Raw genomic sequence first — 70578 nt, 5'->3', positions numbered from 1 at the left:
GGACGGCAGTAGGTCACTCTTTGGACCTGGCCAGCTAACTGTTCCATATATAGTGATGGCGGGTGACTGTGCCTTGTCTAGTCCTAGAACTGGGTCCCCCACCAAGCTGCCCAGGTCTGTGCTTCAGGCCAAAGGTCCTGCATTTCTTGTCTGTGCACCATGACTTGGGGTTCCGATTCTTTCCTTACTTGGTACCTGGCTCACAGACGTAGGCTTACTTAGTGTTTTGCCCTTTTAGCAAATGGGCACCCTCAGAGCCATCAAAAGGGAGATTTCGTCTGTGATTTTAGGAGATTCCCTATTAAACTGCTTGGCGGCACTGAACAAGGACGCAGAGCTGTGTCCCCAGAGAAGCCCCAGCCTAGGCTGGGCGAGGCGGCGGGGCATGAGTAACAGGGAGCTGCAGCCTCCCAGTTGCTGCCCCTGAAAGCAGCCAGCATCCCGGAGGGCCACGCGGGGAAGCCAGGTGGATGGGATCCCCTGGCTGACAGCTCTCTCAGCCTCCCATCTAGAGACATCTCTTCTCTTCTGCTGCTCAGCGGCTGGGCCTGGGAAGGACTGGTGTGTCTGCTCCCACCACAATCCTGCTCCCAGCCTCCTGCCTCTGCTGACTCAGCCTGCTTGCTCCAGGATCTGAGCACTGAACCTGAACGTGGAATGGGGTCCCCAGCACTCCGTCCACCCCCACACCCGCTCCCCACCTCTGCCACCCCTGCCACCCCCGCAATGCCATAAGGCTCTGGGGGTCTGAGTGGGAGGAGCAGAGTCCAGAGGCTGCAGCTGTAACAGGTTGTTTCCTTAGAGCCAGTCCAGAGCCCTGACTCAGCCGCTCAGACCCCGGGTGCAGCAGAGGGCCTCCAGGGCTTCTTGGCTTGGCCAGCTAGCTGCCCACCTTCGGCTGAGGAATTTACCCCTAAGAGAGGGGATCAGATTGCACATTCCTGAGGCCTGAGTCACTCTTGGTTCCTGCTCGGCTTCAGGAATGTGTTTATGCTAAGAGGCTGGGAGGGAGGCCGAGGGCCTAAGAGGGATTGCACACACCATGTGTCTGTTCACTCTCTATCCGGCTGGCCTGGGGAGAGAGATGAGGGGCCCTCTCAAGGATGAGGGGAAAAGGCTATGACCTCTGGAGCTACTCAGATGCCATTCTGCGTGGGCCCCAGAGGGGCCCCAGAGAACCAGAAGAGGGGAGGGCCAAACTCAGGCCGGAAGTGATGGCTTTGCCTTGTCCAGAGCTGGCTTTAACTTGGTCCCGTGGGACCCAGAGTAGAGAGCGGCCAGTCCGAACAGGGCCTCCCTGCTGTGACCCTGAGAAAGGGACTTGCTCCCTCACCACCTCCTTCCACAGAGGACAGTCTCCTTGAGGACGGAGAGGGCTTGCTGAGGCTCTAGCTGCTCCTGGCTTCACCCCCAGAGTCGTGGCTGTGAATCCTCGCCACCCGCCCCATCCAGGGCTCTCTGTTGAGACATAGATGGTTCTTTTCTGTCTCCAACATGGGCCGTCTAGCTGTGGAGAGAGCCCACATAGACTTCAACAACACAAGCTGCTATCACTGAGGGCGCATCAGTCAGGCAAGGAGCTAAGCCCTCAACTCAGTGTGGCCATAGGCCCTGGTGTGCCTGGGACAGTCCTGGGTTGCTGGACAATTATTAATAGTGCCTTCTTTCACTCTCTAAAGTGTCCTGGCCTGGAAGATCACTATAAATTCACCCTAACTTTATGGGTATTATTTTATTTAGTCCCCACAGTGCTCTACAAGAGAGGCACGGCTAACAGCCCCATTTTATGATGCAGAAACTAAGGCTTGAGAAGATAAGTAACTTGCCCAAGGTCATCCAGTTAGAAGTGGCAGATCCAGAAGCGTAGGAACTCAGCTCTTGACTTCAAAGCCCCTTTGTGTAGCCACAACACCCAACTTCCTCTTCTAAAATCCTTTGATGCTTTGAAGGACTGAGAATTTAATATCTCCAAATAGTAGAGAAATTACAGTTGAAGTCTGGAGTTATCTTGGCCCTCTTCCTGGCCCCACACTTTGGCTATCTTTGCCATGTTGCTCCCTTTCTGGGGGAGATTGTGCACAAATCATTTGTTCATTGGTAGCAGCAGCAGCATCATTATCATCAGATGAATAAGCATCATTGTGCCTACTGTGTGCCAGGTGTTGCACAAGGTACGATCCTCTAATCCTCACACCAATCCTGCAAGTTGGGTGTTATAGTCCTGCTTCCACAGAAAGGAAACTCCCCAAGGTCACAGAGCTGGGAGGAGGCAGAGCTGGGGCTAGAACTCAAGGATCCTGACTTTGAGCCGAGTGAATTCTCCACAGTGGCCATTTTCATGCATGCATTACAGAAGCTCAGCAATGGGTTGCCATTTGGGCTCCAAGGGAATATGGTTCCAATGGGCCCATGGCAGAGACAAATGGCTAAGCCACGCGTCTGGACCCACAGACCCTCAAAGCCCCCAGGCATTCTGGCTACTAAGGAGCCAGGACTGTCCTGCCCAAGAGCACAGAAACAAGCCGGTTGAGTTGGTCTGAGGCCCATAAACAGATGGTCTTCACTGGCTGATACATCGCATTTAAGAGGTTTTGGGACAGCACTTTCATTTCTTTGGTGGGAAAGACCAGATGTCTTTCAGAACAGAGCATGGCCACCTTGAAGGTGGAGAATGAGCCATTTCTGGAACCCAAACCTCCGCACTCCAGTTTCCCCACCCGGAGACCATCACTCTGTGAGAGCCTGTTCCTACCCCAAGGCACTGGCCTCGGGGGACGGAGAAATAAAAGCAAGCACATTCCAGATGTTCCCGGGAAAATGAGATTCGGGAAAAGGATGTTTGTTCAAAATCTACCAAAAATAGAGAACCAAGAAGAGGAAGAGGCAAACTCTTGACCCATTTAAAAAGCTGTTTCCCAGGAATGACTTTCTAAGTAATGCACAATGTTGCAGAAGGAAAAGCCAATGGCTTTGACAATGTAAACATGTAAAGCTTTGGTATGCTAAAAACCACCAAAAACAAAAATAAAAGTAAACAGCACACTAGTAAAACACATATGCCACAGATGTCACAATGGCAACGTATAGAGAGCTCATAACATGATTTTTAAATAAATCCATCAAACTGTGTTACAAAAACAAGCGAAGAAAGCAGATAATTGACTCCCCAAATTTAAAATGGCTTAATAATTATGAACGTTTGTTTCATTGATAATCATATGTTATAATTTTGAAATAGTAGTATTGACTTTTTGGATAATAGGATTTGCTTTACTGGTGTTACCATAAGCTCGTGCAGACCCACGACACCGGCCCTTTCAGACCTGGGCTAGTGGTAGCATATGAGCCAGGGGCAACCCTTCTAGAAACACTTTGGCAGAATGTATGAAGGATATTTAACTAGAAAACCTAAACGTCTTGAAATTTTCTCTGAGGAAATAATTAGAAATTTGAACAAAAAATTATGGACAAAGATGACTAATAAAAAGAATGTTGAATAGCAAAAAATGGAAGCCCAGATGTTCCAAAATAGGTGAATAATTGAGTATATTACAATACAGATATATGATTATACAGCCATTTAAAATGGTGTTTTTGAAGAACATTCATACAAAGGAAAAATAACTGTAAAATATTAAGGGAAAAAGGTAGGCTGCAAGGCAATTTTACAAAGCTTACATACATATATGAATGACATGGCCATATAGAATTATGACAGCCATCAACCATGTACACCTGAGGCAGGGAGAGTAAGTCGCGATGCTTTTCCTTCTGGCACAATTCCTAAGGCACGTAAGCTGGCACCATCTTCTGCTCTCACAAAGATGGTAGGTGTGTCATGAGGCCATTTAATGTTTCAGAGGATGGAGGTGAGGCTGGGAATGGGGGAGGAGCCTGAGGGAAGGTCCAGGAGGACAGAATGTTTGGGTGCCCCCAGGGATGGTGACCCTGGGTCCGTGATAGGTCAGTGGCCCAGAAAGTGTCAGGGCCAGTGGACCAAGAACAGGACCCCTTTGAAGGGCACAACCCAAGTGGCCAAGTGTGGAGAGCCTGACCACTGAACCCAGGACCAGGCTTGGTCATCATCCCATGATCTCCCCAGCCCAATGCCCCAGGACACGGGACCCCCCCAGGCGCTCTCGTACCGGTTCTTGGGGCCAGACTGTGAACACTAGGCTACCTCAATCTGGTGACCAAGGAAGTGGACATGTTTCTTCAGCACGTTAAAAAAAAAAAAGACCAAAATATAGTTTATAATAGGTGGTAGGATTATAAGTGATGTTAATTTTCTACATTTTTAACATTTTCTATATCAAGTATATATTACGTCTGTAATTGGAACAAACAATAAAGGCTACTTTAAAAATAATCCACATGCTTCTCTCTCTTACCGAGGAAAAATGCCTCCTGAGTTATTCAAACCAATTTTTCCGCTGCCAGCAAGGCCAGAGGGTCCCAGCTCCCTCCTGGGAGTGAACTGCAGCCCAGCGTGGGGGCTCGCAGACCCCAGCCCTCGCTCTCAGATGTGTCTGCACACTTTTACAAAGCAAGCTGACATAAAGACACACGAGGTGAAGGTGCAGGACATCTCTCCTAAGATGGCCTGACCGGAGTCCCTTTGACCTCAGTGCCCTCTGCCCCCAAAGGCTTCTGAGGCCTGTCCCCAAGGTCCTGGGCTCCAGTAGGCCCTGCATTCTGAGAATCCAACTTGTCCAGGGTGAGAGCTGCCAGGTGGAGCGAGGCCAGAGTGTCCGGGCCATCTTGTGACCTCCCATGGGAACTAGATGCTGCCCACCAAGGCAGAGGCCTGCGACCAAAGCCACTGTCACCTAGTGTTGTTCTCTCTCCACTCGGGCACCAAACTCTCTTTCCCTGTGGCTCTCCTCTTCAGCCCTAACTCTGTCCGGGGCCACAGAATAAGACCCCTGTCCCTGCCCCTCCTGATGGATTTGTAGGTTTGCAGATGATGAATGAGCACGTCCCCAGTCGGAGCCTTTGCTTCTCCAGTTGACCCATCCCCAGTTACTCCAGCCATTCCTCAGATGGTCACTGAGGGTCTTCACCGTCCTACTTGCTCTCCTCTGAACACACTGCAAGGTCTGACCACGTAGCATAGAGCGAGACTCCAACCTCCTCATTCTGGACACTCAACATCTATTGATTGCAACTTAAATGGTGAGTTTCCCTGGAGACTCATCACACATTCCCTCCTGTGGAGCTTGCTCTCCACCAAACTTCCAGCCCAAGGTCGCACAGATTCTGTGGCACAGAGAAGTCCAGATGACCAAGTCAAGAGCCAGTTCCCAGATCAAGCTCCCTTGTGGGCTTGAATGTCCCCAGGGGGACAGTGTGACCTGCTGGGTGGGAAGCTACCATTGCACAAGAGTCAGGAGGACAGAATCGGCCTCTGTCTTTGTGCCCGAGTCACCATGTGATCCTGGTGAGACCCTGAGATTCTGTGGCCTCTATTTTCTCATCTCTAACATTGGGCATTAATCCATCCTGCCTTTGTAAGGACCAAAGCAGCCCTTGTACACACGTTCAGCGGTCTGCAGGATCCGTGTGGTTTCTGAGGGAGGGAGCTGATTCTAGAACGCAATAGCCATGGGCGCCTCCAAAGCCGGCTTCTTCCTAGAAGCCACTCCTTTCTTGAAGCCCCAGGCCCATCTCTTCTGGACCCCTCCAGCACTTTCTGCCTGACCACATAGCTCTTTAGTTTTCCGTTGGGTCCCTAGCTATTTCATATGTGAAAATCTTATCTTTCTAGTACATTATCAAATGGTTGGCTACTAATGACCCCTGTGCCCCAAGCTCTGTCTGGGGGACAGTGTCCCTTACTGGGAGTCGAGAAACGTTTCAGAAGGCTTTTGGAGGACATGAGCTCCTCTCTAAGGGTGATGGGGCAGTGTCCAATACAATTGTATGGTTACCCCACTCTGGAGGTGGGACTGCCATAGGCTACTGATGGGTCTGTCTAGGCGAGACCAGACCTGGCACCAGCTGACCCAGGAAATGGTCTGAGGGACCAGGACTTCGATGGAAGGGGTGCCAGAGGCTGAGGCTATTCAACTTCTAAGTGCCAGAACGGGCTGTGTTATCTCGAAGGTCTCTTCCAGGTCCAAAAGCACCAAGTTCCAGAATTGTAAGAACCCGGATCTTGAGAATCAGAGGACGGAGAATTCTAACTGCCGCGGATCCTAAGGTTCCGAGACATCGTTCTCAGGAACAGAATCCCTCGGCTGCCATCCTCCACAGAAATGCACAATCCTTTCAAACCCAAGGGGGTCCTGCCTCCCCTTGACACAGGCAATCCAATACTTCTGCCCAGAAGCAGTGCACAGCAATCCTGTCACCAGGACACCAGGTTGAGTTCTCCAAATGGGAGGTGCTTCCCTGTCTGGCCCGCTTGTGTCCTCGTCACATTCAGCCATGTGTGCACAGGGACCAGGGTGGGAATATACTGTGGGCCCTGCTGCCCCTGCCCACCTGCAGATCTACCACGGGGATGGGGGTGCAGGGAGGGGGCAGGTCCTTCTGAGGCACTGATGCCTGGCAGGAGGGCCTCCAGAGGGGCACTGAAAGAATGCATGTGGACTGGCCCTTGGGCCCTGCAACACTAACTGGGGGCCCCCCCCCAACACACCCATGCATTTGGTTAGAAATCCCTAACACCACCAGTATCTCCGTTTCAGAGGTAGATTATGGTCCATGAGAGAGAGCCCGGGGCCTGGAGGTAGAAGGGACGCTGGTTTCTCGTCACGGCTTTGCTGATGACTGGCTCTGGGGCTTGCACACGTTCCCTCCTGTTGCTGGTCTCATTTCCTCACATCTAATCCTGGATGCCCAATCACATCAGGAACAGCTGAAACAGCTTTCGTCTTACACACCAACTCCAACAGCTCTGTTGTGGCTGCCTAGAGCACTGAGTTGAGAAGGATTCTGAAGTTCAGTCTAGGCTTAAAAAGCAAAGAAGTGCAGTGGTGTATCAGTAATGCCTGCCATTGGTGCAGGGGAGGAGAGGGCCAAGGTGTGCAGAGTTCAATGAGATGATGCGAGGGTGCTTTGGGTTACAGGTCTACATGACTCTGTAGATGCCTATGGTAGAGAGAAGATCCTGGCAGAGGTGAACGGGTCCAAGAAGAGTAGCTGATGGCACAAAAAATCCTTTGCTGAGTTTGGCTGGTGACTATGAGGCAGCTAGTGTGGACTGCCAGCCGAGAAGGCCTGGATGACCCAGTGAAGTGACTGCTCCTTCTCTAGGCTGGAGTGGAGGCCATAGACAATGAGCTGGATCCCTGCCCTGCATTTTGCTTCTGGTGTGGCTGTGGTGCTTGGCGGGAGAGGCTGCCTCCTGGCTGAGGCTTGGATCTGCAAGGCCGGGGCACTGGCTGGGCCTGGCCAAGCGCCCCCACAGCTGCCTGGAAGTAAGGGGTCCTCGGGACAGACACAGATCCCAGCACACCCCATCCTGGAACACGGGGGAGACTTCCTCGCAGCCAGAGCAGTGGGATCAGGGTGAGTGTCTCGGCAGCCTGGGGAGGAGGCCCCCACGTGATGAGAGCCTCAGTTTCCCATCTGTGAGGCAGAGATCATACCAGCTGTCGACTTCTCAGGCTGGCAGGCATAGCTATGCCCTGCAGAAAGGCAGCGACTGAGGGGGTGAGCGGGGGCCTCACGCCCTGGAGCAGGGCCATGCCCACCTGGAGGAAGTGGTGTCTTCTTCTGATTTGCACAGATGTGCCTGTGGACTAGCGGCAGCTCTGGGGTCCATGTCAAGCAGGACCACTATCTTCACCACCACAATTACTCATGCTCTAACTGAGGCAGGTAGGCCCAGAGAGAGGGAGTCACTCCACAGGGCACCAGGAGGGCTTCATGGAGGAGGGAGAGTTTGAGCTGGGAGCAACGTGATTCCCTCCACAGCCCATGTCTGGCTGACTGACTTCCCCCAGAGGGGCCGCAGCCTACTCGTTGCTGCTGTCCTTCCCAGCAGGGCTGTTTTCTGTCCTATTTCTGTATTTTGGTTCCTGCTGACTCTTCTGTGACATAAACATAAATGACACAACAGACACACCATCTTCAGAGCCGAGGAAGCCAGCAGCTGGACCCTGCTGGGCAGGGAAGGTGGGCAGGGTGATGGTCACGTCCATCCCTGCCACATCCCGGGGCTCCATGGAGGCCTATCCAGGGCCCTGTGTCCTCTGGGTGGCCAGGAAGAGGTGAAGCCAGGAGGCGCCCCGGAGTAGACACCAAGAGCTTATAGCACGGCTACAACTGGATTTCTCACCTTACTTTTTAATCACTGGGAACTTCGTTCAAAGGCTTTCCTGTGTGGAACCCCAGAATAGAAAATGGAGGAAGGAGTGGCCCAGAGCTTCCCCCGGTCACCCCTTCAGGGCCCTGAAGCACTTCCACAAACCTGGGGCTCCTAGGGCACCAGGATTTGGAAAACTACTTACTGCTGGATGTGACCCAAACATCTAAAGCTCCTCATAACTTCTGCCTCCATCCCGCCAATACCTCTCCAAGCCTGCATCGTGCCACTCAGATACTCCTGTTCCTGTCCTGGACCTCCTGTCTTTGACACTATCTGCTTTGTCAGCCTGGAATGTCCAATCTCTCTCCCTCCCATTCTTCTTCTGGAAAACTCCTAGTCATGCTTCAAGACCCCAGCTAGGATACTACCTCCTCCAAGAAGCTTATTTTGATCTCTCTCCCTGCTGCCCCCTATGTACACAGGCAAATTTGTCCCTTCCTCCCCTCTCTATACGCCCGCCATCCTCCCTTTCACTGTGTCTGAAGCGCCCACTTCCCTCTTTGTCCCCACGTTTGTCTGGGCTCCTTCACAGCCTGGTGTCTCTTCACCTCCTTGTTCTCTGGGCTGAGCCCACGTGGAGGCTCCATTGGTGACTGCGAACTAGACTCTGGGTGGGATTTGGGCCCCTTGAGTGTGTTTAAGGTCCAGCTCAGGGCCTCCCCTCATGGCCACAGAAAGTGGCTGAGTCTGCATCATCATCACTCATCTCACTTGAAGAGCGAGGCCCAAGGGTTGGGCCCCTGGGCAATTCCATGTTTACGGCGTGGCCTTGGAACATGGGATTTTGGCCCCTTGGCCTCAGCTTGGACCATTTTCGCCCAGCCCAGCAGGAAACAGGCATCTGTTCCAGGACTCTGGAGCAAAAGGTCACTTCCTGGGCCAGGGTAACCACGGCAACAACCCCCCTTCCCCCAGCAGCCTCGGACTAGCGAAGTGTCCTCACGAGCTCTGATTTGTCCAAATTTACCTTTTCAGACTAAGGAAGGTCTTGTGCCGGTTTTAGCCCCTCGCCAGATTTCCAGGCGTCCTGGGCAATCTGGGCTCTGCCGCTGACTTGCTGGGGGCTTCGGTAAACGTCTAGGCCTTCTGCCTCGGTTTTCTCAGCTGCAAAAGAAGGAAGTTCATTTTGATGAGAGGTGATCAAACCCGGGCTGTAGGAACCTTAGGGATTCCACAGACATTAGAGTACTTTTGCCAGCAAATACCTTGCCTGGAAAAGACTTCTCTTATTGATTTTATGTGTCAGACATGCTAAAGAGCTGGGCAAGATTTTTTTGCTTGGAAAAAACAATAAAGATTTTCACTGATTTTAAAAGAAAGACCAGAAAAGTGTTGGATATGATTGCTGTGCATTTAAAAATCTAAACAGTGTGCACTTAAACTGTAGTAGATTCTCAAAGATTAGGACTGGGAGAACTCCGGGGAAGAAGACCTGCTTCCTGTTTCCCAGGCTGTACACTGTGGTTGTTGTTTCCTCAAGACTCTTATTATCCTTCCGGGTGTGGCCAGAGAGCCTGGCAGTCTTCTTCTCAGGGGCCTTCCTCCCTCAATGCCAGGAGCAGGGCCCAGCCCAGGTGATGAGGCAGCTGAAAGCGGGGGCCCCAAGGCCCCCCACTGGGTGTGAGGTAGGTGTGCCGGGAAAGCCTCCTTTGGGAGGGGACAGAGGCTGGGAAGGTAGGTTGGGGGTGGTGCGTGGTGGGAATGGAGTGAGGGGACGGAAACTCGAGATGGGCTCAGGAACCCGAAGCCTGGACACTGTCCCTTGGGGCCTGTGGCCTACTGGAGAGACTGCTAACCTCTGGTGGAAATGTTTATTTTTCTGCTCAGACTCCTGGCATCCAATCCAGGCCAGTGGCAGGGGCTGTTGGGATTCTGAAACAGGAACTGGGACAAGAAGATGGAGGAGCTGTCACAGGCCCAGGCTGAGTGAGGACGCACAGTGCCAGCATGTCCCACACTCCCTGCCACCCTGGGGCCAGGGAAATGCATCCCGTGTGAACAGTCCTGCCAGCCACAACAAGCCGCCTGGGTTCATGCCCCGCTGGGGACATGGGCCTGCGTCACTCCAATTGTCCTGGCCACCCAAGTCAAACAAATGAGATTTGGGTTCTTTAAGATCAGATTTGGATGCAAACCAAACCAGGAATCTGCCTCTGGGGAGAGCACTAGGATTGGGGACAGAGGCCAAGGGGGCTTTGAGCTTTCTCTGCAATGTTCTTTTTTTTTTTTTTTTTGCAAGGAAAATTTATTTATGAACTTGAGTAATAACAATAACAAATATTAAGTTTTTGTTAAAGATCAGACTTGAAGAGCTTACTGTAAAAATATCTGTTATCTTACAAGAGACTCCAAACACGTTTCTTTTCAGACATGGGGGTGGGGGGCTGCCTGGGTCAGACTGTGCTCCCACCTCGCCAAATGGTTTGGAATCAGATCTGGCTCCCTGGGCCTCAGTTTCCCCATCTGTACCACAGGGAGATGAACCCGGTAGTCTCCGAGGTCCTTCCAGCCCTGATATCAGGAGACGAGAAGCTTCGCCGTGTGAACAGCAAACAGCCTGTTGTCTGGGTTCCTCTGGCCTGCTCCGTCACGGGGAGGCTCCCCATAAGATGCTGCGTCCTCTGAGACGGAAGCCCTCGAAGCCTCGGGCTGTTGATTTGGAAGTGGTCCCAGGGCCATGGGGCAACAGGAGAGCACCCCTGGGGCTCTTTGGGCAGGTGAGTTGAGCTGCCTTCCTGGGGAGAGTTAAGCCAGGCCCCAGAAAGCCTTTGGAGTCCCCCAGCCTCAGGGCAGTCAGACCAATGGCTGGCATCGCAGGGAGGTTAGTCATGTCTCTCTCCGAGCTTGGGATTGAAAAGCCATGACCCGTGTGGGTCGTTAAGACAGAGATGGTCTGGTTAGGGACACTGGCCCAGTGACCCTGCCCCTGGCACCAGTCACTATGACAACAGCTCAATAGGGTCCCAAGGGCCTAAGAATCCTGGTTCTACTGAAAGCGAGGTTGGCTGAGGTCAGACAAAGAGGGATTAATAGAGCCCTGTTCTCGTTAAGCCACAAAGCAGCATTATTACAAGTCTCAACGGCCCTACCAGGAGACGCATCATGCTTTCAAGTCACAGAGAGCCCAGTACACTAAAGAGAACGGCTCCAGCATCAGCCTCAAAGTCACCCTGGAGCCCAGAATCAGAGGGGCAGGAGAAAAACTAGAAACAACCCAAATGTCCAAGAGACAGTTACATAAGGCATCATACAGCTGAACGAGAACGCAGGTGCAGTCATTCAAATGAGGATGCTGGTTACGTGTATTACAGGAAAGTCCTCACAATACACAGAAACAAGGTAACAAAAACTGCCGATAAGATTTGGTAAAAAAAATCACATACATAGTAAAAACATTTCAAAATGTTAGCCCTTTGGAAAGTGGGATCATGTATAATTAATTTTCTTTTGGTTTCTCTGTGTTTTCTATAGTGAACAAAAATTTCTCTTGCATTTCTAAAAACTTTTATTTTCTTAAAAATCGGTGCAGAGAATTAGAGGCTGGTCATTCTTTCCCTCTGTAATCAAACTTCAGTTAACAAAATGCACGAGAGGGCATTGTTTGGAGAGTCAAATTTTCTTTATAAGTAATATTTTATTAATCCAAGAAAAAAATACTTTTTAAAAAATTTGTCTTACATTAACCAGTGTGTAAGAAAATTATTCCAAACAGTACTGCATATTCTCATGCCTTCTTACAACAAGAGTACAAAGAAAAGAATTTGACATTGTGAAGGGTCCAAATTCTACCACATTAAATAATAGGCTGGTTTCATGGCCACTGGATGAGCAGAAGTGTTTGTGCCTGTGTAAATGGCCTCAGATTACTCCTCCTATAGAGCAGCTGGATTTTCTTTTCATAATTGTTCAATCTCTTCCGCTGCTGATAAATTGTCAGTCTCAGCATCTAGCCTGTTGCAACTCTTTTCCAGTCTTTCTAATTTGGTCCTTCTAATCTTCTGTTGTCTTGGAAAAAACACACATATTTGTTAGAAGTGTGAGCAAACTAACAGAACACAGATCTGAGAGAGGGCTGCAAAGTGGAGACACTGGCAAGCTGAGATGCAGAGTGGGGAGGTGTTCAAAATGAATGGCCCTTGTAGGTGGGAGTTAAATCATGAAATAGCACGCAAGTCATGTTGAAGAGTTTGGGTTTTATCCTGAGGGCAATTGGGAGCTTTGGAAGAATTCAAGAAGGTAAGTGAGGTGCTCATATTTGTGTTTTTAAAAGATTACAGCAACAAGGACAATTTCGTGTGGTAAAACTGTTGGCAGTAAGAGACGTCGGTTTGGAAACAAAGGGAAGGAAATCAGGCTGTGAGAAGATAGGCTATCAGGGACGTTGTGGATGTGCTCGCTTCCAGCTGATCTCCCCAAACACATTCTCCCTTTAAGAGCAGCCATAGGAGAAATTTATTTCTGGTCTCGGTGCCAGGAAAAGCAATGCCTCCCCTAAGTTACAGATATATTTTTATCTCATGGGCCTGTGAATCTTATAATAATCTCATTTTTCTCTTAGCTTTGGTCACTAGGAAGCTCTGTGTGTAATTCTACACACTGACTTTACCCTTGGCTCCATCTTGGACGCATTCTTTCATTTTTGCTTGGAATTCATTATTTATGGTATCCTTTTGTATTATTTGTATTTTCATAAGCGGCATCAAATTATTTTTGGAAGGAAGTGGAGTATAATGAAAGAATTCTTACATGTCTCAGCTTGAAAGAACAAAAAAAGAATTAATAGCTCTTGTTGTTTTGGTATGGGCATATTTCTCTATGTTAAATATTGCTTTAAAAAAACCTGGCAAGTCTATGACACCAAAAGCATAAACTACCAAATTAAAACTAGATAAGTTGGACTTCATAAAAATTGAAAACTATGCTTCAAAGGACACTATCAAGAAATGAAATGATGGGCCACAGAATGGGAGAAAATACTTGCAAATTGTATATCTGATAAGAGACTCGTGTCTAGAATACATAGGGAACTCTTACAAGTTAATAATAAAAAACAAAGAACCCAATTAAAAACAGGCAAAGGATCTGAATAGACATTTCTCCTCAGAAGATAGACAAATGTCAATAAGGACATGAGAAGACGCTCAGTATCATTAGTCATCAGGGAAATACCAATCAAAACCACAATGAGATATGACTTCATATTCATGAGGAAGGCTATAATCAAAAAGTCAGATATTAACAAGTACTAGGGAGGATGTGGAGAAATCGGAAGCTTCATCACTGCTGGTGGGAATGTAAAATGGTGCCTCTACTTTGGAAAACAGGCTGGCAGTTTCTTAAAAAGTTAAACACAGAACTACCATATGATCCAGCAATTCTACTCCTAGGTATATACCCAAGAGAAATGAAAATGTATGTCTACACAAAAACTTGCACATGAATATTCATTGCAACATTACTCTTAAGGTAGAAACAACTCAAATGCCCATCAACTGATGAATGGATAGACAAAATGTGGTCTAGCCATGCAATGGAATATTATTCTGCCATAAAAAGGAATGAAGCACTGATACATGCCACAAATGGATGAACCTCGAAAACACTATTCTAGGCGAAAGAAGCAGGGAAGAAGGTGCCATGTATTTTGTCATTCCATATACACGTCCAGAATGAGTAATATATATAGAGAGAAAACAGATTAACAATTCCTTAGAGCTGGGGGGCTGGGGGGAGTGGAGTGTGATAGCTAAGGGGTGTTGGGGTTTCTTAGGTGATGAAAATGTTCTAAAATTGATTGTGGTGGTGGTTGTGCAATTCTGTGAATATAATAAAAACCCTTGAATTATACACTTTAAATGGGTGAATTATACAGTATGTGGATTGTATCTCGATAAAGCTGTTAAAAAAAGCAAAACTAGGAAGTCGCCATGCTTGGCCCACTCTAGACTAAGTATTTTTGCAACCCAGGCCTACATGGCATCACAGAGACAGGTTCAAACTCCAGCTCAGCCACTTGTCAACTGTGTAACCTCCTCAGACAAGTAAGTTCATCTCCCTAAAATGGAGACACTGATATTTGATGACAGTGGGCTTGTGCTGGGCCTAAGGCTGCCAGCGCTCAGTAGAAACTGAATACACTGCCCCCCAGAGGGCCTTCCGAGGTCCTTGCCCTTGGGAGGTGCCAAATTTCCTGAGTGGCACTTGGAGATTCTCTTTACCGGCACATTGGCCTTGTTGATGTTTAAATATTTAAATAACAACTCATCAGATTCTACAGGTCTGAGAAACTCAGAGAAGGTCCTGGAAGGCAAGCGTGTAGCTGGGACCACTTCTTCTGCCCCTGTCTCCCAGGGAGCCTGGGCTGAGTGGGATGGGGTCTTATTGTCTCCAGGGTGGTCTGAGAGGAGGCTACCCACCCTTCAGCAGTCATTTAACTGCTTGACCCTCAGCTGAGGAATCAATAGCTTTTTAGTCTACACCCTGCCTCTCTCAGCTCCTATATAAGCCACCTTATGTTTATTTTTTACTTTTAGACAATCCCCAGGGATAGCCCTGGGTCTCACATTCTCACTCATAAAATTAGAGAAAAGTCAGTGCCAGGGCCCCTCGTGTTCGAGCTGAGGAGACTGAGGCACAAGGTAGGTGGGCCCGGCCACAGTGGCCTCTCCAGCCCTGTTCTCTGGAGGATTCGGGGCATTTACTGAGCCACTCCAGTGTGCTACCTTCTGCTCACAGTTCACGTGCGTTCCCTCACTTAATCCCAACCACAAACCTATGAGGTAGATATCATTTCCCCCTTTAACACATGAGAACACAGACACTCGCCCAAGGGCACGTGAAGAGTAAGCAAGCTGGGATTCAAACGCAGCCTGTCTGATGCTAAAGCCGTGCTCTTTCTCCTGGACCGGTCCCCCAGTTTCTCCATCTTAGAAGCAGAGCCGGTCACAGAGGACAGGGGTTTCCTCCACTCCCCTCCCACAAGAAGTACTCTGCTCCAGACTCTGGATTTTCGGAATATCCTTGGGCCTCACCTGGTTGTGCTATCTGCTGCCCCTCATTCCCCATCCCCACTCATTTCTCTCCCCAAATCCTCTTATTTGGGGAGAGATTCTCTGCAGCTCAGTTTCCTCCCATCTGACCCTCTCTAAACTCGAGCTTGGGAGCTTCCGTTTAGACTCCCATAGGAGAAAAGGAAAAAAGAATTACGGATGTTCCCAGTTCTAAGCCGAGTCTATCTCTCAGGATGCTTTTTGTTGCCAAGGAAAATGAAACAGATGTCTTGGCAATAGCTTTGTGTGCTCCCTGCCAAACCAGGGAGAGCCTGTCTTCAGCTTAGACGCAGCCAAGAAAGACAAGTCTCAGCCCATGTCATTCCCAGGAAACCCGCAAAAACACACAGCTCCTTAAACCTGGGGGGCTGGCACTCCCAGCCCTCTCTCACCCGGATTTCAACATCAACTGTGGAAACACACTGCCCCCACTCCTTTCCCTTGCCTCCTGCCCTCCATCCCCCATGGCCCCAGGTTTCTGTCACCCACTGCTCCCCATCGTCTAGTGACTCCAAGGCCTCTTGGCCTGGCAGGCAATGCCCCCTTCCTTGCTGGCCTAGTTCCCCAACATGCCCTAGGGACACTTTCGTGTGTGTGGTCAAATACACATAACATACAATTTACCATTTTAGCTATTTTAAAGCATACAACCTAGTGGTGCTTACAACACTTACAATGTCGTACAACCATTGCCACTATCTACTTCCGGAATATTTCCTCACCCTGAAAGGAAAGCCCATACTCACTAAAGAGTCACTCCCCATTCCCTCAACCCCATCCTCTGGCAGCCACTAATCTGCTTTCTGTCTCTCTGAATTTGCCTATTCTGGGTATTTCATATAAATGGTATGATACAACATATGGCCTTTTGTGTCTGGTTTCTTTTGCTCAGTTTAATGTTTTCAAGGTTCATCCATGTTGGAGCATCTACCAACATATATTTTAAGGCTGAACAATATTCTGTTGTGTGGTCAGACTACATTTTGTTCATTCATTCATCAGCTGATGGACGTTTGGTTTCTTTCCTTCTTTCAGCTGTCATGAATGGAGGCACTACAAACATTTTTGCTCAAGTTTTGTTTGAACACCTGTTTTCACTTCTTTGGATTATATACCTAGGAGTGGAATGGCTGGATCATGTGGTAATTCTATGTGTAACTTTTTGAGGAAACACCCAGATTTTTTCCATAGTAGCTGTACCATTTTACATTCCCACCAGCAATGTATGAAGGTTCCAATCTCTCCATGTCCTCACCAACACCTGTTATTTTCCTTTTTTTAATTATAGCCATCCTGCTGAGTGTGAAGTGATATCTCATTATGGTTCTGATTTGCATTTTCCTGATGATAATGACATTGAGCATATTTTCATGTGTCTGTTGGCCATTTGTCTTTCTTCTTTGGAGAAATCCCTATGCAAGTCCTCTGTGCATTTTTGCATTGAGTTATTTGTTTTATTTTATTGTTGAATTGTAAGAGTTCTTTATATATTCTGGATACTAGACAATGATCAAATATATAGTCCATTCCAGTGATCTATGTATCTATCCTTGTGCCAGTATCACAATGTTGATTACTGTAGCTTTGTAGTAAGTTTTGAAATCAAGAAGTGTGAGTCCTCTAACCTTGTCCTTACTTTTCAAAATTGCTTTAGCTATTCAGGGTCCCTTGCAATTTCATATGAAATTTTAGGGTTAGCTTTTCCATTTCTGTAAAAAACGCATTGGGATTTTGATAGGGACTGCATTGAATCTGTAGATCAGATTAGGAAGTGTTGCCTAATCTGATCCATGAACATGGGATGTTTTTCCATTTATTGTTTCCATCTTCTTTTATTTCTTTCAGCATTGTTTTATAGTTTTCAGTGTACAAGTCTTTCACTTCCTTGGTTAAATTCATTCCTAAGTATTTTATTGTTTTTGATGCTATTGTCTATGGAATTATTTTCTTAATTTCTGTTTCAGATTGTGTATAGAAATACACCTGATTTTTGTGTGTATCCTTCAACTCTGCTGAATTCATTTATTAGCTATAACAGTTTTTTGAGGATTCTTTAGGATTTTCTGTATATAAGATCATGTCATCTGCAAATAGAGAGAGTTCTATTGCTTCTTTTCCAATTTGGATGCCCTTTATTTCTTTTTCTTGCCTAATTGCTCTGGCTAGAACTTCCAGTACAGGCTGAATAGAAGTGGTGAAAGCAGGCATCCTGTCCTGTTCCTGATCTTCGGGGAATGCTTTCAGTCTTTCACCAAGCGCTCTCTTGACTCTCGCTGGCTTATCTCTCCACTCTCTCCAGGGCATCTGGCTCCCTACCCTTGCTCATTCCTCTGCCCCCAAGGAAACCACTCTCCAGCCCTTGCCACACCCTCCAGTCCCCACCTCTGCCTTCTGCAACCCAGTTGAGTTCCTCATCCTTCAAAATTAAGTTTTTTGAGAAATTCCCTGTGTCTCACTCATGTGGCCCCAACTGGTCAGGCAATGTCTCTCCTTCCTGGCCCTCTCCCACAGTTCTAAGCATGAAGGGTTTACCTATGTACCTCATAAATACTGAGGTCTTGAAAAGCACCTGTTTTTCAGGAGCTTAAGAGGTCAGTCCTGCTGAGCAGAGCTATGTAGGGCCAGCCTAGCCACAGGAAATACAAATCTCCAGTTCTTGCTGGCCTGATCGGCAGGAGCCCAGAAACAACTGATGGCCATCCAAGGGACACAGGTGTTCCAGGGCACCCAGCTCCATGGCAGGTGGAGCCTGCTGACTTGGCATGGAAACCTCTGTTTGTGGGCAGGACCTTTTCCCCCTTCTCTCTCAGCTGGAGGGGAATCCATAAGTGTCCCCCTGGTGCCCAGGCCCTTGAGACCAGGCACCTCTGTGAAGTCAATGGCTTGAGACATAAAAAGAGTGGACTTGGAGCATAAATCCAGAGACAGTAGCCAGATCAGTCCAGCACCACGAGCAGCACCTTCCTGCTATGCCAGCTCCTTTGGCTAAGGTGAGGTCATTCCTCATGGGAGCCCTCAGCACCTCTCTGAGACCAGGCCAGAGACTGCCGGGGGCCTCAGCCAGGAGAGGCACCAAGCAACTCCCAGGAGAACTAGACAAAACTACCAATGACAGTGGGATACTTACCATCCCCTCTCAGAAACGATGGGTCAAAAGAACCCAGAGTAAATAAGGATACAGAATTCTAAGAAATATAGTTAATAATTTAAAAATTATATATACTCCACAAAGAATATATATTTTAAAATATCCATTGAACATTTTTAAAAATTGGTTATATTCTAGGATGTCAAGATTTTTAAATTCCAGAAAGTAGAAGTTACACAGATTCCCATTGTCAGACCATAGTGCACTGAGACTAGAAATGAATTACAAAGGCTTAAAAAGAAATAGCAGGGGCTGGCCTGATGGTGCAGTGGTTAAATCTGCATGCCCCACTTCGGTGGCCCGGGGTTTGCAGGTTTCGATCCCAGGTGTGGACCTACACACTGCTCATCAAGCCATGCGTGGTGGCATCCCACATACAAAGTAGAGGAAGACTGGTACAGATATCAGCTCAGGGACCATCTTCCTCAAGCAAAAAGAGGAAGATTGGCAGCAGATGTTAGCTCAAGGCCAATCTTCCTTACAAAAAAGATAAATAAAATAAAAATACAAATAGAGATAAAACCTTGGAAACAAAAACACAAACATACCAACACTACTAGTATTTAAAATAGCTTTTCAGTTTTAAACAGGAAATATAAACTGCAAACACTACATGATAAAATCCACGCGGGGAGGGTGCAAAACTGGGCTGGAGGAGTTTTGTAGCCTTAAGTGTTTTAAAAATTAACGAAAAAGGAAAGTAAATCAAGAATTGATGTGATTCTCAAAAAAGAACTGAGAAAAGAACTAAAAGGATAAATGAATGATAAAGCTAAAGCGAGTTAATGTTAGATACCAAAAATAACAAAATAGATCTTTCAAACCAAGAACGAGTTCTTCGAAAGGACTGATGCGGTAAGTTTCTGACAAATATATCTAATAAAAAAAGAGATTAAAAAAACTCCTGGAAATGAAAATTGGACTATACCCACAAATATAATGACAATTTTTAAAGTTATAAAAGAATATGACTTGTGTTTGAAATCTGAAGTAGACAAATTTCTAGGAAAATATAAATGATCAAAATTAACTTGAAAAGAATTAGAAAAACCTGAGCAGATTAATGTTCGTAGAAGAAACAGAAATAATTATCAATGACCGAAGTCCCTCCAAAGCGCAGGCCCAGGAAGGATTACTGATGAGTGACAGGTGAGGATGAGGACGGGCGGGTGGGGGCAGGCCTGGGGAGCTGGCTGGAGAGCTGGTCTGCGCACTTCCCCATTTTTACCGTCGGTCTGCTGTTCTGATCTGCACGTGGGCCTGGGGACCCAGTTCTGGGATTCAGGCTCTGGGCTCTCTCCTTGTCCCTCCTCAAACTCGGGACCTTTGAGCCTCCGGTCTAAGGGGGTCCTCCTCAAGCTGAGCCAAAAGACACCAATGCCAAGAGAAGAATTACGTCTGGAACAGGTGGGGGCGTCAGCAAGGGCTCACCTCTCACTTACCAGCAATAACAGCACCTCAGGCTTAGACTAACGGGAAATGGAGGGCTTGTGTAAAGCTCCTACCTTGTAGCCGTGCAGTGTGTCCACTTTTGCATGACCATGGGACAAAACAAAACACCTCCCCATCTCTGTCCAAGGCCTGCAGCGGGATGAGACTGTCCTGGGGGGCAGATCCAGGCCTTGCTCCACACCAGGACCTAACCGACTGCTCTGACAGGGCCTTGGGAGCAGTCTTCGGCTCTCTGCCGCTTGAGAACCACACAACAGTTCCTCCTTGATCCCAGCAAGCAAAGGTGTGTGCACTTTCCAACCCAGAGGGAGAGCTGGTGGAGACCTTTGCCAGGACTGAGACTTCAAAGTCCGATCCAGGGGTCCAGCTGGACCTCTGGGCCTCCTCCTGGAAGGCTCATTCTTTTGAGGGCCCTTGTAGCCAAGCCCCTGGAGCTGGATGAGGGCTTTGGGAACACCCTGGGCATCTTTTTCTGATACTGAGGACCCTGAGCTTCACTCCATGAGGGGAGAGAGAAGCGGAGAGAGGAGAGAAGGCGGGGCTGTGCCTCTCTGTGGATTTGCTCAGGGGATCTCAGCCACCTCCAAGAGGCACTGAGCCACCTCGCAATAAATCCTCTCCATTTGCCTGTCCAGGACGACACAGGGCAACTACAGGAGGGAAAAAGTAAAGATGGAAGCCACACCGAGGAGGAGAGAGAAGCTTTCGATGATGAACCAAGGTCAGTCAGCACCTGGGGATTCCAGGCCAACTGGGCATTTTGACTCCTCGTGTCTCCAGAGGACTCTGGCTGGGGCTGGTCCTCCCCTTCATAGGGTGTCCTCCAGCTCCCACACTACGTTTTGCCCATCTGCTGGACTGGAAACCCCTTCCACCGTCAGCTAAATGTTTGCTGAGCCTCAGCTGGAGCCCAGGGCACCCTGGAGGCCTCGGGGGAGATCACTGAAGCTGGGGCATGGTCTGAGGAGGCGGGCTGACCGGGAGTATCTTCTGGGCTAAGGAGAGCCTCCTCCTCCCTGTGGTTTCTTTCTTTCTTTTTTTTTTTTTTAAATGAATTTTATATTTTAGAGCTGTTTTAATTTCGCCGCAAAATTGAGCACAAAGTGCAGAGTTCCCGTATGCCCGCTGTCCCTATACTCACAGCCTCTCCCACTGTCAACCTCCCCAACCAGAGGGTGCATTTGTTACGGTCGATGAACCTGCACTGACACATCATTACCACCCAGAGTCCATGGTTTACATTAGGGTCCACTCTTGGTGGTGTACATTCTATGGGTTTGGACCAGCGTGTAATGACATGCATCCATTGTTATAGTAGCATACACAGTATTTCTACTGCCCTAAAAATCCTCTGTGCTGTGCCTATTCATCCCTCTCTCCCCCAGCCCCATGGCAACCACTGATCTTTTTACTCTCTCTATGGTTTTGCCTTTTCCAGAACGTCATAGAGTTGGAATCCTACAGTATGTAACCTTTTCAGATCGGCCTTGTTCACTTGGTAATATGCATGTAAGTTTCCTCCACATCTTTTCATGGCTTGATAGCTCATTTATTTCGTTTCAGTGCTGAATAACATTCCACTGTCTGGATGTCCCATTGTTTATTTATCCACTCCCTTACTGAAGGACATCTTGGTTGCTTTCAAGTTTTGGAAAAGTAAAGCTTCTACAAACCCCCAGTGCAGGTTTTCATGTGGACCTGAGTTTTCAGCCCATTTGGGTAAATACTGAGGAGCGTGATTGTGGGATCAGATGTAAGAGTATGTTGTGTGTCGTGGTTCCTTTGTAACAGCTTTATTGAGGTATAATTTCTATACAATAAAATCCCCCCATTTTAAGAGTAAAGTTCAGCGAGTTTTGTTTATAGTCATGTTCAAATTTCAGAATCTTTCTCTCACTTCAGAAAGATTCCTCAGGCCCCCTCGCAGCCAAGCTCCCCCTCCCCCGACCCAGACCCCCACAAATACTGATCTGTTTCTGTCACTATAGTTCTGCCTTTTCCAGAATTTCATACAAATGGAATCATACAGTACATAGTTTTGGGGGGGTCTGGATTCTTTCACTAGCTTGTTTTTGAGATCTACCTGAGCCATTATGTCCATGAGTATTTTCCTTCTCATTGGTGAGTAGTATTGCGCTGTATGGATGGAACTGTTGTGTATCTGCTGACCAGCTGATGGATATTTGGGTTGTTTCCTTTGGTTGGCAGTGGGGGCTGTTATGAATAATGCTGCTATGAACATTTTTGTCTTTGTGGGTGTGGCTCTTTTCAAAGGGGAATGCAGGGCCCCCGCCCCAGTCCTGTCCAGAGTGAGCAGGGGGATGATGAGGAAGTTGGAAGAGGCCCAACCATGAAGAGGAAGGGGCATCTGTGCTGAGGCACCTCCACGACCCCCTCAGTCTGGTCACAGGGCTGCCACGACTGCCGGAAACCTCTCTCCACCAGACAGTCCCTTCCCTCCCCTGCCTGGCCAGTTGCTCTGAACAAAAGATGAGGGGCCAGAAGAGGGAAGTGATGTTTATTTCCTTGTCTCCACAGTGCTGGGAAAGCTGTACGAGGTCTGGAGCGCGGGGCATCCCGGGATCAGCTCCCTGCTGCCACAACCCCACTGGTGTTATTAGTATCCTCATCAGAATGACGTCTTTTCCAGCAGCTTGTTTCTAGCACGTTTCTGAGTTTCTACAGCCCATCCAGATCTAGGCCCCTGGTCACATCCCAGAGCCACCCCCACCACAGACACAAGGCCCCTCAGTGCCAGGCCCCCTTGGTGGATCTCAAATGGTTTTGCATGAGCCCCACCCCACATAAGGCAGCAGAAGCAGGCTCTTACCCTATTCGGCAGATGGGCAGGCTGTGGCTCAGAGAAGCTGAGTGGCTGGCATAAAATGGCACAGGATCTCCTCTACAACCACCTACAACCACCCTCCATACAGCAAGCCCCTCAGCTTCCCTTTCCACCCAAAGGTCTGGCTCCCACTCTTGGATGAAGAGAAGGAGCGTCTGAACCCAAAATTCCTTACAGCACAATAGACAACTGAAAAACAACTCAACAGAATTTTAATTATTCACAGAAAACGTGTACTGTGTACAAGGTATTGACCAAAGAACTTTATAAATACTAACTCATTTTCTCCTTATAACTACCTTAATGAAGCAGGTACAATTATTATCCCCATTTTATAGGTGAGGAAACTGAGGCAGGGAGAGAGTAACTGGCCCAGGGCCACACAGCTAGGAGGCCAGAGAGCCGGCAGTGGCCCACACTTTTAGACACTGCACTCTGCTACCTGCGGATTTTTTGTTTGTACCATTTTCCAGTTATTAATTTTTAAACAGTTTTATTGAGGTATAATTTAATGGTGTAATTTAACTTAAGATTTACCCATTTTAAGTGTACAATTAAATGATTTCAGTTAATTTATAGAATTGTGCAACCATTATAACGAACCAATTTTGGCACATTTCCATCATCCCAGAAAAGATCCTTTATGTCCACTTCCTGTCACTGTTTCAACCTCCAGCCTGAGGCAACCACTAATCTACTTTCTGTCTCTGTAGATTTGCCTCTTCTGGAAACTTCATAATAATGAAGTCAGAGAATGTTGGGTCTTTTGAGTCTGTTTTTGAGGTTGATCCCTGGGGTAGCATGTGTCAGCACGTCATTCCTTTTCATTGCTGACTAATAGTCTGTCGTGTGGCTATCCCACATTTTGTCTATCCATTCACCAGCTGATGGATTTTTTTGGTTGTTTCCACTTTTTGGCCGTGATGAATAAAGCTGCTGTGAACATTTGTGTAGCAGTCTTTGTGTGGACATGTTTCCTTCTCTCTTTGGGTATATTCCTAGGAGTGGAATTGTTGGGTCGGATGGTAAATTTATGTTCAACTTTTTAAAAAACTGCCAAATGTTTTCCCCAAGGGGCAGCAGCCTTTTCCATTCCCATGCCTATGGACTCGTTCCAGTTCCGGGGCTACCCATACAACCAGACCGAGCCTGGTTAGACCCCAGACCGTCTGAGCGGTACAGCGGGGGCCCTCAGGCCGGCCCTGTGTCCAGCTCAGCCGCCCCCGCTGCTGCTGCCGGTCCAGAAACAGGTGGACAAGAAGGCAGCCGCTCTAGTTTCTAACCCAAGAAAATCGCCTTCTGGGACCCAGAGCACTTCTTCAGGGGAAATCAGCAAAGTGGCTATTAAATCAAAAGGAAAAAGAGAAACACACACTTGGGGAGGTCAAGAGAGATCTCGCCAAACAAGAAGCCCAACTTGAGAAAGCAGAGGCAGAGGGAAGAGGCGGCCAGCAGCTCTCATGCTCTGGAAGCCGGTTTGCGCCGCCAGCTTTGTCAGAGCCTTTCCCAACTTCCTCGGAGGCCCAGTGAGAGGATGATGGGGTGACGGTGGGAGGGCAGCCCCACAGCCGGCTGCCTGGGAAAGCCGTCAGGCAAAGCCGTCAGGCCACTCCTGGGCCAGGCAGGCGCTGGGGGCCCGCCAGGAAAGGCCTTCTCCAGAGCTGTGCGGCCCTCTGGGAAGGGGGAAGCAGCCCACTGTCAGCCAGGATGGCTCTGAGCACCACTGACTTCTCAGTTTGTGCCACAGTTTGCTCTAAATTAGAGTCGTTTTTAGTAAGATCTGAAGTTTCACTATTTAAAAGAGTTGCAACTTTTAATTTTTATTCATTATTTTATTTTATTTTAAAGATTTTATTTTTTTCCTTTTTCTCCCCAAAGCCCCCCAGTACATAGTTGTATATTCTTCGTTGTGGGCCCTTCTAGTTGTGGCATGTGGGACGCTGCCTCAGCGTGGTTTGATGAGCAGTGCCATGTCCATGCCCAGGATTCAAACCAACAAAACACTGGGCCGCCTGCAGCGGAGTGCACGAACTTAATCACTCAGCCACGGGGCCAGCCCCAAAAGAGTTGCAACTTTTGATTAAAAGGTTTCGACATTCCTGGTAGCAAATGAGAGAACTCTAACCCCAGCACATGGTGAGCGTCCAACAGGTACCTGCCGCCCCGCTCCTTCCCCGACTCGTCCTCCCTTCTCACAGGGCCTGGTGCTGCTGAAATACTCACAGCTGCGGCTTGGAGAGGACAGGACAGCATGGGACGCTGCTGCCCCAGGTGACTCCTGAAAGCCGACCTCTCAGGACAGGAGGTCATCCAGACCCATTCTGGACCTGCCACCGCCCTGGGGAAGGGGGTGTAATGGCCTAGGGGTGGGCTCAATGGCACAGGGGGGTCAGGCTACACCTTGGCCACGTGGGCAGGTCCTAGGGCTCCATAAGTCACATCCTCGGTGTGTCTGGCTCCCACCATCAGTCACGGAGATGTACGAAGGCCAGTACGGCTTCAGTGGCAGTGTGATTCCAGCATCTCCCAAATCTTGTATGAGAACAAGACCACCTGGTCCCAGATGGCACCCAACAGGCCCTCAGAAAGGGTCTTTGCTAGGCCCTGAAGCAGATACAGGAGATGCGGAGTCATCGCTTCTGTTCTCAGGCAACTCAGCCTCCTGGAATGTACGAGACCCTTAGGGACTGTACTGAGTGAAAGTGTCCCCCCAAATTCATGTCTCCCCAAAACCTGTGAATGGGATCTTATTTGGAAACAGGGTCTTTACAGATGTAATTAAGGTAAAATGAGGTCACACTGGATTTGGGTGGACCCTAATCCAATGACTAGTACCCTTACGAGAAGAGGGAAATTGGACACAGACAGAGGAGAAGCCATGTGAAGACGGAAGCAGAGACTGGAGTGATGCAGCTACAGGCGAAGGAATTCCAAGGGTTGCCAGCAACCACCAGAAGCTGGAAAAGCCAAGGAGGGGTTCTCCTGAGAGTCTTCAGAGAGAGCACAGTCCTGCCAACACCTTGATTTGAGACTCCGGCCTCCAGAACTGGGAGAGTAAATTTCAGCGGTTTAAAGCTAGCCAGTTTGTGGTACTTTGTTACAGCCGCCTAGGAAATGAACATGGTGACCAAGAGCCAGGCTCAGGTTGCACGGGACAGAGCATATATGGGTGCAGGTGTCAGAGGGGGAAGGATGACAGGCGGAGAGGACTGCACGGAGGAGGCGGCACCTCTTCTGGTTGTGTCTGAGGTTTGGGCAGGAGGCCCAGAGAACAGAACTGAAACTAGAGGCTCAGCTGGTAGATGTGTCTTTAATGGCTCACGGTTTGTCATCTCTGTGGTCTCCATCACACCTCTAACAGGCACTGTGCCCAGTGGGTGCTCAGGAAAAGTTCCCTGGCTGTGTTGGCCTGATCTCTCCCTCCCCGCGTCCCCGGAACACCAGAGCTGTGCCTCCTACACGGTGCTTGCCTCCCTCTGCTCTGCACTGTCTGGTTCATGCACTTGTCTCGCTCCTCACATCTTGTATCACTTACTCACCAAACTGCGATTGACGCCCCATGTGACGGGCAGCTTCTAGACCAAAAGGGCTGACCTGCATTTGTCCTGCTTTCCTCCATCTCGCCTCACCTGATTCCCCGTGTTCCACATGTCACAGTGCCTGCACACAGTAGGTGCCATTAGACGCTTAGTGTTTTTGGATGAGCTCTGCGTGTGAGGAGACAGACGACATGGTTGGCCAGCTGAGCTGGGGGGGCCAACTCGGCTTTACCGAGAAAGTGATTAGAGGCTGCTGCTGCTCGCTGAGTGGGTGGAGCCGCGTCAGCAGCCCGGCAAGTTGTCCACAGGGACTCCCATTCACTGAGGCACACACTAAGTCCACCGTTCCCGTTCCTGTGGCTGTGGCCTTATCCTGAGTGTGACCTGAGAAATGAAGTCCCTCGGCTCTCAGAGTGGCCAGAACCATGGACAACAAGAGCCAGAGGGCAGCACGAGGAGAGGGGTTAGCATTTGTACTCCAGGGTGTCTCCATATGTTGTCCTCCTGGGTCCCATTCACCATGTCGTAAGTAGCACAGCATCTGGAAATCAATGGTCAGTGCCTGGAGCCGGAGGCTAGGCTGAGCTGAAGTTGGCAGTGCCCCTGACCACCATTCTGACAGCCTGAGACTTCCCATGGTGCCCAGCTTGTCCAGGACAGGGGTCCCTAATGATGAACCAGAGTGGCCAGCCCACAGAAACTCCTTCGGGCTCGAATGACATGTTACGGTCTAGCTGGGCCATTCACAGGAGCCCCGGGAGGTCTCTTCACTCAGCACTGTGGGGTGAGGGGCGTCACACAGCCGAGCTGGACTGTAACCTGGGTCCTTCCATGCCCACTGAGCCTGATGGCTGATTCCTTCACTGGCCCTTTGCTAAGCTGCCCCCAGCCGTGACGCCTCAGGGTGCTGGGCGGGGAATGGTTTGGGGCGATCAGAGTTTACACTGAATGACACCATCGAAAACTTGACACTAAGGTCAGCTGCTCAAAGGCGCTCTGAGTGTTGACCATGCCTGCTCTGGGCAGCCATCAACCCACACACAGACCCAGGGGCATTGGGAAATGCCAGCCACAGGCCAAGGCCACCATCCAGGGGATGGTGGCTCTGGGCCTTTCTTTCTTTCCCAGTTGGTGACCAGTTGGTGAGCTGGAGAACTGAGCGTGACTTTCCTCACCAGGTCTCCCTGGTGGAGACAAACCAAAGCCTAACACTGGGTGTTAAATCACAGCATTTCGACAGAATGCCAAGGGAGCAGCTGGGCACTAAGGCCACAGGACCCCTCAAAGTGGCTGGACTTTTGCTGTCTTGTTGGTGTCCAGCCTGAGGGCTTCAGCCTCGGGACACCCCCAGAGCACGTGGAGGCGAGCTGGTTCCAGACGCATTGCACTGACATGATCAGGGGACACCAGAGCTCAAAAGGGTGGGGGCTCTCTAGCGAGCCGGCTGCACGGCCTGGCCAGCACAGGTGCTCGGATGGGGACTTTCCAGGAGAACTGGCCGGAGTTGCCAGCTTCCTGAGAGGAACAATGCTGGAAGAGAGAGGAACCCCTGCCTCAGACGGCGCATCCTGTCCACGAGGCTCACGACAGCCTCCACACAAACAATGCTGCTGCCCCCAATTAAACCTGTTTTCCTTCTATGGTGAACTCTCCGCTGCAGGCTGGAGGGCTGAGAGGCCCTTCTCACAATAGCCCAACTGCTCGTCCTCAGGAGCCAAGACCCCAGTTTGAGCTTAGCTACAGGATCCAAGGCCAAGTGGTCGGGGGAGGCCAGGGTCGGTGCAGACTGCCCCTGCACGGGACCTCCGTGACTCCCGGGAACCCATTTTTAGTTCTTCAGGGGCTGTCAGTTTGCAGAGCTGTCTGCTCAGAACCTCTGGGTCCCGGGCAGAAAGCAGCATCTCAGACCCTGAGCTCTGGCAGGAGATGTTTGTGGACAGACGGACGGGTTTATCCGGCAGGGCTGCCTGGGGTCAGAGCTGAAAGGGCTGCAGGGCCAGTCCCCACTCTGTGGAGGTGGAATGGGAGGTGAGGTCTGGAGACAGGAAGTGTCCTCTTCCCAAACAGGTCCTGGCCGAGCAGTTACTGACCCGATGACCCCCACCAGGCCTGGGCCTCTGGCCCCTCTGCCTCAGTTTACAGTGGAATCCTCCCTTTGTCCTTGCCCGACCCTATCAAGTACCAGGCTGGAAGGCTGGGCGGAACCTTGACAGATCCCGGTACTTCAAGGGCAGCTCCGCTTGTTGAGCCCACTGTTTATAAAGACTATCCCCCCCGTCCCCCATCAGCCCAGGTATGGAAAAGAGCGCCACCAAGAAATGCTGGAACGAGTCACTGACATGGACTTTCCTGGATGACTTTATTGGGCATCATCACTCGGTCAGTAGGTCACAGACCTGTGGTGAAAAACGAGCTGCAGTTTGAGCATCAATATCTGGGGAAGCGCACATCTTCACTGAGGTATCCGGAGAGCACCAGGCCACAGAGAACGAGGCCAGTCGCAGTGGGTGACCTCCACCAGAGGACCAGCACCCAGGCGCCTGTCAGCTGCGCCCTCTGCTCCAATGTTAAAGGGTGGTGGGAGGTGGGGCAGGTAGGGGGAGGGGCAGGGAGCTGGCATGGGGTGCAGAGGGCACAATGGGGAGGGGAAAGGGCCCGAGGCAGAGCTGGCCCTGCTTCACCACTGCTCCTTCGAGGCCTTCCTGTGGTCAGGAGGGCGCGGGGCCCAGGGCTGGGTTTTGGGGCCGGGTGTGAAGTCCTGGCAGTGAAAGGGAAGTGGAGTGGCTCGTGCTGGGGGCTGAGGGTTGTCCCAGAGCCAGCTCAGGGCCCTGGGGAGAGGGGCCCTTGGAGCAGTAAGGCAAGGAGGAGGAATCAGCTCTCAGCATCAGAACTGCCTATTTCCTCCCATTCTGGCACAGGTGAAGGCGGGGGGTGGGGTGGGGGCACCTTTTCAGCACTGGACAGCTGATGAAGGTGAGTGAGATGCAGGACAGATCAGCAGGTCCTGCGAAGGCCAGGAGCAGGGCACTAGAGCCTCTGATGGTGGCAAACAACCAGCCCAGCATTGGGGGCCTTCCTCAGGGTTGGCTGTTGGCCCCAATCAGGAAAGGGTCTGGGGTCCTAGTCCCAAACCCCCTTCCAATGCCTCTGTCAGACAGGTCTACTCAAGGGACAAAAGTGGTTGCATTTCATTAAAAACTTGTTTCATTAAAAACTAGTTCTGAACATGAAGAATATGTCAAAAACGACAAATGTCAAAAAAAAAAAAAAGCCGTTCTTTCCTCCATTAAACACCATTCATTCACTGAGAACTTCCTGAGCACCGTGCTCCGCCCAGACCTGTGTGCCGGGGTCTGGGGGGTCCAGGGGGTCCGGGGGAAGTCTAAGGCACTGGCCCTGCCCTGGCACAGGGCTCCTTCTCCCTGGGAAGGCAGCTCCCACTGTGAAAGGCTGGTGAGCAAGTCCAGACCCAGAGGACAGGGAAGGCCTGGCAGCATCCGCCACTGGACAGACGAGGCCCTCGAGGCAGCAGCCGGAGAGCATCCCGCCTAGGGCCATCGAGAGTAGGAGGGACACCCCAGGCCACAGGCCAACATGGAGCTCTGGAGGGTGCTATGACCACTCTGCTCAGAGCTGCAACAGCAGTGGCCCTGTGGCCAGAGGCTCAAGGAGGCCATGGTTTGGCCAGGCCTTCCCCGGGAAAGGAAGAGGGGGGAGACCGGGGCTCGTCAGGCTATCTGTACCCCAGAAAGGCAGGGCTGGCCTGACGTCTCCCTCAAGGTGGACACACGGGAAAGAACCCTGCTTAGCACCTGGGAAACAGAGGCAGTTCAGGGACACCCTGCCCCACCTGGCTCTCTCAGACTCTCACTCAGCATCTCTCTCCTGAGGGACCCTCTCAGAGCCTGCAGGTCCCCAGACGCCACACTTCCCAGAGACTCTGAACACCCGACCCCACCCCAAGTTGGCCAGCCCTCCCTCCTGTGCTGGGGCTGGCAGAGCCAGTGGGCACAAGTGGGCACAAAGTTTCCTTGCCCCGAGTGGCAAGGCTCCCTGGGCCCTGTCACTCTCACTCCATCCTGGGGGCTGGGCTCCCGATTAGTGAAGCATCCCCACATGCTCTCCCCTCCACGTCCACGTGGCTCAGACAATTTGGGCTCCAATTCCTATGGTGACCTTGCTCTCTGCATCCTGCAGGGTTCTGTGACCCCACAGGCCGGAGAAAACGGAACAAGGCAGTACAGGGGTCCTACGACCTGGGGGAACAGAGGTCCTGGGCCTGAGGGGAAAGTGCCCACCTCACCACACGCCCCTCCAAAGCAGACGGTCTGCTGGCCCAGGCCCAGCACCGGGGTGGGAGGGTCAGAAGAGGCTGGGGGCGGCCTGGCCAGGCGTGTCGTGGTCCCGGATGTACTGCAAGATGTCCATCTCATCCATGGCTTGGATCTGCTGCTGCTGCTTCCACTGCCCAGCCACGGCTTCAGATGGGCCTGCTCTCGGGACAACAGCTGGCTTCCTGGGTAGCACGGGCTTAGCCGCCACTGGAGGCTTGGGCTTAGGCTGGGGCTGGGGTTTGGGCTCAGTCCCCAGGTTCAGAATCTGGTCCAAATCCTCTTCGACTCTAGGGAACCAGAAGCAGAAGCCCTGAGCACAAACTCCTGCAAAAGGAGCAAGGGCCCCAGGCAATGGCCCCCACAGGGGGACTGCGCCCAGACCTCCTCCCTGCTCTGGCTTCTCACTCTGGGCCAGGCTAAGGCCCCGCCCCAACCTGGCCCTGCCACCATCCTGCCCCCAGAAGGAACTGAAGGGCAGGCTTGTCCTTCCCTGCAACCCCACAGCACAGCGGGAGCAGAGCCGGCCCTCAGCAGCCTTTCGAGAGCTGCGTCTCAGGAGGACCCGCTCTAGACACACTGGCCTCTTTAGGTGACTTTTCCTTCAACACCACAAGAAACCACAGTAACAGCTGCCAGACACGGAGCTCCTGCTTTGTGCCAAGCACTTTAGACATGTTATCTTGTTTTATCCCCAAACAACCCTTTGGGGAGCACCCCTGAATCTCTGCCCTGCAAATGTGGACGCTCAAGTCCCAGGAGGCTGAGCCGGCTGCCTGAGATGACCGTCAGTATGTGGCAGCGCCTGAGCTGGAGCCAGGATGTGTGACTCCAGAAATGAGCTCTCATCTAGACCAAGTTCAGCCAGACAAACAATAAATGAGGGGCTCTGACCGTTGTAGGGTGGGATGGGGTCTGTCTGCCCACCTGCCCCCTGTGGGCCACACAGGCACTAGGCAGAGCCCACCGAGGGCTGGAGCGGCCTCAGCCAGGGTCCACCAAGACTCAGTCATGGCCCTGGACCTGATGGCCCATCAGTGAGTAGGACTAACGGCCTCAGCAGTGTGATGGTCACATGGGACCCGCTGCAGAAATCGAATGGCAGTTAAGAAAGGCAGGCCACAGCCTCGCTCTGCCCTCTTTGCCTGAGGGAACTCCTGGTGCGGGAACTCAATTCCTGAGGACCGGATGCACAGCAGAAGATCCATACAATCCACTCTACCACCCACCCACCCACCCTCCCTATCAGCGTTGTGCTGAATACCTACTATGGTCAGGCTTTTCTACATTCATTAACTCACTTAAAAATCACAAAACACTGTCTGGCAGTAGATACTGTGAAAACAGAGGCGCAGAGAGATGAAGGGCCTGGCCTAGGGCCCACGGCTAGTTGTGGAGGAGCAGGACTCGGCCTGGGTGTGGCTGGGTCTCCAGGGTGTGTCTGCCTTCTTGGGGCACCAACACACTGAAGCTTGTTCTCCAGGGCCAGGCTGGGTTTCCTCCAAGGTCAAGGATCCCTCTGTATGCTGAGGCCCCGGGCTCCCCAGAGGCCCTTCAATCATCTGCCAGGTGACACTGCTGGACCTGTTGCCTCGGAGGACCCAACCCAGACCCCCTCTCGCCTTCCTGAGGGAGAAGCTTCTCTTGGGACTCCGTGGTAACCTCCCACACACCTGCATCCTCAGGGAGGTCTGCTGGGCTCAGGCCTTAGGACACCTCTTCTCTTGTCCCTTCAACAGAGGACAGTCCCACCTGGCACACGGCAATTCAAAGAAGACCCAAAGCAAGAAGAGCTGCAGAACAAGTGACCACCGACAGGGCCCTTCCCCTCCCTGGGCCTCAGTTTCCCTACCTGTGAGTGGCCAGATGAGGTCATTTCAGAAATGTACCAGCTTTTATAGATGCTAAGAAAGAATGACCCGACCGGTGCTTCCCTGCCCTCCCCTCACTGGGCTGAGGGTAGGCAGTAGGCGTTCCTGGCTCCAGATTACGTTCCCAGGGACGTGTCAGCCTCTTGCCTGCCCTCCTGGAGAAGCTGTGCACTGACCAGGCTGGTCTGGAACTAGGAGACAGCAGGAGACCCTGGGCTGGTGGAAGGGTCTGATCACAGTATCCTGGGAGCTCTGGGACAGTTACATGGAAAACTCCCACTGAAATCCAGGGGCCAGTTTTGGAATTCCTAAATGGGCGTTCCTGGCCCTTTCCAAGCTTCCTAAACCAGCAGAGATATCTAGACAGGTGCCACCCACACCTGGGTGCAGAGGTTCCATGTGTCTAAGAGCATCAGGACATGCCTCACTCAGCCATGCTGGGGACAGGGAAGGAGGGCACAGGGGCTGGAAGCAGGAGACCTAGGGGCCCTTGCGCAGGCCACCTGGCCTCTCCAGACTTGTTTTCTCTCTACAAAATGGGCACAGCAGCATTACCCGCGGGACTGCTGAGCGCCGTGTACATAGGAGCGCAGCACGGTGCCCAGGGGAATGCGGGTGTATTCCTCACCCGCTCCTCCCTCCTCAGTGGCCTCAGACACCCCACCTTCCTGGTCCTCAGTCTCTCCATCCCTATCTGGGATCCAGCTCCGATGGCAGGGCTGGACAGAGACATGAGTGGAGAGGAGGCGCCTTTGGTCAGAGCAACTCCCGGCACTACAGGGCTGGCAGAGGCCTGCGTGAGTGTGGAGGTGCCCTGCACACCCTCCCTGGAGGGGCTGCCTGAGGGAGCTCTGGGTCGCCCCTGCCTGCTTCCTGGGTCAACCTTCTGTGACGGGGCACAGACCACAAAGGGAGAATTCAGAGCCTCTGTGGACAGCAGAGAAGCAAGCAAAAGGTGTCCCTCCAGTCCAGACCCAGAGGGGACAGCCCGAGCCAGGCCTTCAAAGAGAGAGCAGCTGCCTTGAGTTCCAGGCCATCCCCGGAGACGTCATCCAGGGACAGCTGCTCCCGGCAACCTCAGCTCAGATGTGTCCTGACTCCAGTGTGGCCTGGCTCCCTCCAAGCAGCAGCCCTTCCTCGAGCTCCCCTGAGGCAGGTGCTGGCTGCTTCTGCATCTTCCACTGGAGGCTCAGTGCCCAGGAAAAGCTCAGAGGGACTGAATTATCGTCAAACGGGGCCCTTGGGGAAATAAAGCAGCAGCTAAAAGCTTGCGTCCAAGTTCAGGATTTGTACTGCTTGGCACAGCCACGACTCTTGGATTCGCTCTGAGTTGGGAGGTGGGGGCAAGCCAAGGCGAGAGGTGGGGCAGCCACACTTGGGATACGGGTGGACGCACAGCACCACTTTCCAAGCCCCCAATTTCCACCTGGGCTCTCTGAGTCATAGCTAGTAGGTCCCACTAATGCAAGGTCTCCTCTCTTCCAGGCCCTGCTGGTGTGAGGTCAACCACCAAGGGGCTGGAGGGAGCTTCGAAGACCCTAGTCCCACTCCTCCTCCCCAGCTCCCTGCGGAGGACAGGACTTGGCTAAAGACCAACACTGGAGGCCCCATCTTGGTGTGGCTGCACAGCAAGAGGGAATGGAGGCTTCTCAGACTCCAAACCCCGCTCGCACACCGCTCCATGCTGCCTCGGGACGGTTGGTGCCAGCTATGTGATGAATGAGCAGTAAAAACATCAGGGAATGAATATTAGAAAGTTATTATAAAGAAGCCTGATTACTACCTGGAGAATCACAAGGCAGACACAAAGAAGAAAATATGGTTCCTGCTTTCCAGAAGTGAGCTCTTTTGTCACCAGACGTCTGGTGGAGTGAGGTAGGGCTGTAGGACTGGGTCGGGAAGCAGTGAGGCGCTCTGCGGGTGCTCAGAGGCATTATAGGCAAGGGCCCCAGGGACCACTAAGAACGTGAAATGCTGCATGGTGTTTCCCCCCTTGAGCCTGCATACTCGCGGAGTCCTGCTCAACACTGGTATTGCCCCAGCCCCTGACCACAGAAGCCCTTTGAAGGTGACACCTTTGAACATCCACCAAACCTATGTTCTGCAGAACATGGACTGGCAAGTGCCGGTGCCATGGTTTAGAATAAACGATGCCAAGAAGGTCCCGCTGGGACATGCTGAATTCTGGAGACACAGAGGCTCCCCGTGCAGGACATGCTCAGCCAGGCCCTGCCACTCCGCGTGGCTGACTCTAGTCCTCTGCCTCCCTGTGCCTCAGTTTCTTCCCTAATGACATAACAATAATCCCAGCTTCTCCAGCCTGCCGGGATGTCAGGGGCGAGGACACAGGATGCGAGTGAACAGGTGCCAGGGGTCGTGGGGAGATGTACAGACAAGAAGCTGTCACTGTGACTCAGGCTCCATGGGCACTTCCAGAGGCTGCCCAACAGCCCGTGGCTGCTAACACGGGTGGGGATGACAGCCTCCTGGGACTGCACGCCTCAGCGCCACAGAACTGTCCCTGGAAAGAGACAGCTTGGCGTCCTGTAAATGGCCAAGCACAGCCTGCACTCTGGGGGACGTCGAAGATGCGAGGGAGAGACGCACAGCGCCAACCACGCTGAGCAAGCCGTGGACATGCAGAAGCCTGGGGGAGCTGCTAACCCGGGTGGGAGGCGGCTCTCCCAGCTTCTCCTTCGCCCAGGGCCTAGAGGGTCCTGAAGCAGTGGGAGGACAGCACACAACCAGGCAGACCTGGGTCCCAGTCCTGGCTCTGTCACTTGGGGGCTGTGGCCTTGGGCCAGATCTCTCCCACCTGCATTTCCTGTAAAATGGAGATAATAGCACCTACCCAGGGGGCTGTCGTGAGGATTAAACAAGATAACATGTGAAGAGTCCAGCACACTGCTGGATGCACAGCAAGCACTCTGTAAGTAGTGGCTATTTTTTGCACACATCTTCCACTCGTTCTGTCAATTGACCTCCCACAACAGGTTAAGCCTCGCTCTCCCCTCTGTAAAGTCCACTTATGGGACCCCGTGGTGACCAGCCACTGTGCAGTACATCTGCGCTTTGCTCCCTCTGGGGGAGCCACATGCTACTAAGAGTCAGTTTTATTTGTTCCCAAGGCTGTTCCTGCCAGTTATACTTGCTTTTGCAATTATACAATTTAATTATTCGTTACATAAACCATTAAAATATGAGTGTGGAAAAAAAAAAGAAAAAGACTTGTATGCATGAAGTTCTCCCTTTCTGGAACTTGCTGAGTGGCTGAGCCCCCAGCCAACTCACCGAATCCCCTTCGCTGCCCCCTGGTCAGTTCCCACCACAGCCTCCTGCCTGTGACAGGCCTGGATTCCCTCCCTCAGAAGCCAAGGCTGCACCCACATTGGGACGGGTCCCTGGCTCTATCCAGACCACTCTCAGAGCTGGCAAAGCATCGTTGGGGTCAGGTAGTACCTGAACAGCTCCTCGGAGGCCTCCCTGAGGCCCAGGTTGGACGTGGGGCCTCCACTTTCACTGGCTGCAGGCAGCAGTAAGGGGTCACCCAGGGAGACGGCCCCGCCGAGTTCAGGATCATCAAACAACTTCAGGGCTGCAGAGAAGGCAGCAGCAGAGTGGTCAGAGGAAGTCCTGGCTCGTCCTCAGCTGCCTGGGGGTGTGGGTGGAGATGGCCTGGTCCAGCCTGCTGGCACAGCCAGGAGAGAGTGAGCGAGGGACAAGGCAGAGCATGGAAGAACCAGAGGAATGGGGCCAGATCGGGGCAAGAAACAGGCGCTCCTTGGGGTCTGGCACCTGTCTGCCCAGCCCCACCCCCCACTTCCCCCATGCTGGGCCACTCTCGGTTTCAAATCCTCACAGCCTTCCCTCTTCTTTTAGGAGGAAACGGCCTCTTCAGCTCACTGCGCCAGGCTCCCCATGACCTGGTGCAGCTGGATCCCTCAGCTTGGCCCCGGGCTGCACCTCGTCTTCCAATAAGCACTTACCGAGTGCCAACCACCGGCCAGGACTGCTGCCTGCTGGGAGGTGATGCTGGGGGGTGACCAGACACTGTTCTGACTACAGTCCCTGCCTACAAGGAGCCTGGGTCTACTTCCGACCCTCTCCTGTCTTGACTGCTCAATGCTGCCCTTCAGGAAAGGTGACCGTGGCCTCTTCAACTGCAATATACTTCTTCAGTAGGTGGGGCAAACCCCGCTGACTTTTCAGGATCCAGCTCCAGCACAGTCCCCACCTGACCCCCACCCCAGGAAGCCTGCCCCGGTGTCCCCACAGGCACTGATATTCTGCTCAGACCTGTTACAGACTCAGGCTACCCTGTAATTGTCAGATGTCTTGTCTCCCATGGGAGGCCCTGAGGCTGGGACTGTCTTACTCATCCCCACGTTCTCGGACCCAGCGCAGAGCCTGGCCCTTGGTGGGTGTTGGCTGAATTAACACGTGACATCAATTCCCCATCCTGGATGAAGACCTGGGTAGGGTAAGGAAAGCGCAGACCCAAGGACAAGCGTAGAAGTCCCAAGGCTGCTGGTTTTCTCTTTTCCATCTCTGCAGAGAACCCTCCAGTGAGTCTAAGCGGGCGACAGAAAATCTCTTACTATAATCCACATCCTAGAGCAGCAGCAGGCCCAGGGCAGGTCAGCACCCACTTCCCACCCAGTGCCCACATCTGGCCGCAGATACAATGAAGGCGCTTTCACACAATCACAATCACACCTCTCTAACGAACAGAGAAAACTACCCTCCCTTCCAAGGGATGATCAGAATAAACACACATCCCCGGAATGTTCCAGGGTGTGGGGACACGAGGTACGAAACTAGACTTCTCCTGTGGAAAATCTCTGTGAGTTGAGTCTGTATCACGCTGAAGCAGGACAAGGGGAAGACATGTGGCAGGTCCAAAGGTGCTCACAGAGGCCGGCCGAGTCACCGAGTAGACACCAAGAGGGATGGGAACACCTGGGTTCTACTCACGGTCTCTGAGGGGCGCAGCCTCTGCGGGGCCTCCTGGGGAGAGCTTCCTGCCCAGGCCGAAAAGCCCCTCATCAGGGTCCACCTCCTCATCAAAGATGGTGAGCCGGGGCGAGGGTTTGGGCTTCACGGCCACTTCGGGGAGTTTCTTGGGTTTCTTGGAGCTGGGGAATCACAGACGAAGGACAAGGTTAAGACTTCTCATGAGAGCCCTGGCGGATGGCCCAGGTGGCCTGTCAGACCCACACAGGTGCTGGGCGGGCTTGAGCTGCGTCCAGAATGAACTTTCCAAGGACCTGGCAACGGAAGGCAGTGAGATCCGGCTACTGGAGCAGCCAAGACTGTGCCCAGGGAACCACGGCTGTCAAGATGTGCAGGAGGAGCAGGTGGGTGTCTGGACCACACAATCAACCGCCAGACAACTCCCAGCCCTGAAGGGCGGCTCAGGCCTCAGGCCTGCCTGCATGGTCATGGGTCAGAGAACATGCTCTGCTTCCGGAGGCTGCGGGGGCCGCCTGAGCTCAGCACCTCCCTGGGGACAGGTTCAGAGAGTCACACCGCACCACTCAGAAACAGGGGAGGATGCAGTCTGAGGCCACAAACCTCAGGCCTGGCCCCAGGGGAGAGCAGAAGGCAGCCTTGGTAAATGTTCCTTTACTTCCCACACAGCCCCCTGTCCCTTGAGTGATGTAACCTCCATCATTCTAGAAAACACTTCAGTCCCTCTGAGTAAACCCCACCTCCATCAGGAAGCCCCTCTGGCTACACAGAGCCCCAGTCGGCTCTGTCCCCCTTAAGGTCCCCTTCCGTCTCATTTACCGACTGGCCGAGGTCCTGCTCTGGGCAGACACGGCTGAGGGAACAGGGAGAGGGCACGAACGAGGGAAGCTTCTGGGCCACAGAGTATTTTCCCTCCCGCTCCGGGTGGTGGCTACACTGCATGTGGACTTTCAACGAAGCGAACCCTAGGGGTCTGCGCACGTCACCGTCAGTTACATCACCGGTAGGTAAATAAACAAGCAAACGTGGTTTTAGTTTAACAAGGTGATCCAATCCCCGATGCTGATGCCTAATTAGCCATTGAAGCCTCCTGCAAACAATGAGAACCAGCTTTTTACTGGAAATGGGATTTCCGGTTTCCCTGTCTGCCTGGAGGGCAGTTCCACCGGGCCGAGGTCACCAGCTGAGCTCATGCCCGCAACAGTATGTGGCTAAACTGAGCCGAGAGGCTGGCTCTGCCCTAAACCGTGGTGCAGACTAACCGGGAGCAGATAAAAATAGCAGCAGGTGGCCCCGGGTGCTGGAGGGCAGGGCGCTCAGAGCAACCATTCCCATGGGCTGGATTCAGACATCTCTAGAACATTAAGTGCCCAGCTGAGACGGGGAGAAGCTACGAAAGCTGGGAATGCCCTGCTGGGAGGCTGCAGGACGGAGCACACCTCCACGCTTAGGGCCGGAGCCCGGGAGGGAAGATCTCTGTCAGGCTTGTTGGGTAGATGAAGAAACAGTGGTTCAGGGAAGCTGGGTGTCCACTCAAGGCCACACAGTAGACAGGGTGACTAGAAGTGAGGGCAGCCACGCTCATGGTCCTAGTCTCTGGCCCCCTCAAAGTGTCCCATGAACAGGAAGGAGATACAGCACAGGTGGGGACAACAGGCTCTCTCCCCCGTTCTCTGTGAGAAAGCAGCGCATTTTGAAGGCAGAGAGGGAAAGCAGAGACTCAGTAACAGGGGCTGTGCCAGGGAGCCCCATGCACCCATCCCTGCTCCTTCTCTGTCCCAGACACAAGCCAGACGCGCTTACTCATAGGCCACCAGGGACACACCTCTGCTTTGGCGCCAGCCCCAGGCCCTGCCTGTGACACTGGGCAAGGTGAAAGCGGGCCTGGACTTCATTCCAAGAGCATGTGCTTTCTGGAAACTTCAGCGGCAGCTCCTCACATCACTCAGGGACTCAGGGTGGCCTGCTCTTACTCCAACATTTTCCCCCTTTTGTTTGACTGATCAGGCCGAGCCAGTTCAGCTCTCATGACAGCTGGAAGTGAGTGCCAAAGAGAGGCCATGGCCCTGGGGGCAGGCCAGCAGAGACGGCCCCAGCTGAGACCTACTGAGTCAGAACCCTAGGGGTGGGCCGGGAAGCTGTGTTTGAGTACCTGTGGAATCCTACGATCAGTCAGGTTTGGAGCCACTGGACCGGCCCGGGGCCTGCAGGCTCTGCCCACTGCTGCCCCTCAATTACCCTTCACAGCTACTCTTGCTTGGCCCGCTCCTGGAACGGGCAGTGACTGCGGCCGTGAAGGCGGAGCACCCCCGGCCCAGGACGGCAGCTCCCAGGGAGGGCACTGCCCGCAGGTCCACCCGCTCGGGAACCAGCAGGCCCTGACACAGCTCCCGGGGAAGCAAGCTCCCACCCACCCCAGCACACAGGCACCCCGCAAGGGCGAGAGAGGCTTCCCAGGGACCAGGAGGCAGAGCAAGAAGAGAGAAGGGAACCATCTGAGGAACAAAGGAAGCAAGAGTGAGTGAACATGATTGATTATCTCTGGAGAAGCCATCTGAGATTTCAGTAATTCCCCTTCTCGCACCTGCTTCTGTTCTGAGAACGCGAGTCGGGCCTGACCTTCCTGCTATGTGCGTTTTCATCTCAAATTGGATGAAGGTGCTTGTTTTTCTCTCTGGAGACATTTCTGATCTTTTGCTGTCTTGAATTGAAATACTGTGAATGTGGGGCCTGTGGGGCTACTCAGGCAGGCACTGTCTGTAGGCACCCCACTCCGCCCTGGGCTATCCTGCCTCCTCAACTCTCCCTGACCCATCTCCAGGGACAGAAGGAACAAGCAGGACATACAGAGCTTTGATAGCTGAGAGCCCCAGGGTCCTGTCCTGGTTGGCCCCAAAACTTCAGTCTCTGGGACTCAGTCATGTGGCTTGGTCCAGAGCAGACACTCAGCAAATATCAGATGAAAGGATGGATGGATGGTGGAAGGAAGGAAGAGGGGAAAGAAAGGATACCAGACAAACAGACGCACAGACAGGGTGACAGTACATCTCTTATCCAGACTTATTTCTACCTCCTCCCCCAGGGAGGAGGGGAAAGGGAGTGAAGAGAGAGGGGTCCCAGGTTCAGTCTGAGACAGAGACCCCTATTTAGAAAGCCCCTCCACTCCATCACTCCTCCTCCAAAGATCTCTCAGTCCTCTCCGTGGCCTCAGCACCAGCCCCTCGGCCATTCTGTAAGCAGCACATCCATTCGCTCAGTGCTTCGATGACCCAGCACTCATTAAGCACCTCCCACATGCAGGAACCTGTGCTGGGTGACGAGGGCACAGAGATGAGTAAGACTTGCCACTGTCCCCAGAAGCTCACAGCCGAGCAGAGTCACAGCCACATAAATCGATCACGACAACACAAGGCAATAATTCCGTGACAGCCAGAGCACAGATAAAGGAGCCAACGCAGCCGGAGGGCTTCCCAGAGGTGAGCAGCAGAGGTGGGCAGTGACCTCAGTGTGCCAAGGGTGGAGACCCTCATTCTGTGAGGGTCTGCAGGGGGTGGGACCAGGAACCCAGATGACTCTGGATGACATGGAACCCCTCGGCAGGGGCAGTGCTGTGAAGGGGGGGGCAGTGGCCCAGGCCCCCCATGGAAGCTCTGCTCATGGGTCATGGAGAAATGATCAGGGCCTGGGCCAGGGGAGCAGTGGCCATGTGACGGGGAGGCGAGATCAGGGAGGGCATCAGAAGGCAAACGTGCTTATTAATTTGGACTGTTGAGGTGATCAGCAGGCAGAAGGGACATGTCCAGGATGATGCCAGATTTCTGAGTCAGGGACAGGGACAGGCATTTCATATGTGACGTGAGTCACTCAGACTCCAAGCCGTCTCTTCCCCTCCCATAGGTCGTGTGAGCATGGACTCAGGCTGCACACACAGGCGATGGCCCTGACACCCCTGCCATCCCCTCCCCACTCTGTCTCCATCAGCGTCCACCCAGCTGTCTGCAGGACGCACCTCCCAGCTCAGCTGTGCCTGCCCACCAGCCCACCCTTCACACTGACATGATGGAGGCCAGTATGATTAGACTTTTGTCACCAGGGAGGAGCAACTGAGCCTCAAACAGAGATGTCTACAATGAAGAGAACTGAAGCTCCTGACTTCCTGAACATCAGGAGGGGGTTGTCCTCTGAATTTGTGCAGGTTCCAGCACAGCACAGGTTGTATGAGGCAGGTGGGGGGTTCCCTGGAAGGGTGCAGGCATGTGGAAGCGTGTTCCTGTAGTACGCACATGTGTGCACGGACAGACATCAGCTTTCCTGCTGTGTGTGCCTGATAGAAGACAGATGTCCAGACCAGGCCACATTGTGCAGGCGGGTGTGGATGCACATGAGTGAAAGGCGGCAGATGCTGCGGCTGACAGCTCTGACAGGCCAAGAAGCGGCCCTCCGCCATGTGGCTCAGCAGTTCTGGCGACAGTGATTGACACATGAGAGCATCCTCTGCTCCGGCCACCCAGGGGGCCGTGTCAAGTTCCCAGAGATGAACCTGCCCCCTGTAGCAGACCACCGATGGGCACCAACTGTCCGGGACCTGAGTACACTTGAATTCAGGGGTATCTCTTAGACTAAAGAGAAGATGGAGGATCCTTCCAGAACCAGGACTCACAGACAACATGAAGGTAGTTACATTCAAAGCCAGGGTGATGCTCAACCAAGTGTGGAAACCAACTTCCTTTCCAATCACACAACTCTCCTGCTTTCAAAGAAAGGATCTTTCCATTGTTTAATTTTAAATTCAGCTTCTTTTCCCAGTTAGAGAAAATTCTCACAGTGGCAATAAATGAACTTCTGAAATTCATTCCAGGACAATGTTATTTGCGGCAGCACCAGGCAACGGGGCTTCCACGGTGATCTGACCAGAAGAGTAGCGTGAATCACCGAGGAGAGGCGTTCACCCTGTGGGTCTGAGCCAGCCTCACTCCAACGGGAGCTTCGCAAAAGGACTGGACTGAAGGATGAGCAGAGTTGGGAAAGCTGTGCTTCAGGCAGGAGGACAGCCCTGTGATGTCCAGGTGGGAAGAGCTTGGCATATGCAAAGTGCCCAACAGCTGGGCAGCAGATGCATGGGGGGAGGAGGAAGAGGGTCTGAGGGGAAGTCAGGCCACATCCCGCAGGGCCTGGGGCGATTCTGGCCACTTGCAAGGGAGCAGCACTGGAGACAGATGCAGGAGAACCCGCTATGACCCTGGGCGAGTCATTTCACTTCTCTGAGTCTGTTTCCTTATCTGTTCAATGGGAACAAAGAATGCTCTGGAAGCTGCAAAGTGGAGCCAGTATGCTGTCGGCACAGAGCAAAGCAGAAGCCTGTGACCACAGGTGCTGCCTGATGATGTCTAGCTCACATCATGCTTTTGACCCAAGAGACTTCATCCTGGGCCCTAAAAAGTAAATGGGCCCTGTCGGGTAGACACCCATCGTTTGCTGTGGTCCCACAGTCACACTGAAGGACCTATTTCCCAACAGTCACAGCCTGACTCTCCAAGCCACTGAGCCCCACCCTGAAGAATCGGGACCTCAGTGACAGCCCTCCCTTCCTGGCTTGTGGGTGACAACATTTCTGCTTCCCTGCACAGGGGCCAAATGCACCCTTCACCCACCACAGCACCAGCAGCACCATGAAACCAGGCTGGTCCAGCTGCAGGGGCTCAGCCACCCACTGCCTGAAAGCCAGTACCCAACCCTGGTCACACCCAAAACGGCCCTGAGAGACTGAACAGACTAATGGGCAATGACCAGAGCAGATGTAAAATGGAACTCTGACCTACAGCCTGCAGCCACGGGTCCAGGAAGCCAACCCACGACCTCCGCAGCTCCGGCTCCAGCCCCGTGGCCAGCACTTGCTCAGGAACTGCCTGCTTCCCACTTAACAGGACCAGCCAGAGAAAGCCAAATATGCTGCCCCAACAATCACCTAGGCCGCAGGGGGCCCCACTCCTAGTCAGCGGCCCCCAGCTTCCCGATCCCAAGAGCCTCCAGTCGGGGCACACCTGAGCTTCCTCTTTTTCCACCAGAAACCCTGCTGAGCCCCTGCCTGCCTGTGAGCCTCTGCCAATTGCAGGTCCTGGTGGCTGACCCCTCCCTTGCTATGGACAGCTCTGAACAGATGGCCTCTGCTTGTCTCATTTTGGGGGGGTCTTCATTTATTCCCACACTCGTCCCTCCCAATGCTGACATGACCAGTGGGGCGCAGGCAGTCCCTGCAGTGGAGAATAGCCACCACATACCATCCAGCCCGGGAAGTCGGCACCCGCCTCAGGCGGAGTCTCAGGCTGGGGGTAACGGGAAAGTCCTGGGCCAACAGTCAGGAGGCCGGAGCTCCAGCTTAGATGGGGCCCTCGACTGTGTGACCTAGGGAAGGTTCCTCAACTGTCACCATGAAGACGCTGGATTTGACCTCCAGTCCCTCACAGTTTAAAGGCTCTGTCATTTGAAGAAAGCTCTGATTTGGGGGGTTCTTGCCAAAAGAACCCAGCGCATCCTGAGGCAGGGGAATGGCAGGTATGACCCCCCAAAGCTCCATGCCCCAAGGAGTCAAGTCACCACTTAAGCCCATCAAGGATGGACAAGCAAGCACCTTCCTCCCGGGACAGAGGCTGCGTGAGGAACCTGGCCACCTCCAGGGACAGATGGCTGGCCGCAGGTCCGACAGGTGGAGGTGTACCTGGCGGTGAGGTAGGGCCTTGTCTGTACAGGCCCTGGTGCTGAGATTTGCATGACAACAGTAGGAACCTAGAAGGCTGCCTTTTCCTTTTCAACCGTTTAAACGCCCAGCATTTCAACTGTTCAGTTTAAACACCCAAGGGCTTCTTCAGAGCAAAGTAAATCTGCAATCATGCTAACATTTTAAAGGAAACTTCCCGTCCTTCATCTCACTTTAGCCTTACAACCACTGGGCCTGGACTTGACCCCTAATTTACAGAGAGGGAAACTGAGGCTTTGGGAGGTTCAGCAGCCTGCCCAGTGCCCACCAGCTGCTAAGAGGCAGAGGTGGGATTTGAACCTGGGATGGTCTGCCTCTATCCCGGCTCTGGGGACCACACATCCCAGGTTTGCTGGCTTTCCCAGTGGTTTTCGAACCATGCTCTGAGGGACCCTGACCTTCGGCAGAGACACCCAGGGCCACCTGAGGGGTGGGCTGAGGCTGAGGGGCCAGTCCCTACTCCGGTCTCACCCAGGGCCAATTCTACCTCAGTCTGTCTTATATATCGGGGTTTGTATGAGATTTCTCTTGAACCAAAGACTTCGCTACTGAGGAGAAGAGTGGAAAGCTCTGCTGCATCGGTTGCCCCTAAGAGTCCGTTCGTTCAGGGCCGACTTTGTGTACTAACTTGGAGAATCACCCCAGGAGAGCGATTCCATCCAAATGTAGGGAATAAAATATTATTTTTATAGTAAAACATACACGGCTACTTTATGGAAGGTAAAGTAAAATTTGTCCAGATAATTATGACAAAACATGTGACTCGCATTCCCACGAAATGTCCAGCTTCGCCGCTCGAGGCCACGGCACAGGGACCTGGGCGCTGGTTCCGCTCTCTGAGCAGAGAGTGGGAGGCCTGGCCTTACAGGAAGGCATGTTTGTGCGTGAAACAGCCTGTCACTCAGGAAGCTGAGGGTCCTCAGGGACCTGGGGCCTAGAGGGGCTCCCTGGACACTGGGGAACAGGTGGGGGGGCCACAGGCCTTGTAGGCGAGCAGGGTTTGGAAAAGCAGAGAGGCCTTTGCAACAGAGGGGGTTAAGACCTTGAAGAACCCGTCACTGGAGGGAAGCTTCAGGACTTTGCTCTGGGGCAGGGATCTGGCAGAGATGCTCCAGAGAATAAACACTCCATACCTGAAACAGGTCCTTATTGCCTATAACAGCAAAAACCTACAGAAACACCACAGTGTCCCCAAGCAGGGGCCTGCCCATGCCACTTACAGCACATCAACCTGACGGACTAGCACAGAACGAGAATGTAGAGTCTATCTGTGGGGGCCGGCCCCGTGGCCGAGTGGTTAAGTTCGTGCACTCTGCTTCAGTGGCCCAGGGTTTCGCTGGTTCAAATCCTGGGTGCGGACATGCCACTGCTCATCAGGCCATGCTGAGGTGGCATCCCACATGCCACAACTAGAAGAACCCACAACTAAAAATACACAACTATGTACCAGGGGGCTTTGGGAGAAAAAGGAAAAATAAAATCTAAAAAAAAAAAAAGAAAAGAAAAGAAGTCTACCTGTGGATCTGGAAAGATCCAGTACATAAGCTGAAAAAAGGCAAATTATGGAATGGCACATATAACATGATCTCATTTTGGTAATAATTTTTAACTGCTGTCAATTTCTCTATACTAATCATATATTATTTGAGTTATAATTAAAAATCTTTCCAGAACAGCATTTCCAGGAGAAGGCAGAGCTACTGTGGTAGAACTTCATCTTTCTCAGAACTGTGAAGTCTCCAAAAAAAGAAAGTTAAATGCGAAACCACGTACGACACAGAAGGCGGCTATGAGAAGACACTAAGTCAAAGAACAGACTCTAAAAACGGCATGTGCTATGTCTGCGGTGACGTGGGTCACACGGGGACAGGGACACACAGACACCCCACAAACAGGAGAGCAGCAGGGTTGGGATGGGCTGGGTAAGGGTTTTTCTACCTTGAAGCACTTTCTAACAGTGCAGTAACGCGTCTTTTCCTTGATCAAAACCAGGTTTAACAGACAAAGAAACGCCTGGCCGGCCCCTGCGTAGGGCTTTGTGCTGGTGGCTCCCACCCTTCCAGCGGCCCTGCCACGGAGCAACAGCGCCCCCTCGCGGCCATGGCAGGAAGGACCGACGCCTGTCGTCTGGAAATGTGGCTGCTCCAGGAAGTTCAGAGCCAGGCCCAGATGGGTGTTCGGGGGTGGGGTGCGGCGCACAGCTGGGAAAGTAAGCAGGGCTGTGCGTCTGCTGAGGACGGAGGGCACAGGACAGAGACATGCCTGCAAAGCATAAGTCACCTGCAAAGAACAGAATGTTCTCCACCAAAGGGCGGGGTGGGCAGCACTGTGCAAGAAAGTCAGCAGGCCCATGGGTGTCCCAGGAGAAGCCAAGGGGAAGCCCGACTTCCAGACACGGCTCTGCTACACACACAGAATGCTCTGGACAAGCCCCCACTCAACTCTGTCCTCCACTTTCCCATCTGTGAAAGAGGGATATTCCTGGGGCTCTGGCCACCTTCCAGTCTGCTGAGAGACTGGAAGTGAGGGACAGTGCAGGGAGATGGCATCAGGTCCTGAATCCGACATGGGTGGCTGTATGAATTTGGCTGAGTTACTAGGATGACTCCAAACTTCAGCTTCCTCATACACAAAGTGAGCTCGATGCCAGTACTGGTTTCCTAGAGCATCATTTCCCAAACCAGACCCACAATGGGTCCTGGAAGCAATTTGGTGCGTCATGACCTTTTTAAAAAAATGAAATAGAATAGAAAATTTCTATTCATGTAAAGGCTAATCAGTTCCTGGCATCTAACGAGCTCTGAAAACACGTTAGTTGGGGGCCAGCCCGGTGGTGTAGTGGTTAAGTTTGCATGCTCTGCTTCGGTGGCCTGGGGTTCACTGGCTCGGATCCCAGGCACAGACCTACACACCACTCATCAAAAAACCATGCTGTGGGGGCTGGCCCCGTGGCCGAGTGGTTACGTTCGCGCGCTCCGCTGCAGGCGGCCCAGTGTTTCGTTGGTTCGAATCCTGGGCGCGGACATGGCACTGCTCGTCAGACCACGCTGAGGCAGCGTCCCACATGCCACAACTAGAGGAACCCACAACGAAGAATACACAACTATGTACCGGGGGGCTTTGGGGAGAAAAAGGAAAAAATAAAATCTTAAAAAAAAAAAAAAAAAAAAAAACCATGCTGTGGTGGCATCCCACATACAAAAGAGAGGAAGATCAGTAACAGCTGTTAGCTCAGGGCCCATCTTCCTCCACACACACACACAAAAACCCATCAGCTATTCTTATTCCTGATGGAGGCGACAGCGCCGACTATTGTCACATTGGCCATTAAAAGAAAAACTGGCAGAAGGCCTGAAGCCTCTGGGACCCCTTTTAGGTGCTAAGCTCTCCTAGGATTCAGGAACGAGGTCCCCGGAGAGCAGAGCCGAGTATGGTGCTGGGGTCCCCGGATGGCTGACACATCCCCCGACAATCTGCTACTGGAGCCAGTAGGAAATTCAAGGCGGCCTTTGCCAACCCCAAAGAGCATTTTCCTACCCAAAAAAGGAGCCACTTTGCTAAGCGTGTCCTTCAGCCAAAGGCTGGCACAAACCACCGGCGTCCATCTCAGCCTGGCACCACGTGTGGTTACTCAGAACAACAGAGTGTGGGTTCAAACAAAGCTGTATCCTCACCAAAATAAGGCCCAAGGAGGGCCTGCGGGCTGTGCAAGGCTGATAAGGAGTGGCCGTTACAGACTTCTCCCAGCATAACCTCGCTGCCGCTCCCACAGGGCCGCTGACCCCCTCCAGGACAAGGCCAGCCATGGAGGGCTGGCAGGAGCCTGACTGCTGGGCGCCAAGGTGCTGCAGCTCCTCTGGCTCTGGTCCCGTCTCCCTGAGCACCTGGGCACCTTTCCCGAGTGCGAATCCTCATCCCCTCCAGGCTGGGTCATGGCCATCCTGCCCCACACTTCCCCTCGCATCCTAGCAGGAGAGGAGGGCCGATGCAGGGCGGGCAATGCTCCCAGGACGGTATGTTCCACACTGCTTAAGTGAACTGGCCCCTGCCTGATGAATAATTGGCTCTAATTCCTTTCTGCACAGGACCTGCCAGGCATGCCTCTTCTGTTGACTGACCTTTAGAGAGTCTCTAAGACGCTCTTGTCATGGCAGAGAGGATGTCACCCGAGGTCTGTGGTCTGGCTCTGCGGAGGTGGTGGGACAGAAAGATGGGGCCACGAAAAGAGCGAAGCTCTAACACTTACCACAACTCGCTCAATCTTCACAAGAGGCCCGAGACAGAGGTGCTATCATTACCCTGTTTTCACTGTGGAAAACTGAAGAAAAGGAGTAAGTTGCCAGGGACACATGGCTGGTAAGTGGCAGAGCCAGGATTCAAGCCCTGGCAGTGTGGCTCCACAGCCCAGGATCCTGAACTGGGTTTGAAGCCACCACTGTTATTCACCAGCTGTCCGACCTCAGGCAAGGCACTTGGAGACTTCAGTTTCTTTAATCTGTAAAATGGGATAATGACAGCTGCCAGCAGGGCAAGGTGTCAATGAGACGGTGAGCAAAGTGCAAAGTACAATGCCCAGCGGGTGCTCAAAAACATCAGTTCCCACCTTGTTTCTTGCACGTTTGGGCCAAGAAGAAAAAGTGAGGGTCCTGGGGTGGCTAAGTCTGTCTGGCTCCCCTCATCTCCATCTGGTTGGGAGGTCCTGCCCAGACACCTCAGCCTGCGCCCGTCGGAGAGGCGTTGGGAGCAGTTGTCTGGCTCTCTAGCCTCATCCAGCCTCTAGTCCCCTCCCCCAAGCACAGGATGAGGGTAGTCCACACAGCGGAGGCTCGGGAGCAGGTCAATGATTGGCTAAAGACAGTCAGAGGGTCAAGAAAAGACAAGGAACGAGAAGGTGACAGAATCAGGACATCGAGAGATCACCAAGACCACAGCTGGCTTGCCTCTTCTTCTCCAGCCAGTGCACGTGTGTGTGCATGTGTCAGTGTGTAAAGGGGACAGAATCCACAGGCTAGGATACCCGGGGGTCCCTCTACCTCCTTGCATCACACACAGTTGGCACTTTATGGGTCACCAGCCCCCTCCACCCATGTGACTCATGGGAGCCTTATAACTGCCTTGCAGAGAGGCAGGGCCAAGGTAAAAAGCCCTGCTTTAAGGACAGTGAAACAGCCGAGGGAGCTCCCATCACACGCCACATGTCACAGGCTGTCAGTGATAAGCTGGACAGAGAACTCAGGCTCCTAGGCCAGCCGGCCAGGTTCAGGCAGCCTGGGCTGCTGAGCTGTCGGGGGTTGGGGGCAGCACTTTCAGGCCACAGTGCAGGGCTGCGGGGCAGGGGGCCACGCTGTGACCAGAGGGAGCAGGTAACACCGAGGCCAGCCCCAAAGACAGGGGTGATGTTGAGGGTGAGCAGAGAGCCAGTTTCTGAGTGCGCCAGGCCACGCAGGGTGACGCCTCAGGGAGACAGGTTTTCTCAGATTCCCTGGAGGCGGGGCGGAGCTGTCTCCAGAGAGCGCGAAGCAGTCAGAAGGGGGCCCCACCCAGAACGGGGCGACCTACCGCATGATGCCCAGAGGGTCCAGGGCCTCCTCCTCCTCCTCCTCCTCCTCAGACTTCCCTGTATCTTCGCCCTTCCGGCCTAGGATGGGCGGACACTCATCCTCTGCGTGGTCCTGTTGCTTGAAGAAGTCAAAAGCGTCCCCATCATCCCCTGCCTGGCTACGTGCGTCCAGGACAGAGCAATCTCTGCTGGTGAGATCTGCAGCACCCAGGGATCTGGTGCCTGAAAAGGGAGACAGAAGAAGGCATATGACACCCACTGCCAGGGGACCAGGAGGCGCTGTGCTGCATCAAGCTCCAGGTCCCCGGCCTGAGGCTGGGGGCTTGCCAGTGTCCTGGGACCAGGATGGCGGGTCTGGGTAGATGGGGGCAGCCGGGACTCCGAGTGCCCACTGCAGCCCTGAGGGTTTACAGGCACCAGGGACGCCTGGAGTGGAGCCATTACAGGTGGGAGCCTTAGAGCAAGACAGAGGCAGCAGTTCCTGAACCTCTGCGGCCCAGACCCTGTCGGTACCGCGGGACGGCCAGGCCTCTGTCCACGGGCTAACAGCAGGAGAAGGCAGCCAGCATATGGGGGATGTCCCATAGAACCAACAGCTCCAGGAATGTTTTATAGTTGTGGGGCATGTCAGGCAGCTCTGCCAACCCAACCACGGATGGAGACCCGCTCCGAGGGTCTGGGTGATGAGTGCACCCAGAGAATGGAGGAGGCTGGGACAGGGAGCACATGGAAGATTCTAGAACAAACTGTGATGACTCCATTACACAACAGCTTATATCAGTGGTTCACAACACATGGTCCGCAGACAGGTGTCCATGATGAGGTAAGTGCAGAAAGGGAGAGCAAACATCTAGAAATTTCCACAGCAGCTTGGCACTGTCATGACATCCAAGCATGGGATTTTGTATTCATGAAATTATCTGTCTGTGACAGACTGAGACACAAAACTGGTCCTTCCCCACGGATGGTCTGAGAAGCACGGGTTTAGACTACTTGTTCATCTCTATCCAAACAGTTACTCAGCGTATACCTTAGACAGTGGTCACTTGTTAAAAATACCACCCTTAGGTAAAGAACTTAGTGCCTGGCACATAGGATGTGACATATACACTGAGGTAATATGTAAAACTAAGTGGCAAATGATTGTGTTACATTATGTTATAGTCTGCTTTTTACTTTATTAGGACAAATGTGAAAATACCATTCAAAATGTCATGAACCTTCAATTTTGTGTAATAAACATCATGTAATAAGCATTTTACAGGTATAGATTCATTTAAATATTGCAAAGACCTCATGTGAGAGAGATTTGTACCTCTGTTTTACAGCTCAGGAAACTGAGGCACAGAGAGACTAGGAAAGTTGGACCACTCTATCCTCCTTCTCCACAACAGAGGGGACTAGGAGGTCGGGAGTTTTTCCCAGCTGCACATGCGCTGGAGCCCTCTTATCACAGTCAATGCAGACCCCCGAGAGAGGCAAAGAGGGGGCAGCAGAGATCCGGGGCCCACGCTGGGGGCGTGGACAAGGACAGAAGCAGCCTGGGCTCTGCAGCCTCACCCAGTCATGGCCTCTGCATTCACTGGTTTTGCTTTTATTCCCACCCCTCATTTTTTTAAAAAATTGGTTTACTGTTTGCTAATTTTCTTTGGAAAATTTCCCATCTGTCTCGTGGAAATAGGAGATCCACAGTAGTTGGGAAAAGAGTCAAATGGAGAGGTCCAAAGAGGGGAGAAGGTCAGAGGTGGGGGTCCAGCAGCTCACGATGGGACCTGTTCCCACCCGAGGGTATGCAAGTCCTTTATCTGCCTTGGGGCGTTCGTGCAAGAATGGGACCCACCTGGGGTGTTCTGAGTGTAGGGGGCCGCATTGGGGGTAAAATGTTAGCCATCGTTTCTACAGCACTTCCTCTGAGGCAGGCTGTGTTCTCAGCACTTTACATGTGTTGGCTTGCTGAAATCTCACAACCACCTGTCAGTCTATAAAGAGAATGGAGGAGGCTGGGACAGGAACTGCAAGGATTCAAGACCCCATAACTGGGTGGGGGAAGGTGGTTCTGGATCACCGTGGGCTCAGCCTCTGCCTGGAGCTACACCCACAAGCATCTCTGCTGAGGGTGCAAGCTGAGGGAGGTGTCCCCAGGGGCCAGGTCACCAGCCTGGCTGTGGGGGCCCAGCCTTCTCTGGATATTGCAGGTCCCCAGGCCTGGCTGGCAGAAGGTGAGGAGGGGTGTGTGTGTGTGTATGGGTCGGGGGAGCTCTGGGGATGGGGCTGACCAGGAGGGACACGGGTGGGGTCAGACTATGGAGAAGGTCCCTGTGTGAGCCCCGTCTGGCACCCAGGTGGTCAGTCCTTGAGGGCTGGGCCCCAGTGTCCTTCTGCCCACCACCCCGCCCAAGGATGGAGGTCAGGCCCACTTGCCTCAACAGCCTGGTCGAAGCCATGGGCTGTAGGAGGCAGCTGTGGAGCCACTCCAGCCAAGCCAGGGCAGCGATGCCTAGTCCTAGGCCAGGGAGACCTCAGGGATTTGGGACAGAGCCTCACGTACCTAAGAATTCTAGCAGCTCTGGGCTGCTGGCCAGCTCAGCATCCTTTGAGACGTGGCGCAGAATCTCGTCGAACACAGCTCTCCTTTCCTGGATGTCAGACTCCCCGACGAAGAGGACCTTCCTGGGGAGTGGGGGCAGGCTGGCCGCTGGATAACGGCTGCTCAGTTTCTGGTAAAACTCTTCGATCTCGCTGTACTTTTTGGAGACCTGGAATGAGAGGAGCACGCGGTTTCCCGAGTGAAGAGCGAGAGCGGAGAGCGCTCCTCTCCCAGCCCAACCAGAGGTCCCAGAGGGCTGGCTGCCCCAGGAAGTTTGCACCAGGTGGGCCTCCCTCCTGCCCCTCCGCCCAGCTCCTGCCTCAGGCCCATTCCTCCACTCCCTGGTCAATGCCAGGCTCAATTACAAAAGGCTCAGTGGCCCAAAGGGAAGATGCAGTCATGGTGGATCTGGGCACTGTCACAGGTTGCCACATCTGATACAGGGACCCTGCCTGGCCTGCAGGTGACCATGGCTGCCACCTCCTTTCTGGGCTTTCAGCGCATTAGTGGGGTGACCTTATGGTCCGGCTGGCTATTAGGTCATCTTCCTGCAATAACACAAGTCACCTTTTCTCAGCACAGATCTCTGGATCGTTCTCCCATGAATTAGCAGCAGCTCTGACGACCAGCAGGGACGGTCCTCACAGTGCTCAGGTGGTGAAGACCCAGATATTGCAAATTTGGTTTCCTTCTCAGCCCTGTTGTCAGCCAGGACCCGGGCATGTACTGGGACCTTAGGGAAGCAGGCCAGGGCTCCTGCTGGCTGTTAGAAGGTGGTCCTGGGCCATCTAAGTCACCTTGGGCAGCATTCAGTGTCCTGCAGGGCCTCCTCTCGGCCCCTGCCTAGAACCCCTACTGCAGCCAAGGGTTCACTCCTCACTTCTCAAGCTCTTGCTGTGGTTACTCTGTGTTTACCCCAGGAGGCTGCAGGTCTCGCGTGGAGCGAGCAGCCAAACACAGCACAGCCAGTGGTGTCATTGCCGAGGTCTGTACAACCCAATACGTGCACTCAGAGAAGAGTTACCTGCTCTGTGTCACACACCACACCAACAGCCTGGCGTCCACCCTTGTCTTGGACTCCTCTGTGTTCTCCTATATGCTGGGCCTGTCTGCCCAGCTCCTCTGTGAGAGCACTGAGTGTGAAGACATGGATATTCCCACTTCCACTCCCCGGCCAGGACTGCGCCCACAGCACACCACTAAAATGCTGTCATGGCTGATGGGCTGTGGGGAGTCTGGATACACTGAGACTTGGGAGACCTGGCAATCCCACTGCACAGCTGTGTTGGAGCATGCAGCCCTGGCTAACCAGCATTATCACCAGAACCCCCAGCCTGTAGGGCTGCAGACGCCAGCAGGTGGCTGGGGCACTGGGGGACTGCAGAACCCCCCACCCCAAGGAGAGTCATTAGGTCAGAGAACTAAGCCTGCAGTTGTCAACACAGTGGCTGGCTCCAGAGCCTTCCTGAGAACAGCCCCACGGAAAGGTAAGAGGATCCTTTCACAAAAGTGACACAGGCTCCAAGTCCCAGCGGTCCTGAGAACCGGTGACTCTAGCCAGGCAGGGATTGAGCCCAATCCTGGAGGCCCTGACCCTGGGGGCTGAGCGCCCTCTGCTGGCCTGACTGCTCTACACAGGCCGGTCCCACAGACTCATCAGGACTGGGGTTCTGGGAGCCGATGTCTCCAGGGCACCGAGTGTGGGGAGTTTCAAGTCAGAGGAGTGCCCCCATCTAAGGCCCATGCTCATTAGTGTTCCAAACAAGGTCTTCTCAGGTAGCTACCTACGCAGCAGCAAGGAGAGGAGGCCAAGGGAGAGGCCCTGAGGCAGGGGTGGGAGCCCCTGCTCAGTTGGTGCCTCGTGGGCCCCAAGCCCACCTCGCGTCCCTCTGCTCTAAGTCAGTGCACGTGGTGTCTGCTAAACCACAAGCAAATACAGTGCCCCTTCCGGGGGCTGGTTTTACTCTCTGGTTAGAAATTCAATTCATTTTTATATTAAAACATCTATATCCTTTTGAGGAGTAGAACGCAAAATTTTTTAAGCGAAATCATGAAACTTCAAAGAGATTTCAGATCTAATGGGGAGTAGATGTGCTCTCCTTTGCCCTCACAGGGGGTTTAAAATGTGTGAGAAGTACCTGCACGCATGGGCAGCTGTGCATGCACACACTCTCCACAGGGTACGGGTGTCATCAGTCAGGAAAAAGCGGCACTATGTAACACGTGGAGGTGTTAAAGATGTCCTCACGCACACCCTCACGTGTAAAGCCAGGCCTTTGAACAGGACTGAGTAAACGGGCCTGGGTGCTCCTCAGGGCTCCCAGAATGCTGCCTCTCCCTCACGTCCAGGGACACTGACCTCAGATACAGTCATGCACCACAGAACGACGTTTTGGTGAATGACAGACCACATATATGATGGTGGTCTCATAAGATTACTAGCATACAGCCTAGGTGTATGGTGTATACCATCTAGGTTTGTGTAAGCATACTCTCTGATGTTCACACAACGATGGAATTGCCTAACAACACATGTCTCAGAACGTATCCCAGGTGTTAAGCGACGCGTGCCTGTCTACCATGGGACTCCTGCTCATTTTACCTTCATTTAAAAACTCTCTCCTCCCTCAGCTCCCGGGACTCCACGACACCCTCTTCTCTTCCCTCGGCCTCGTCGGAGGCTCCTGCTTCTCTGTGACTGTCCCTGAGCTGCTGGTGATCCCGGGGTTTCCTCCTCAGCCCCTCCCGCCACCTTCCACATCCATTCTCTGGGCAACTTCATCCACTCCCAGACTTTCAACATCACCCCCCAGCTGAGGCCTCCCGAATCTGCCCCTTATGCCCGACCCCCGTCCCACACTCCAGCTGCATGTATCCGTCCTCCTGGATCCATTGGGCAGACACTTCACACCCGACATGTCCCCGCTAGACCTGCCCCCGCTGGTGCTCCTTCAGTTGGTGGAAATGATCAGTTAGCACACCTTGGAAATAGTTTCAAGTCTCTCCCTTCCTTCCATATGAATGACGGCTGGCCTGCTCCCAGCCCTCACAGGGGGACTGCCATATTCCCTCGTGACTGGGCTCCCTACCCCCTGCCCCGTTCCTTCCAATTCAGCTCCACTCTCCCATCAGACCAGCCAGAGAGGGGCAAAGAGGACCACATCACTCCCCGCTTGAAACTCCTCCTTGGCTGCGGGAGAAGTCAGGCTGGCTGCATGCCCTCCGTGCCCTGGTTCCGCCCACCATCACCTCATCTTCTCCTGCTTCACCCAGGACGATACTCGACTCTCACAGGTCCCCACACAACACCCTGTTTCCAGCCTCTGTGCATTTGCTTGGGCTATACCCTCTGCCTGGGACACCCTTCTGCTGCTGCTTAAATCCACCTGCTTGTTAAACCACAGCTCGGCCCTCACCTCTTCCGAGCAGCTTTCTGGGACCCTTTCCCTGGGCTGGGTTAGGTGCCCCTTCTCCACACTCCCTCAGCCCATGTGCTCCTGTCATACCTGCATCTGTCTCTTTACGTCTGTCTCCCCATGGAGTGTAGGAATTTGATTCATTCTTGTGTCCTTACCGCTCGACATGTCCAGGCCCTGAGACAGTGTTGGCTAGAGAAGTGTCCGCTCCCTGATGCCACCCGCCCGCTGGTGGCAGGTGTGACTGCCCACCTGGACCCCTGGGCCCTGCACACCCTCTGGAGCATCCTGGCAGAGCCCCCAGCTCACCAAGAACTGGACGACATCCTCGGGCTTGTGCTTGGCCGATTTGAACGCAGCGAGCCGGGTCACCACCAGGATCTGGTACTCCACGTGGCCCGACATCATCTTGCCCCGCACCTCCTGGTGCTGGGGCACCGTCAGGTCGAGGCCTGTGTGGACATTCTGAACTCGCCTGCCAAAGGGAGAGAAGGCAAAGGAAGCTCAGGTCCAAGTCAGCAGGCTTCTCAAGGGAAACGCAGGCAGGACCTTGGGACAGCTCGGCAGGCCTGGGTGCAAGGCTGCTCCACTGGCACTCCTCAGTGGTCACTGCTCCAAGCCACCCACTTACCCCTCATCAAGCCTGGCTTCCCAGGCCACAGGCCTGGGCCCTGCCTTTGGGTTGCTCCCAGACGAAGTGTCGCTCCCAGCAAGAAAACAGGTGAGAGCAGAGATGATGAGGGTCACGGAGCATCACGCACAGCTAGGTGTCTTACACAGACTTGGCATGAGCTCCCGCAGGATTGGAGGGGATGGCATCCTGGGGGCTCCCCGGCTGTGCGTGCACAACGCAGGAACGAAACCCCACCAGGAATCTGGAGAGGCAGACTCATCTCTTCAGCCAGGCAGAGGGCGGCAGAGCTACTACAGCGCCCACCTGGCTTGGGGAAGCGGGAAGGCACTGGATGTGAGGCCCCCACCAGCCCCGGGCCCCGAAAGGCATGAGAAGGCCACTGTGTGAGGCTTAGAGAAGACACTCCACAAGACGTTATAGGTGTTCAAGAGTCTGTAACACAACACAAACGTGCCGAACTGTATGCAAACAAGGGATGAAGCATTTTCTCGGAAGGGAGAAAAAAGGTTAAATGTATCCTGGGTAAGGGGCAATGCAGACCCGTGCACACGAACACTTATGACAGGAAATGGCATCGTCAAGGCCGAGACCTACCCTGTGCTGGGCAGGGCTTTCAGAACAGAAGAAAGGGGATGCCCAGGGCGGGGGGGGGGGGGGGGGCGGGTGGTGCTTCCGGGGCTAAAACTGTGCCTGTGGCAAGGCCCCTTCTCTCTCTGGACTAATGTCCCAATCCATCGAAGACACCTTGTCCCTCAGAACTTCTTCCACACAGATTCCTCCCGTCTCCACACTAGGCATGTGACAGTCACCAATGTGATGCCACTGTCACCAACTGGGGTATATGCCTTCATATGAAGTGTGTATACACATCCACTGACCATACAAACCTCTGCACACCGAACGCTTCCAGACAGTACACAGAATGCTACGATAAGCATGCATCTCTCAGGAAGGCCCGCGCAAACCTGCCTCCAGGAAGGTGTGATATGAGCCCAAATGTGCCCTTGCAAGATGGAAAACACACCAAACACATCAGCCTTCCGTTCCTTTCGCCAGTAACCAAATGAGCGTTCCTGGCCGTTCCCTGAGTACAGACCGTGCTGCTTCTGGCGGTGCACAGGAGTGCTGCTGAGTTTGGGAGAGCAAAACCAGACTAAAGGTCAAAGGTGAGCGTGTGAGCAGCTGGCAGCACTGCAGCCTGTTCTGAGGACCTTACCTGTCTGAGTCACTCCCGCCTCCTGCAGTCCTACAGAGGGACACTACTACTTAGACTCATTTACAGACAGGGAAATAGGTACAAAAAGGGAGTCACCTGCCCATGGCCTCGGGGGTCAGAGGTGGAGCCAGGGTGCACTCCCTCCAGGGCAGTCGCCCCAGAGCCCAAGCAGTCTCTTCCAGGGCATGAGGAAGGAAGGAGGCAGGAATTAGGATCGTTACGACAACTAAGCATAGAAGGGGGTGCCCCCCCAGAGCCGGAGGGGGAGGGGCCTCTCCACAGAGGAAAGCAGATGGGGGGACCCCTGACTTCCCTGCTGACCAGCAGCTCCTGTGGGCGCAGCTCGCTCTCTCCCTCTCAGTATCCCACCTCTGACAGTCCTTTGACCACCCCAGGACCTGCAAGCCATGATGCCACCACCTTTCCTGTCCCTCCCTGTCCTGTCACACGTCTGCAGCTGAGACGCCCCATTCCATTGCTGGAACCACTGCCTCAGGCCCCCGCTCCCCGCCCTCTCTCCTGAGTTCTCCAGTTCTCCACCTCCTTTGCTCCCACGCCAGCAGTGCACGTGACCAGGACACACCGCCAGGTCCCACCTGAAGTTTGTGGCCACAACCTACAACCCTCAAGCTGCAGCAGAGACCTGGCTCCCCTCCCTTGGTCTAGATGGGGGGGTTCCCAAAGTGTGCTCCCTGGGCACTTGTCAGCAAGGCAAATTCGGGCCACTGAGTCAGAAGCCCTTGGGTGGGACCCACAATCTTCCTTTTGACAAGTCCTCCAGGTGACTCTGATGTACCTGAGCCTAATCCACTCATTTTTCCCGCTCCTCTACGCCCTAGGCAAACTTTTCCTGTAAAGGGCCAGAAACACAGTAAATATTCTAGGCTTTGCAGGCCACACAGCCTCTGTCGACTGCTCAACTTGGCCATTGTGGAAAGCAGCCATGGGCCATAGTAAACCTGATTTATAAAAGCAAGTGGTGGCAGGATTTGGCCCACGGGTACAGTTTGCCCACCTCTGTCCTAGACCAAACTTCCCAAGCTGGAAAGTGCATCCAAGGGGCCTGGGATCTTGTCAATACGCAGATTCAGATTCACCCGGTCTGGCAAGAGCCTGAGAGTCTGTATTTCTTTCTTTCTTTTTTTTGTGAGGAAGACTCACTCTGAGCTAACATCTTTGCCAATCTTCCTCTATTTCGTATGTGGGCTACCGCCACAGCATGGCTTGCTGAGTATATGTCCGCGCCCAGGATCTGAACCTGCAAACTGGGGCCACTGAAGTGGAACATGTAAACTTAACCACTATGCCACTGGGCCGGCGGAGAGTCTGCATTTCTAACCAGCTCCCAGGACCACCTGCTGAGTAGCAAGACATGGCATCTAAGTGGCCTCTGTCAGTAAAACCCTAACACGTGTTCATCCCTGACGACCCTGCATTCTATTTCCCTGAGAAAAGGGAAGCCATCGGAGGACTTCCCAAGCTTCCCCATCACATCCGCAATCAGCCTGCATCTGCTCTCCCCACCCCCTCCCCCCACCACTGGGGACACACTGGTTGGCTCCTACCTAAGGGCAACCCCTCTCACCTACTCAAGGACAGTGCTTCTGCAAGTCTCCCCTTTTTGCGGCATCATCAGTTCCCCTCCTTACTGATCATCCTCACTTCTTACAATGGCTGCCCTTCGGCCTGACTGTCCCTTCAGCTACTGCTCCATTTCTCTGCTCTCCTTTCCAGCAAAACTCAAGACAGTGGCCTATACTGACCATCTCTGGTTCCTCTCCTCCTGTTTGATCTTGAATCTGTTCCAACCAATCTTTGTCCTCAACACACAACTGAAGCTCCTCGTGCCCAGGTCATCGGCGACCTCCACACTGTCAAAGCCAAAGGTTACTTCTCGCTTCTCTTCTTACGTCAGTGACACTTGGAAGTCACTCTCTGCTCCCTGGGGCTCTGTCTTCATGGCTTCCAGCAAGCCCCCTCTCTCTGGGTTTTGTGCCCTCCCTGGCCACTCCCGCTCAGCTTCCCTGGAGGGTCCCCCCGTCCCCCCCCAGACACCCTCCTTAGACCTTTTCTCTCGCTGTGTCCCTATCCAGGTGACCTCATCTGCATCCAAAGCTTTAAATACCATTTATGGGCCAGTGGTCCCCAAAGTCCTATCTCTGGTCTGGACCCCCCTCAAGGCCACGCTCCTTCTCCCAGCTGTCTACTAAGCTCTCCACGTGGCTGTCCACAAGAAGCTTAAAATGAACGTCTAGACCGATGCTGACTCCCACCAGCCCCACACCCGCTCCCTTCACAGTCCCCCCATCTCGGAACTCTGCAGCCTCCCTCTCTCAGGAACTCGGGACAAAAGCCTTGCAATCAGTCTTGACTCCTCTTTCTTGTTCTCACATCCCACATCTCATCATCAGCAAGCCCTGAAAGCTCATCTTCCAAACAAACCCAGGACCCAAACATTGCTCCTCCCTCCACCACCACCCCTCCGGTCCAAGCCCCCCTCAGCCCGCACGTGGATGACTGCAAGAGCCTCGTAGATGGTCTCTTTGCTGCACCTGCTCCCTACAGCCTGCTCAACACAGCAACAAAGGACCTTCATGAAATCTAAGGCCGGTCCCATGGCTCTGAGAAGGAAATCCAACGCCTTACCATGGCCTGTGAGGCTCGTCCTGACTGTCTCCTGCTCCCAAGCCCATAGCTCTTCACCACGTCACCCAACACTCTCCCCGCTCACTCCACTCCAGCCATGCGGGCCTCCTTGCTGATGCTCAACACCCTCTTGCCCCAGGACATTGGTTCCTGCTGTCCTCTGCCTGGTACACTCTTTCTCAAGAGTTCTCATTCGTGGCTCTCTCCCTCAGGGAGCTTGTCAGGGATCTGCCCAAGTTCCACTCTATCAGAATGATGCTCTTGGACCACACCATATAAAACAGCACTCGCTCCTCCTGTCACTCTATCTCCTCTGCCGTTTTATTTTCCTTCATACTATCTGTCATCACTGACACACCATATATTTACCTACTGTCCACCTGTCCCCACTAACGCTCCACAAGAGGGACTTGGTTTGGCTCATTGCTGTATCCAGAACCTGGACATACACTGGACACAGTAGGCCCTTGATACAGATCTGCTGGAGGACTTCTGCCTGAATGTACCTGGTGATGAGAGGGGAGGCTGGGCTGGGAAGCTGAGTTGGGGCCCGACTGAGAAGAGCCTGCATGGAGGCCGGTCTATGGTTGTTGGACTTACCCTGCAGACGGCTCCTCAGGTTTGGTGGTGCCTGCCAGCAAGAAGGAGCGAGCACCACTGCCGTCTGTGAACAAGCCCTGCCCAGGCTGGAGCAGTCAGGGAAGCCATGCACCTTCCCACGCACCCAGCACCAAAGCGACCCCCTCACGGGTCTGCATGTGGCTGGGAGAGCTGTGTGCTGCTGGCCCTGCTCCAATCTCAAACCTCCTTTTTGCAGAAAAGGAAACCGAGGCTCAGCGAGAGGAAGTGACTTATGTGGCAGTAGGGAAACCTCTTCTGCCAATGAAGATATGACCTGCAGCCTCACTGTGTCAAGCCGAGGAGATCAAGCAGGGTCTGACATCAGAGTTTACTTAAAGAATCATATTTTTCTAGACCTGAAGTCACAGGGGAGTTCAGATTACAGCTGGAAAAATCACAGTTGGGCTGGGTAAGACAGTCGTTTATGTAATAAATTGGCGTCTAAGCCCAAGATTCTGTGTAGGGGGGATGAGTAGAGTGTAAGAAAATTCTTGCACTGGGTCACTTTACAGATACTAAAAAGGGGGAAAGGAGTAAAACCATGTCCATCCCAGCCTTTCCAGGAACCATCCTGCACTGGGCCCTCCAGGCCTGGATCAGTGGGGCCCACCCTGCAGCCTCTGCCTCCCAGGCCTTAGCTATAACCTGCACTTCTGAGCCACCTCCTGGAGCAGCTGCCACCTCTCTGCTCCCCTTCACCTGGCTCACACCCACTCTTCCTACAGCACATGGCCTCACTGACGCCCTCCCAGAAGCCAGGGTTACACCTCGGCCCTGTGTTCCCATGGCAACCTGTCCCCTCCGGCATCTGTCCCCGGCAGGGCAGGTCTGCGTTGGTTCATCCCCATCTGCCCCTGCAGGGCCAGGCCTTGTCTGATTCACCCCGGTCCCCAGTGCCGACCACTGGGCCTGGCACATGTCGAGTACCGAAAGGATGTATATTTTTGGGGGGGTCAAAAGAAATGAACGCAGGTCGGCAGGGAAGGGGAGAGGAGAGTCCCCTCTCCGCTGGCCTGCGCAGGACCGGCCAGTCCAGGCTTTCCACTGGGTCTTGGGTGAGTTCGTTACCCCCTAGGGGCCTCAGTTTCCCCATCTGTAAAACGGGGACACTCGATGCTGCCCCCCCCCCCCCCCCCGGGTGCAGGGCGGTGGAGGGGCTGGGTCCAGGGAAACCGCCGCGCCCGGGAGGCCAGCCGCCTCCGCCTGCTCCTCCGCCTCGGGCGCCTTGCGCGCACCCGGACTTCTCGTCGCCGGAGCCGCGGCGCGGGGCGCGGGGGGTCTGGCTCACCTGGAGGTGACGAGCACCGCCGGGGACGGCATGACGGCGGCGGCTCCGGGCGGGGCGCGCGGTCACGGGACCCGCAGGCGCCGGCGTCGCCGCGTCCCCGCCCCGCGCGCACGGCCCGCCCCCTAGTGGCCACTGGGCTCGGCCCAGAGGCGGCCGTGGATTTCCAGGCTTTTCTGGAACTCAAGGAGGTGGGGACGGTGCGCGGACTCGGCGCCTCTGGAGACCGGAGCGGGCTGAGCGGCAGCCCCGCTCACCCGCACCCGGGTCCCCGCGCGCCCGGCCGCGTGTCCTGGGCCAACTGGGCGGCCGGGAGGCGCGCAAGGAAGGGAGGCGTTCGTGGCGGTGACCGGAAGTCTTGGCTTGTGCCTGCTGCCCCGGCCTTCTTAGTGACTGCGCACGTTTGACTCTTAGGAGTGCCCGGAGCGCCCCGGTTCACACAATGCATTAGTTGGTCCCGCTGTCTTGGAGAGAGTGTTGGGGAAGCAGTGCAGCCAGGGACGGCCCCAGGGATGCTCGGAGAGATGTTAGGAGGGCCAAGTGAGGTAACATATAACCCAGCAAACAAGAGCAACGAGACCCCTTTGTAGGGGCTAACCGGTCCTTCCCAACAAAAGCTGAAAAAGCCGTCTTTCCTCTCCCCTGCTAAAGAGATGATATTCTGACTCTTGTTAAAACGGTAAGGAAGACTGTATCTGAGACTATTGCCAGCTCTGAATACAGCGAAGACAAGTGGGGTGGAGAGCCAAGGGGCAGGGTGGGACGCAGTGAGGGGAAATACCAGAGGGACAGCGAGGCTGGGGGGATTCTTGCTGAAGACAGGCCAGGGCCTAGACGTCAAAGTCAGGGGGTGACGAACTTGATCAGGTATCTGGGGTGGGGATTCTCTCTAAACTAATGGGGGACGTGGGGTGTCAAGGTCAAGGCCTGGTGAAGAGGGCTCAGAGGGGCCTAAAGTTTGGTCAAGGAGAGAGTTTGTTAGCCCAAAGCTCACCTCTCACAGAGCTGCTAACACCCCCCCTCCTTCCCGTGTGCAGACCCTTCTCCAGGTGCCCACCTGCTCCTTTCTTCCCTTCCTGAGGACACGCCCTCCCCAGCTGCTCCTACCCTCTGGGAGGCGGAGGGAGGCTTCTGCTTGAATGCATTTTCCCAGAGAACCAACTGCTCCCCACCCCCCCCCCCCCCCCCCCCCGCCCTCCCCGCCCCCGACTCTGATGAGTGAACTGTCCACCTCTTTGAGGCCACCTGTAAACTACTTAGCCCAAGGCCGGGCACATGTGACAGTCAGTCAGCAGAGCACTTGTGCTGCTCTCATGTTTATCAGCTGAAAGACAGGGCCTGCTGCTTGGCTTCTGCTGCTGGTTGGACTCCATCACAAAACTCCTCTCCTCTCTCTCTCAGCCTTTTTACTCATTCATTCACTCATTCATTCATTCATTCACTCATTCATTCAGTCGGTAATGTCTGAATTACTGAGCTGGGGCTCTGTTCCCGGCCCTGTGGAGGCTCTGGAGCTCTCGCTCAGCCCTGCACTCTCAGGGTGTGCACATGGACATGCTGCCTCCGGCTTCCCCTTTCCTGGCCCCTCTTCAAGGTTCTGGCTCCTTTCTGCTGTCTGCTCACTCTCTAGGCCTCACCTGGCTCCAGTGGCTACTTTTGGGTCCACAGCCAGGGCTGGGGCAATGGAGTCCAGGGGCCAGTTTTCCTCATAGCGGGGCGTAGAGGTAGAGGCATGCAGAAGATCCTCTCCTGGTGGAATCACCTCTCCATGGGATGAGAAACAGAGGCCATGTCACCTGCCAAAGTGTCCCCGAAAAGAAAAGCTGAGTCTGGAAACAGGGCCGGGAGAAAAGCACAACCCCCGCCCCTGTTCTGTGCTCTCTCCGTGAGAGCCCCAGTGACGAGATGGCAGAAACTGGGGCTTGGTAGTACCAGAGTGCTTGACGGGGTAATGTCCGTCATGTTTCCTTGAGGAGGGACAGAATACTGTCCCTATGAACCTTGACTTACCGGCCACCACCACCACCACCATCATCATGACCAACATCGTTATTACATGCATTTGAGGCAGATTTTCATGAAGAAGTTCTACAGTAAAAAATTTTGAAACATGAATCGCTTTCCCAATGTGTCTCTTGAATAAATACATACATTCATATGCTTTATTGGGTTTGTTTCAAATCTGTAGCTGAGAGGAGCCATAATGAATGGAAGGATGAGCGAATGAATGAAAGTTCTGCAGGGAAACCCATCCTGCTGTCTGCTGGGCCTGCCCACCTGCCCATCTGTCTGTAGGGCAGGGCTGATGGTAGCAAAGCGTCCCCATGTCTTGTTTGGATTGACATGCCTCCCATCAGAGGACGGTGGAAAGGGCGTGGCCCTCAGCACTCCGGAGTCGGGTGCAGTGCGGCTCCTGGGAAGGGCCGGGTGGCGGAGCAGCCACCATCGCACTGACGTTTCTCAACCATACACGAGGCGCTGGGCACTGAGAATACACAGTGAATAAGGCACAGTCGATGCCATCAAGGAGCCTCTTTGCACTTGTACTTGGGGTGGGCTGGGGTGGGGATCAGAGAAGGCTTTCTAAGGGAGCCAAAGTCCAGGGTAAACCTGGTAAGAAGGAATAGAACAGAGTAGACAGAATATCACGCATAGAGCCCTAGAGACAAGAAGGAACATAGAATTCAGGGAACGAGGGATGAAGAGAGGTCAAGGGGAAGGGACAGGGAGGGGGCAGGGTGTGGAGAGCCGTGTCCACTGAGCTGAGGGCTTCATGCTGACCCTGAGCCCAACTCGAGGCCGTCGCAGGGGCGTGAGCATAGGAGTCACCTGCCCAGCTATGCTGTGCACAGCAGTTTGGAACATACGGTGTTGAAGTGAGAAGATGAGCAGAACTGCAGAACAGTTCGGACCGGAGATGATGGTGGCATGAACTAGGGTGATGGCCCCCCAGGTGGAGAACAGGGCGCAGGTGAGAGAGATTTAGGAGGTGGAGTTGGCCAAGGCTCGAGAACAGAGTGAATGTGGGCAGGAGGAGTTAGGACACTGCTAAGCTTTGGCTCCTGTGAGTGGCTGGTGGTACCATTCTCTGGGGCGGGACACCTGGAGAAGGGACACATTTCTGGTGGGATGATGAGTTCCGTTTTGGACACGTGGTGTTTGAGGGCCAGGGGACGTTGAGGTGACTGGATCTGTGGCTCTGAATCTCAGGAGGCTGGCCTGGGCTGGAGACTGATGTGGGGGTCACAGGCAGGAAGCTGCGGGAGCTGAGAGTGGGGCTGAGCCTGCCTGTGGGAGCCTGTGGAGAAGAGAGCCCAGCAGGGTCTAGGGAGGCACTTAAGTTTCAGGGGCGAGCAGAGGTGGAGGGCTGCAGAGAAGGGGGCTACCCGCCATGGCTGGAGCTGGCAGCATGCCTGTAACGAATGCCTTGTAGGCAAATGAGTCACCCTGGCTCTGAGGTTCCCAAGTGCACACCACAGGGGGACTTGGCACACCAGGTGCCTGCCAAGAATACGACAGGTTCCCCATGAAAGGGTGACCCCATCCCGGACAGCAATTCCCGTTTTCTGCCTCTGTGGGTCCTGCGTGCCCCTGTGTGGCTCCAGTGGATAATTGTATACAATGCATGGAATGTGGGATCTAAATCTGATATTTTCTGCTTCCTGCCTGACTCAAGGAGCCCCCTCCATGGCTGAAGCTGCAGTAACGCAAACCACATTGCAGTGGGTCTTATATTCCCCCCTTCCCACTGCCCTGGGAGGAAAGTTCCAGGCCTGAGTCTCCCCCGGGGGAAGTCGCTGGGCCTCAGAGGCAGGGCGGCCCGTTGGAGACGCTGCAGCCTGCAGGGAGTCTGCTCGGAGTTTTGCCCGTGCCCTGCTGACCTTGCCTTCTTTCTGGCAGGGCGGGTCTTCTGGGGACCTGTTGATTTGTCTCTGTGCCCTAAAGTGATGCTTCAGTGCTCCAGGAGTCTGGTGCCCCAAGTGGAGAAGGGCCACCACCTCACTTGTCACTCAGCAAACACTCTTGGGCACAGCTCAGGGCCTGTGAGCTCGCCAGGCCCTGGGGGATGCAGAAGACACAGGCTTCCCTGGTGGGGCTCACACAGACCACTTGGGGACAGTTGGAGATGTCAACATGGATGCAGGCCCAGGGGTCACTGGGAAGGGCACATAACTAACTCAGCCTGGGGTTGGGGCATCCAGGAATTCTTCCAGGAGGAGGCAGTGCCAGACCCAGGTCATGAAGAAGTGGATTAGTTATCTCTTTGATCCTTGATTTTCTCATTGGTGAAATGGGCATAACAGAAAGCTTTAATTTATAGCACTGCTGTGAATTAAAGAGATAAAATGTGATGGAAATGAGATGAAACGTATGGCAGGCACTGTAGATAAGCATCCCAAAAGCCACTTACAACCCTCTTCCTCTTTGCCTTTTACTACCACTGAGGCTGGAAAGGCAAAACACTCATGCTCCCAGACTCCCTTGCAGTTAGAAGGGGCCATGTGACGTGATTCTGGCTGCATATACAGAAGTCTCTGTGGAGGGTTTACCTCGCTAAGTGAAAATTCTTTGCTCCTTTCCTGTCTTCTGCCTGGAAAGGAGATATAATACTGAGAGGCAGCAGCCATCTTGTGACTATGAGGTACAAACGTGAATTTGGGGCCTACACATTAAGCATGGAAGAGGCTGGGGACCTGATGGCACATGAACTGCCATGCCAGCCCTGGAATCTTCCTCCAGTTCTCCTTGTGTGAATGCTTAAACCACTCTATGTGGGGGTTTCTGCAATGGATTCCTTGTTCATACAGTACTAAAGTACCTACAGTAAGGCCTGATGCAAAAACTGTTCAATATGGGGTAAGGATGATTGAGGAGGAGGGAGAGAAGAGATCAAGTGTGTTCTAGGCAGCATTGCAAAGCCAGGAGCCTCAAGAGAACCATGGCATGCTTGAGGAGCATGGGACGGGCTGCTGGGTGAGGAGGCTGCGCTTGGGGGGCCTTGTGGGCTGTGCAAGAGCTAACAATTATCCGGAAGAAGAAGGGAGCAGACTCACAGGATGAACAAAGGGGAAGGAGTGTTCCAGGAGGGCCTGGGTGTGATGAGCGATGCCTACCTAGGAGGAGGAGGGTGGAGTCGGGTGGTCCCAGGGGAAGACTGGAGGTGAGGAGGTGGGGACAGAGAGTGTGGCACCCTCTTCCAGAAGCTTGATTCTGAAGCAGAGGAGGAAAGCAGAGGATTTTCTAGAACTATTATATAGAAATAATTCATGCTCACTCTAGATATTAAAATAAAATAAAAATCACCTTTCCTTCTATACCAGACGTAACAATTAAGATTTTGTTATTCCTGCCCTCCTGACATTTTTTTCTATACCTGTATATAAGATATATCTTTTCTTTTAAACAATACAGACGCTTCCTGTCTATACTGCTGTGTAACTTGCTTTTTCATTTACCACCCTGTAAACATCTTTCCACATTAAATCACCTCCAAAACCATCATTTTAAAAGGTTACTTAGCATACCGTGTGCAGGTGTACCGTTTGACTTACCTAGTCCTTTGGCTACATACAGACGATGGAAAGGGGATGTGGTGGGGCTGGGAGACGAGTGGGTGATCTTTTAAAGCCTAGCTGATGTTTGAGCCAGAGACACCAGGAGGACGTTTGGGAGAAAAGTGCTAGTGTGTCAGGAAACACTTTGGTGAGTCTCTGAGTGTGTACACTATTGAGTAAGGAAGGGTCTCAAGAGACGGGAAGAAGAGAAATGAGACACAGAGTTTAATCTCTGTATTATAAAGTAAAGGAAACTTGGGAGTTGTCTGCTGGCAACTCCTGAGCTCTGGGAGAGATGGGGGCGGGGGGTGCCCAACCACGTGGACACCCATGGAGGGACAGCGGCATTCAGTGGCTGCCCTGAGTCATGTTCTCCTCTGTAATGCTTCTCCAGGATGCCCCCCACCCCAAACCTTCACAGCCCACTGTGCACGATAGTCTTGGAGAAGTGGTCTTAGAAATGAGAGAAGAAAATGGGGTGCAGAGTCCACAGAGCAGCACAGTCTCAGAAAGTGGCAAGTCAGCAGGAATAGGAGAGAGCTTGGTTTGAAAGGTGATTGTGGAATTCTCAGGATTCCCACTGGCTGGGGCAGAGCAAATCCAGCCCTTTTGTTTGGATACTAAAGGACAGGGTGACTGCAGGTTGGAGAACTTGGGTGCACAGGGATACACTTTAAATGGGTTTCATATCTACCACCAAACTGTCCCCAGGAAGGCTGAATCGAGTGGACCCTCCCAAACCCTCGCCACCCCTGGATTCATTTCCTTAAATCCTCTCCAGTTTGTCAAGTAAAAAATAATATTTGTTTTAGAAGTACATTTATTTGATTATTAGCAAGGTTAAACATGTTTTCACCTGTTTGTTAGTCTTACAATGTTTCTTTGTGACTCTCCTGTTTGTTGCCTTTGCACATTTAAAAACCTGGGCCATCTGTCTTTTTGTTGTTGATTTGTAAGAATGTTTTATATATTAAGGATACTAAACCTTTGTGATAAATATTATCTGGTTTTTCCTTAATTTTTCCGCCAAGTCTTTATTTTGAAAAAGTTTTGAACTCACAGAGAGGTGGAAGGGTTCATACCACATCTGGACACCCTTTCACCTAGACTCACAGATTGGGGTCCAGCTGAGATGGACTAGCTGGCCTGGTGGGAAGATCACCTGGGGGTAGGGAAAGAAGCAGGAAAAGGCAGGGGGAGCTGAGTGGGATGCAATCACAGCAGAGGCCCCAGCCCATCACAGGGGGCACTGGGATGAACCCCCAAGTCACCGTGAGATGGGACAAGGAGGGGGGCCTTTATACCCCGACATCGACCACCCAGGAGGGGCCTGACCTGGCATGAGGCAGCTCTCTTCAGCCAAGGCAAGTCCCAGGGAGGACTGCACAGAGAACTGCCGGCACTCCCCACACCGGGGGAGTACACCCTCTGGGCCTGGAGAGGGGAGTGGCCGCCGAACCCCAACACGTCATGTTGGCTCTATCCTTTTCTCTCTCTCTCTGATTTTCGTGAAACCTTTAAGGGTTAGTTGTAGGCATCATGACACTTCACTCCCAGTACTTCGGCACATACTTCCTAGAACTGGAGCTTTCTCCTTCATAACCACGGTGCAACGATTATACTCAGGAAATTTGACATAGACACAATCCTATTACCTAACACACAATCATATCTCAAATTGCCCAGTTCTCCCAATAATGTCATTCACTTACAACTGCTTTCCCCTCCCCAACCCCACCCTCCACCCCAGTCATGAATTGAGGGTCACACATTGTATTTAATTGCTGTGTCCCGTTAGTCCCCTTTATTCTAACGGTTCCAAGTCTTTCTCATCTTCCTTGACATTGACATCTCTGAGGGGTCCACGCCAATTGTGCGGGCTCCTCCTTGGTTGGGGTTTGTCTAATTATTTCTCATGGTTCGATGCAGGTTAATATTTGGCAGGAGTGGTACATTGGTGATCGCACCAGAGGGCATGTAATGCCAATGTCTCCCATGATTGGTGATGTTAAGCTAGACCATTTGGTTAAGGCCAATTCTGTTTTTAGAAGTTTTTACATGCATGTTTTAAGATTTTTATGTAGTTCCAGCCGTGGACATTTCTCTTGGTGGTTTTTTTTTTTTAAAGATTTTATTTTTTTTTCTTTTTCTCCCCAAAGCCTCCTGGTACATAGTTGTATATTCTTCGTTGTGGGTCCTTCTAGTTGCGGCATGTGGGACGCTGCCTCAGCGTGGTTTGATGAGCAGTGCCATGTCCGCGCCCAGGATTCGAACCAAGGAAACACTGGGCCGCCTGCAGCGGAGCGCGTGAACTTAACCACTCGGCCACGGGGCCAGCCCCTCTCTTGGTGGTTTTTACAATGAAATTAAACTTAGAAAAGTATTCCTTACCCCAGATTGCATAAATATTTACATATTTCCTCCAAATATATTTTCTACAATCGTTTCTTTGATTCACTAGATATTAATTTTGGTTTATGTCATAAGGGTCATTTTTTTGGCTCAAATACTTAGTCAAGTATCCAGTACCATTGGTAAGCTTTATTGACCAATTCATCCTTTCCTACATTGGAATTGTCACCATTATTATGTTCCAAATATTTACAAACATTGTATTTGCTTCTGGACTCTCTATTCTATTGTCTTAATCTGTCAATTCTTCTTTGAATTCATTTATATTGATATCTGATAATGATATATTAATAATGATAATTGATATATTGATATCTTATAATGAAATTCTTCAAGGTGGATTTGTTATTTTACAATGTAAAAATGTGA

The 70578-nt window shown here is 52.9% G+C and overlaps 1 protein-coding gene and 1 long non-coding RNA gene across 2 annotated transcripts; one reads left to right on the top strand and one right to left on the bottom strand.

Moving 5' to 3' along the window:
- The first annotated feature begins 12370 nt into the window (after window positions 1-12370).
- LOC139075605 (uncharacterized) lies at window positions 12371-23758 on the top strand. Its single transcript, XR_011526202.1, has 4 exons — window positions 12371-12553; window positions 20602-20687; window positions 21405-21475; window positions 22505-23758. It is a non-coding gene; the product is annotated as an uncharacterized lncRNA (long non-coding RNA).
- A 4932-nt stretch (window positions 23759-28690) lies between these two features.
- HS1BP3 (HCLS1 binding protein 3) lies at window positions 28691-62404 on the bottom strand. Its single transcript, XM_070573213.1, has 7 exons — window positions 62246-62404; window positions 56150-56315; window positions 52386-52593; window positions 49837-50059; window positions 37527-37687; window positions 36012-36147; window positions 28691-30971 (listed from the first exon to the last, which is right to left on the bottom strand). The coding sequence occupies exons 1-7, from the start codon at window positions 62275-62277 to the stop codon at window positions 30713-30715; spliced, it is 1185 nt and encodes a 394-aa protein (XP_070429314.1). The 5' UTR covers window positions 62278-62404; the 3' UTR covers window positions 28691-30712.
- Between the last annotated feature and the right edge of the window lie 8174 nt (window positions 62405-70578).

Source organism: Equus przewalskii, chromosome 14 (genome assembly GCF_037783145.1).
Source record: "Equus przewalskii isolate Varuska chromosome 14, EquPr2, whole genome shotgun sequence".
NCBI lineage: Eukaryota > Metazoa > Chordata > Mammalia > Perissodactyla > Equidae > Equus > Equus przewalskii.
This window is presented reverse-complemented; position numbering and strand designations above follow the sequence as displayed.

Excerpts from the sequence above, each read along its gene's own strand:
- HS1BP3 (XM_070573213.1), bottom strand. The coding sequence starts at position 62,277 with ATGCCGTCCCCGGCGGTGCTCGTCACCTCCAG. Across the intron at positions 56,316-62,245 it reads GCGGTGCTCGTCACCTCCAG|GCGAGTTCAGAATGTCCACA; the intron begins GTGAGCCAGACC and ends TCCCTTTGGCAG. Across the intron at positions 37,688-49,836 it reads GACCCTCTGGGCATCATGCG|CTCCAAGAAACCCAAGAAAC; the intron begins GTAGGTCGCCCC and ends GTGATTCCCCAG.